The sequence below is a fragment of the Fistularia commersonii genome, chromosome 7, assembly GCF_037954325.1.
Source record: "Fistularia commersonii isolate RoL2024-O1a breed Wild chromosome 7, RoL_Fcom_v1.0, whole genome shotgun sequence".
In the NCBI taxonomy this organism is placed as follows: domain Eukaryota; kingdom Metazoa; phylum Chordata; class Actinopteri; order Syngnathiformes; family Fistulariidae; genus Fistularia; species Fistularia commersonii.
The window spans coordinates 4,035,001-4,094,178 of record NC_141290.1 but is presented as its reverse complement, the minus strand read 5'-3'; the positions used below and the strand labels follow the sequence as shown (position 1 = coordinate 4,094,178).

The following is a 59,178-nucleotide window of genomic DNA, read 5'->3' as shown; positions in this document are numbered from 1 at the left end:
TACAACCATTCACTCATTCATTCACATGCCATATTGACATATAAACATTCACCCTCTCATTGAGATTTCACATGAAGCCATTCAATCATTCACTCATTCATTCACTTAAAAACACTATATTATCATTCATTCATACATCATATAGACAATCAACCATTTACTCATTCATTCTCTTAAAAATAGACATATTCATTCACTTAAAATTGACATATGACCGTTCATTTATATTTCATATAGAGACAATCAACCATTCACTCGTTCATTCACTTAAAAATAGACATAATCATTCCATCGTTCATAATTAATATCGACACCTGCAAGCATTCAATCATTCATTCACATGCCATATTGACATAAACATTCACCCTCTCATTGAGAGTTCACATGGAGCCATTCAACCATTCATTCACTTAAAAATACTATATAATCATTCATTAATTCATTCGTCATATATAGACATTCAACCGTTCACTTGTTCATTCATGTCAAAAATAGACATACATCATTAATTCGCATGCCATAAAAACATTCACTCATTCATTTACTTTAAAAATAGACATCATCATTCATTTATGTACATATAGACATACAAACATTCACTCATTCATTCACTTGAAAATTGATGTATAATCCCTCATTCATATTTCATGCAGAGACCTGCAAACATTCGCTCATTCATTCACTTAAAAATTGATCTATAATTATTCATTCATACAAATTTTTCTAATACAGAGACATGCTGAAATTCACTCATTCATTCACTTAAAAATTGACATATAATCATTCATTCATTTATATTCAATTTAGACTTGCAAACATTCACTCATTCATTCACTTAAAGGTTGACATAATAATTCATTCATTCATATTTCATACAGAGACATTCACTCATTCATTCACTTGCCATATAGACATTCTACCATTCATTCATTCATTCACATCAAAATAGCCACAATCATTCATTCACACGCCATATAGATATACAAACATTCACCCTCATTAGTGAAATTTCACATAGACATTCACTCATTCATTCGCTTAAAATTAGACATACAAACATTCACTCCTTCATTCACACATCATATAGAGACTCTAAACCATTCATTCTTTCAATCACATGTCACAAACACGTGCAACCATTCACCCTCTTATTCAACTTTGAGCAATTTAGTGAACGTAGTGCAGCCTGGGAGCGTCTCGCTGTGAGGCGGCAGCGCTGAACCGCTGCGCACCTAAGGTGGATTGGATTTCACATCTGCGCGCGAAATTATTATTATTTCCCGGCAGCCCCGGAGGTCCAAAACGCACTGCAGGAATTCACAAAAATACACACATTTCAGCAACAGCCATCGCCGTTGGGGAAAATCAGTAAGAGGGACATTCGGGAATGTGTTTTCGCAACCGCGCCAAAGCATTTTCGGGGGAAGGAACGGGGTCTCAAGTAACCATGGCAACATAATTTCCCAAAAGGCTAACAAACATCCCCAAGGGAGACGAATCGGCGACGGGGTCGAAAATGATCGGGAATTTAACGGCGAGATGCGGCGAAGAGGGAGATTTCGCAGGTGAACGCGACCGTCGGCATTTTGGAAAAAAACGTTGAGTCGCTTTTGGGATGCAAGCGGGAATCCTGGAGGAGAAGGTTAAACAGCCTGAAGGGCGGCCTGTCAGCTCAGGGGGCGGCAGAAGGGAGGGAGGGGGTGAAGAGTTAGTCCTCGGGGAAACATGTCATCTTGAATGTAGAAGTAATAACACTTAATAGGAACTGAAATTGGTGGCGGATTTTTTTTTTTTTTTTTTTTTTCTCGGATTAAAACACCCCTCCCACATCCGGGACGGTTGGCATCGACCGGTCGCCCTCGAGCTCGGTCGGGACTCCATCAGGCCGAAGCGGAGGGTCGCGGATGTTACGGCGCCACGGTGGATTTTCCAAAGCGGCAGATCCCATTTTAAGGGGTTATATAATCGTTACATGGATGAGCAAAGGGTATGCACAAGTGCATTTTTAATTCATTAATTCTTTTTTTTCTTTTTTATTATTGTTTTTATTTTCTGACATTTTTATTTTTTAGTTTTATTTTGATATACACATGTATTATAAAATGAAAATTCAGTTTTATATTTTTTAGTTTTATATGATTATTTTATTCTCATTTTTATTTCACTGTTTTTATATATTCTTCTACAAGTGTGATTATTTTTTGCAAATGCAATTTTGAAAGAATATCACTATTTTACATAAAAATGCATTTTCAATTTTTTTTTTACATTCATTGATTTCTATTTTCTTCTTTTTATTTTTTTGTTTTTTTTATTTGTTTTCGATTTTTTTAATATGAAATATATAGAAGTGAATGCTTTTTGAATCCATATCCATTTATTTATAAAATTAATTTCTATTTTATTCATCTTGTTTTTTTAATGTCATTTTTCTGTCATTTTTAATTTGATATATATAGATCTATATTTACAATGAAAATTTACAATGAAAATCTAAATATTTTAGATTTTTTTGTATGAAACATATAAAAAGGGAATTTTCTGACATACATCCATTTATTTATAAGAAACGTTTCTATTTTTTTCATTTAAATTTAGATTTTTCTTATATTTTTATTTAACATTTTTTATTTTTTATTCCAATGTGATTCTTCTTCTCCTTTGGGAATCCACATTTTTCATAAAATATGCATTTTTATATTTTTTTACATGTTCATATTTTTAATTTTTTATTTACATTCACATTTAATTTGCAATTATTTCACAAATGCAATTTTGTAAAATACATCTACATATTTTTCATAAAATACACATTTTCATATTTTTTTTACATGTTTATATTTTTATTTTCTTACTTTCATTTGTTATTTTAATTTTCTTTTATTTCCTTACAAATGCGTTTTTTGCAAAAAAAATATTTTGTACAATTTAAGATTTTTTTTTTCATGTATATATTTCTATTTTCATTTTTAGTTTTTTCCTTTTTTTTTTTTTTTAGAAAATGTGACACTAAAGAGAAAAATACTCTCCAAAAAAGAAACTGCAGAAAATGTCAAATTTGCATTCGGTTGTTCAACAACCGGGATATTGTGGTTGTTGGACTTGAAACCAGTATTTAAACAACACAACTGTCGGATTTTGACGTGGATCTCCCCATTTAACGTGAACACACACAAACACACACACACACACACATCACCTTACGTACCGAATTAGATGAACAAGGGAGCAGTAAATGATTAATGGTCAATTTACTGGTGGGTCTCTGAAATATTGAGAGACAGCTCAGCCGTGAAATTCAATGTAAATGGAGCTATTTATAGCACCGCGGAGGAAGTGGTGTGGAACAAGGCGGTCGAGGGGCGCCGCCGCGTTCGTATAGCTTTTAGAGGCAAGAAAAGAGGGGGAAGAAAAACACACACATGCACACACTCCACCCACATTTGCATGTAAATCCACTTTTCAGGGGGACATTAAACATTTAGGAACACACACACACACACACATACAGCAGGAGGAGTGATAAATAATTTCCACCAGAGGAAGCCGGAGAGCCCTGGCTTGACCCCCCCGCCCTTTAGCCCCGCCCCCTCTGCACACACACACACACACACACACACACACACACACACCTTGACTCAACCTGTCACTTTGTCTGACGAGATTGTTCGGGAGTGAAAGAGGAAGGGAAGTGACACGCGAAGAACCTCATTTTACTGATTCTGAAAAGAAGGGAGGGGTTTCGGGGGGGTGTCATGGCAGCTGAGTGCACATTCTGATTACGACCACCGTGCACGAATCCCGAGCCGTGCGCTGTCACTCGCTATATTCCTTATATTCGCTTTTATTGCGCTGTGACGGAGTGACAACGTGCATTGTGAGAAGACTTAGCATGCTAATGTGTTAGCATCAGCTTGTTGTGATACATTTTCTCATTTGCATGTCATATAAGAATAAGAATAAGAATAAGAATAAGAATAAGAACAACTTTATTAATCCTGAAGGAAATTGTTGTGCCAGAGTTTCAAGTAAAACATAACAATAATAAATAATAGTATGAAATTGTATAAACAGTAAAAAAAAAGGAGGGAGAACAAGAAATACAAATAAAACTATACGTGTCAAAGTCAAGGCTGTAAAGTGTTTTAAGGCCTTAAAAAGTACAAAGATTTGAATATTCCCTGCGGCTGAAGGAAAAATGTCATATAGAGGCGGTAAACCATTCACCCCCTCTTTTACACATCATACACAGACATACAAGCATTCACCCTTACATTCACATGTCATAGAAATACATAAAACTTTACTCATTCATTCATTCATTCATTATGCAGACATGCAACCATTCACAAGTCATATTTAGATAAACAAACATTCACTCTTTCATTCAAATGTCATATCAAGATATTAAAACATCCACCCTCGCATTCAGCATTCATATTTTCAAGCATATAACCTTTCACTCACTCATTCACAAGTCATATCTGAACAAACAAACATTCACTCATCCAAACATCATATAGAGATATTAAAACATTCCCTCTTGCATTCAGCATGAACATATGCAGACACACAACATTCACCCTCTCATTTGCATATCATATATGGACATCTAAGCATTCACTCTTTCATTTGCACATCATATAGAGACATTAAAACATTCACCCTCTCATTTACCATTCATATATATACAGACATACAACCGTTCACTCACTCATTCACATGTCATTTTAATTCATTCAATCATGATGTAGACATACAACCATTCACCCTCTCATTCACATTCACTCTTTCATTCAAATGTCATATCCAGATATTAAAACATTCACTCTTGCGTTCAACATTCATATAATTCAGACATACAACCGTACACTCACTCATTCACATGTCATTGAAAAATAAGATTTCACTCATTTGTTCATCATGTGGAGACCTACAACACTCATCCTCTTATTTACAAGTCATATTTAGACATCTAAGTATTCACTCTTTCATTCAGATGTCATATAGATATATTGAAACATTCACTCTTGTGTTCACCATTCCCATATACATATACAACCATTCATTCACTCATTCACACATCATGTAAAAAATACAATATTTCATCCTTTCATTCATAGTTTTTGCACAGAATTTGGGCTTTGAATGGCCCTTGTTACCAACACATCGGCCTCCCGACAAAGACAAATTCGAGGGATTTTCCCGCGTTGTAGAATATTAGCGTAGCTACTCCGCATTGTTTATATCGTTCATTGTTGTGTTCTGTTATTGTAACGCTTTTTTTTCCGGTAAATACGCCCTCATTATGGCTCCCAAAAAGGGTTCAAAGTGCTGGTGATTGTACGGTTCAGAAGAAGTCAAGAATTACAGTCGATCTGAAGAAGGAAATAATAGCTAAACGTGAGAGCGTCGGGGTCACGGATCACGCTAAGCGCTACGACACGACTAAGTCAACTATCTGACCAATCCCGAAGAACAAAAATGCGCTAAAGTTGGTTGATGTGGCGAAAGGGGCGACTACGTTAAGCAAGCATTTTAGAGGAAGTAAAAATGTTTGTTTTGATTAATGATAGCCATCTAGCTGGAGATAGCGTTAGCATTGGCAAGGGTCTCTCACAAGAGGGCTTTACTTGGCTTTTGCGTTCGTAAGTACAAGTGCTGGCAAGAAGAGACAAAAAACACCAGAAAAACAGCAAATAATTAAGGTTATCTTTACTTCCTTTCTGTGTTTTTTTCCATTAATAAACCCATAAAAAAGTTTCAAAAGAGTGCAGTATGTTGCTGGTGCTGGAAAACGGATCAATGGGGTTCACATTGATTTCAATGTTGATTCAGTTTGTAAATATTTCGTTTCGAGTCGAAGAACTGATTAAATTCGTAAACTGAATTTCTGCTCAACATCCGTTCACACATCCTAAACATACAGTTATTAAACCTTTAAGTAAAATATTAGCAAATTTTTCTGACTTGAGAAAAAGCCTAAAATTCTATTTTTTGACATTGTCAAGGAAAATCAAAAGAAGCTGCTTTAACATTATTGAAACTATGTGAATTAATCAAGAATAAAAGTGCTAAAAATGGAAATATTTGCAGGAAAATTACCTCAAATGTCAGGAGGACATTTTTTTTTTGTCACCTATATTTTTATACTAATATTATACATCGTGATTGAATCGACAAAGATCACGACTGCGACCTCGTCAAGCGACGACATTTGAAAATGTAAAATGAAAAACGTGGAAAAGAGAAAGAGAGAGAGAACACACCGCTATCTGTTGAAAACGGGGAGAAAGAATTGAAAATGAAGAGGAGGTTAAAGGAGAAATAAATGATCACGAGCGTTTAAATATGCGTCTGTAGGATCAGAGTGAAATTCAGATTACATCCGAGGCTGCGTTTAATTAGCATTTCCAAACCCCCTCCCCTTGATTTGTCATCAGAGCGTCCCTGTTCGCTATGATGGGATGGATTCGCAAATTAGCGGCTCGTTTTTTTTTTTTTTTTCGTTTTTTTTTTTTCTGCCAGCTCCCTCGACGGCGGGTGTTCCGAGGATAGTTTTTCGAAAATGCCATTTGCCATAAAATCGATCTTTTTCATGTTTTCTTTTTTAATGGGATGTTAGTTTTGAAACAAAAAAATAATACCGCCTTATTGTCGAAAAGGAGGATAAAAACAATTTTGAAAAAAAGAATAAAATCGGGTATATATAGGCAGGTGGTGATAAAAATATATTTATGCATATATACATGTATATATTTTTATATATATATATATATGTATTTATATTCATGGGGTTATTTAGATACATATTTGTTTTAAAATGTTTTTTTCATGGGTTATATAGACGTTATATAGCTTTTCATAATTTTTATTCATAAAAATGTTTTAAAAATATCTGAAGTCAGAGGATGAATGCATCTTCATTTATAATATTTTAATAGAAATAAAATCAGATAGATAGATAGATAGATAGATAGATAGATAGATAGATAGATAGATAGATAGATTTAGAGTGATTTTTTTTCTTGATTTTTATTCAAAAATTTTTTAGAAAAAATTTATTCAGAAGGTGAATATATATATATATGAAAATGTATATACATTTTTTGAAAATATTTTATATTTGAACATATATTTTGAAAAATTAAAATACACAGATATATTAACAGGTGAATATATTAAACAAAAAAAGAGCTTTATTTTCATTCTCAAGTGTTGGGATTTTTTTTTTCTCCCACTAATGATATTCTGACATTTTTCTATTAGCTCAAACCTGTCATTGCTGGGAATACAGTCTCCGCTGGGTGCATGTGCGACTGCACACACACACACACACACACACACACACACACACACACACACACATGCAAAAGGTTTCATTTTCAGCCCAAACTGATCACGACAACGTCCACAGTCGCTAAATGGATTTACGCCGATGAATATTCCCCCGGGGTGATCAATAATTTGCAGGGGGACGGGTGGGGTGGGTAATTCCATCCTTCCTAATCTGATGTCTCACTCTGAGGCCAGAAATAGACATAAAGTTTTGAACTTCACGTCTCTCCAACACCGCACTCGCTGGCGCTACACTGCCCCGTAGTGACGCCACCGACGATGTGCACGACACGTCGACGTTCAAGTGATACTTGCATCTGATGCTGCTTTGCACTGCTCTGCATTCACCGGATTTAAAAAGGTTTTACAGACTTCTACATAATTACATGCAGATACCCATACATCACATGTATATTCATTTTCTAAAATATCAAATATTAATATTAGCATATATAACGTAGCATATATACATTATTCAAAAAGTATCTCCTGTATCCTGTATAAGTGCCTTATCTCAAAAGTGCACATATATGTTTTTTTTAAATAAATGTACATACATAAACATGATTTTTCATCATAATTATAAATTTAATTAAAATTAATACTTTATAACTATTACATATATTATATTAGGGTATATTAGGGGTGCAAAAAAATTTAAAAATCAAAAGCAAAAAAAAATTGAAAAAAAAAAGTAATATGTGTTATAGTGTTTTTAAAGATACATATTATACTGCTCAATCTTAAATAATCTTATTTCAGTCGCTTTATGGAAGCAACATTTATTTTTTACATACATCCATTATTTATTCTTATGCTGGTACTTGTGAATGTACCGTGATCAATAAAGTCAGTCTATCTATCTATCTATCTATCTATCTATCTATCTATCTATTGATATCAGAAACATGATGTATGACCTGAAATATTTGACCTATATTAAAAAATAAATTTGTTTAAAATAAAACAAACAAGAAAAAATCATGGCACTTGATTATCCAGATGAATTAATATATATAATATATTGGTAAATGTGAGGAAGTTCAGGAAATGTAATGCAGGCTTGTCTATCACATGCAGTTTTTTTAAAACCCCACAAAAAAACAACAAATACCCTGCTTTCTTTTTCCTCCATGGGGAAGGATGTTTGAAATTTTCGTCCGCTTTTGTGAGGTGAGAGGTTTTAATTAAAACACCGGGAGAGGAAGGAAACGTCTGATTCGAGTAATCATCCCCGCGACCTCCTCCCCTCCTCCTCGCTTCCGTGGAGGCTGATCGCCAGCAAACTTTTCTAAAAACGCTCAAATTTTCAATGGAGTTTGGTTGGTGGTACTCCATCCAAAAGCAAGAAATGGAGGGAAAAGTCGTCGTTTTAAAAGGACCGACGTTCCGGCGGCTTAACAAAGATCATAAGATGACTGAAAACCAGATATTAAAGATCTCTGGAGTTGTTATATTTGCATTCTGACAATATTTAAACACGCAGAGTCTGTAATCTGAACTTTTTGTTTTATCGGGATGCAAAGCAGCAAACCCGCCGCCCACCGATAAACCCATGTGTGTGTAAAAGCCGTCTATCTGCAGCTGTGTGTGCACCGAGATTAAGCCGGAGTCTGGGTTCAGCATGTCCCCGTCTCCAAATAACCCTTTTTTTTTCCAGCCGGATGAGCGACGTGACCATCAAAACCAGGCTAGGAGAAGGTGAGAATAGGCCACCTGTCGCACCGCCATTATAAGCGTATGGCGTGCGCACACACGATGATACGCTAAACGGACCCTCGGTGAAGATGATGGGCCCCTGGCTGCTGCTGGTGCTCGTGGCCGCCGCCGCGTGTGAGAAGGTCTTCACCGGGTGAGCTCTGGTTTTTATTCGGTTCGCCGCGAAACGTCTCGGGCTCGTGCCGGATTTCCTTTTAGCAAGACGTGGAATGTTTGCGGATGCTAACCGTGCGGTGTGAAAGCACAATATTAAAATGAAGAATCGAGGTTTTTAATCGTCGTTGCGTGGCCACTGTGAAATTTTGCAATATAAAAATAAATTATAAAAATATTATAAATTATAAATGAAAAATAAATAGACAGACAAGTTATTTATATAGTTATCTACATGATGAGGATGTCATGAAAGGTGATATGAATATGACCGAGCAACATTGATTGATATTAATATCAACATGAATAAACATATTAGTGAACTTTGTTGGACTTGGTATATCTGGTGTTATTTTGATTTAATTCATCAATTCATTCATTTGTTCTTTCTCTGCACTGCTGATGGGATCCAGCGTGGACCAATCACAGGGCTCCTTATTGTGACATGCAACCATTCATCCTCTCATTCACACCTGATGCAACTACTGTCATTTCTGGAATATAAGCCGCGGCTTAAACGATGACACAGCTACATTATAGATTTTTTTTCGGGCTTCATTTTCCAAAAATATTTAACATCGTCACATCAACGATGACACTGACACCACAGAACGTGCACGTGTTGTTACACAAGTGACATTGAGAGCGACAACGAAAGCAAGGCTGTTTAATTCCGACACTGAAGAAGACGACTGTAATTTTTTAATTTTTTTAAAAAGCGTTGTGACAGGCACTGTTCAGAAAATGAAGCATTTGCGGTACGTATTTAATTAAAATTAACTGAATTAACTGTTTCAGTTAACTGAATTAACTGAAAAATTAATTTAAATGGTTTGTGTAACATCTTTCTGTGTAAATATCTCCTGTTACAAATGGACCCTTGCAGCTCCTAGAGAAGTGGGACCTCTATTTGTAATTTTTTTTATTGCTTTTTCAAATTTAGTGTGTGCGGCTTATATTTATGTGCATTATTACAGTTCTAGTTGCATAGATACAACCATTCACCCCGTCATTCACATCATGTAGAGACACATTTACAGTGACATGCAACCATTCACCCTGTCATCCTGTCACATGTAGACGTACAATTCATCCTCTCATTCACATGTCATATAGAGACATATTCATCCTCTCATTCATTAGTTATATAGACACAACATTCACCCTCTCATTTTGTCGTATAGTTATTGAAATTCAAAAAAAAAAAAACTGTTATGCCTATCGACTTGCTTTTTTTTTAAATCACCGCGCTATTATATAAAAAAAGAAAAAAAAAATGCTTCCCTCACCCATCGGACTGAAATAAAATTATTTTCATTTTAGTAACGTGCGACAAAAGGCCCCGGCCGTTAGCGTACGAGGGCTATTTGCTCTGAGAAAGTGAATCCTGACAAGCGGAAGCTACGATCCCAGGGGATCGGGGGTCAATAACCATTACAGAGTCACAACCGTATTGGCAATTTGGCGGTGTTACCGTCCTCGCGCCATCGATAACCGATGGGTTTAATCTTCCTGAACGAGAGCGTCATCTGAGATTTGTGTTTTATGCTCGCAGAGAAAAAGTCATCAGGGTCGATGTCGCGTCGGAGGAGAAGCTCCAGCTCCTGCAGGCTCTGGAGGCCCAGCAGGAGTGGGAAGTAAGCGAAAACACACTTTAACAACTGCTTTTGGAGAGCATTTCTGCCGGAGTGAAGAACAAAACAAAAAAAAATTGGGTCTTCAAATCTCTCCCAGGCATCATTTTGTCTTCATTTGCAGAATCTTCGAGTGGCTTGTTATTATATTCCAATTCCAACAACATAAATCATTCCTAGTTCATCAATAAGTCGGTTAGCATTAGCTCCTATTAAGGCTGATGCTAATTAGCGCTAATAGGAGCTAATCTGACGCTAAATAGGAGCTAATCTGATGCTTCACTGTTTTTTTTTTTTCGTTTTTTCTTTTTATTTCATCATCTCCTATCCAACCCCCAGCTGGACTTCTGGCGCAGCCCCGTCTCCATCGGGACTCCCGTGGACATCCGGGTTCCCCGCTCCAGCCACAGCGCCGTGGAGGAGTTCCTCCATTTCCACGGCATCCCCTTCTCCGTCATGATCGACAACCTTCAGGTTCGTACGGACGAGCGCCGTCGTCCTCGCGCGCTGCCGTCCCCCCCCGCCGGCGGGCCTGCTCGCCACCGGGTCTCCCTGGGTTAATTTTGTGTCTCTCCGTTCCACAGGAGCTTCTGGACAAGGAGAAGGCGGAGATGATGGAGAGCCGCGCCGGCCTGCCGGGAACCAGGAGGTTCAACTTTGGAGCTTATCACACCCTGGACTCAGTAGGCTGCTAGCCAGACAACACCTGCACACAGCATCAATATATATGATTCATTATTTATTATTTTTATATATTTTTTAGATATTTTTTGAAACAGGATCTGACGTATGTGAATATATATATCTATATACATATCATTTGAATTTTATAAGTATACAAATATATATAAATAAAATATAAATATAGTAGCTTTCATTCTTATGGAAACAGGATGTCCAGGATCCTATATATATGTGTGTATATATATATATATGTGTTTTGTACATATATATAAATTATTCACACAGTAGCTTCAGTGCCTATATATGTATGTATCTATTTTTCATAAAAATGCATCTCAAAGTGCATTTTTAGCACACATAAAAAAGTGCATAAATGATTTACACAGCATCTCCAGTATCTCATATATATGGGATTTTTTTGATAAATGTATATATATGTATATATATATGTAAACACATTCACATATATATTGTATATATCTACATTTTTATATCATTTTTAAACAGGATTCTCAAAAGTACATTTTCAGTATATATACATTTACACGGCATCTTATATATATCTTTTATATACATGTATATATTTATAATTTATTAAATGTGCATATATATATATGTACATATGTACATATATGTACATATATGTACATATGTACATATGTACATGTGTGTGTGTACATATGTACATATGTATGTGTATGTGTATATATATATATTTCATTGTTGACATTTTTATAAAAATCTACACTTTTTTAAAAGTGCACTTTGGGGTAAATTGAGGGTCTGAATAAAAATCTGATCCAGATGTTAGCCACAGAGTTGCGAGGTATATATTGGGTTTGGCACAAAAAAAAAGAAAAAAAAAGAAAAGAAAAGGAGAAAAAACATGTTTTCTGTTTTTTCATTATTTATTCAAAGCTCTTTTAATAATTTTACAAAACCTGAAATAATAAGAAAAACATGCTAGAAAGTTCAGCTGCATAAAGAACGATTTAAGTCAGCAAGACTTAAAATCAACACATATAGAAAGAAAGAAAAAAAGAAAAAAAAATTACTGGACTGAGCAGATTGATATTGTGTGTGTGTGTGTGTGTGTGTGTGTGTGTGTGTGTGCGTGTGTGTGTCAGATCTACAACTGGATGGACACCCTGGTGGCTCAGCATCCCAAGCTGGTTAGCAAGGAGTCCATTGGCAGGTCCTACGAGAACAGACCCATGTATGTGCTCAAGGTAGGCGGAGGTCGATATCGATCATACGTGTGTGTGTGTAAGTGTTTAGTGTGTGTGTGAGTGTGCATATCCTGGCATGTATCACAATCATTCATATTTCAATTTACAAACGTGATCCACCTTGAAACATCTGCTCATTGCAAATTGCAAAAAAGCTCAATTAAATTAACTTATTTTCTCTTTCAATTCTTTTAAGTGATGGAAATGTTGTAAACCTTCAAAACTCTTTTATGGGAAGAAGAAGGAAAAAAAGGAGATTTTTTTTTTTTAAATCACATGTCATTTTTGACAGTATCTTTTCTTTTTAATATATTTAATATATTTTTTTGAATGCCTTTTAATTCAGATGCAATTGTCACGATTTTGTGTTCAGTTCAGCACCGGAGGCCACAACCGTCCCGCCATCTGGATTGACACCGGCATCCACGCCAGGGAATGGGTTTCCCAGGCAACCGGGGTCTGGACAGCCAACAAGGTGCAGCTTCGACCGCTCACCGAATTACACATCATCAAACATTCACGTCGTTCTTTTTATTTTATTTTATTTTACATTGTGAGCAGAGGGATAAATAAGACAAAAGAGTCCGGGGTAAATCCTGGAGTAAAACATACATTCTTGTTGTTTTCAAGCACAGATTCAAATGGATTTTCCCTAAACGGGATGAATTTTAATACAAACGTTGCAAGAAATGGTGCAGATTTGATGTGCTTTTTGTTTTTTAATTGCGGGAATCACAGTTTTTCCTCCATCGTGAATGCTTAGCTCGGGTCGGTGTTTGACCGTCTCCACGTTTCCCCGTTCAGATCGCCTCCGACTACGGCCGGGACGCATCACTGACCTCCCTCCTCAACACCATGGACATTTACATGCTGATCCTGGCCAACCCCGACGGCTACGTGTTCTCACACACCTCCGTACGTCCGCCGCCCAACAATGGCGCATATTTGTTGCTTTTTGCCACACGAGAAGGTTATCTATTGCCTCTTGGTGGACGGAGCAGGAATTACACATGCGGGGTTTCACTGTCAACCTGCAGGGCAGTTTATACAAATGCGTAAGCAAATATTTATGTATTTATTTTTCTATTTTTTTATTTGTTTTTGTTTAAGGGGAACATTCTTAGCACAGTGTCTTAGTCACACTGTACTCTATAATTAACATTTATTTTGGAATCTATCTATCTATTTATCTCTCTCTCTCTCTCCATAATTAAATTACCACTAAAAATGCATGGATCTATTGTTATTACAAAAACTTTAGAAAATTGGGAAAAATGTAAAAAAAATAAAATAAAAAAACATGAAAAAAATCATAAATTTATATTTATAACCAAAAAAAAAAGAGAAAAATACATAAAAAGAATGATTGGGAAAATAGGAAAAATAATCAACAGAAAGTGCATACATTTATAATTATAACCAAAAAAAGAGAAAAATACCTAAAAAGAATTATGGGGAAAATAGGGAAAAAAATCAGTTAAAAAATGCATTAATTTATAATTATAACCAAAAAAATAGAGAAAAATCCATAAAAACAATTATTAGGAAAACAGTAAAAATAATCAGTTAAAAAATGCATACATTTATGATTATAACCGAAAAATAGAGAAAAATCCATAAAAAGCATTATTGGGAAAATAGTAAAAATAAACTGTTAAAAATGCATTCATTTATAATTATAACCAAAAAAAGAAAAGTATATGAAAAGAATAATTGGGAAAATAGAGAAAAAATTAAATAAAAAATGTGTACATAATTATAACAAATAAACAATAGAAAAATACATGAAAAAAGATGTTGTGGCAAAAAAAATGTCCTTGAACAAAATGTATGTTTTTATAATGATAACAAACAGCGATACAAAATACATGAAAAGAAAAATGTAGGAAACAGTAAGAAGGGAAAAAAAAGATAAAAAAATGCATAGATTTATAATTATATCAAAGATCAATTGAAAAATACATGAAAAAAATTATTGGTAAAATGGTAAAAAATGCCAACTTGAAATCTTTAAATCTGGAAGAAATGACCAGAATAATAACAGATGCAAAACTAACCATTTTGTCCTTTTTTTGGGGGGGGGGGGGCGACACTTTTGTAAACTCGCCAATCCGTAAAATCCAAGGATACAATGAACTTGCATAGCATTTCCCGACGTCTAACCGCCTCGTCTGATCCGCAGAACCGGATGTGGCGTAAGACTCGCTCCAGGGTGCCCGGGTCCGTGTGCCGAGGCGTCGACCCCAACAGGAACTGGAATGCAGGCTTTGGTGGTCAGTAGGCGCGCCGGAAGCTTCTCCCTCACTTTGTAGATTCTCACAGAAAATGACGATCGGTTTTATTTTATCTTAGAGAAAATTTGGAGGGGAGATGATTAGTTGCAGCAACCGCTGAAGGGAATATTTGTTTGTTTACGAATACAAAATCTGACAGCAGAACCACGGGAGGTATTAAATGTGTGATTTCTTATTCAGGATCTCATTCAGCACACTTCAAACTGTCTACATTCAGGCAGTGATAAAAGTCCGGAGGGGGATTGAGAGTTTTAGTAATTTCTTGGAGATTTTTTATTTATTCATTAAACCTTTTTTTTTAATTCCAGGAAATAGGGCAAACATCACACAGGGACTCATGAACCCCTCCCTATCAAACCACTATGAACTGCATCCGTGTTGAGAATAATCACAGACTTTTAACGCATATTATATCATATGACGCCCACTATTTGCACAAAAGTGTATCTACTGATCGAGCAAAGTCATAACAATTTTAATCTGGTTCAGAAGCGCTTTGCATGTTATCACATTTGTATAAATCCTCTAAAAAATCTTAATAAATAGAAAAAAACAATCAGGAGAAAATAATAATACTAATAATCAAAATAAAAAACAAATAAATAGCTATGATAATAATAATGTTGTCACATTTGTATAAATCCTCTAAAAAATCTTAATAAATAGAAAAAAACAATCAGGAGAAAATAATAATACTAATAATCAAAATAAAAAACAAATAAATAGCTATGATAATAATAATGTTGTCACATTTGTATAAATCCTCTAAAAAATCTGAATAAAAAGAAAAAACAATCAGGAGAAAATAATAATACTAATAATCAAAATAAAAAAACAAATAAATAATTATAATAATAATAATGTTGTCACATTTGTATAAATCCTCTAAAAAATCTTAATAAAAAGAAAAAAACAATCAGGAGAAAATAATAATACTAATAATCAAAATAAAAAACAAATAAATAGCTATGATAATAATAATGTTGTCACATTTGTATAAATCCTCTAAAAAAATCTTAATAAAAAAAAAAAAATCAGGAGAAAATAATAATACTAATAATCAAAATAAAAAAAGAAAATAAATAATTATGATAATAATAATGTTCTGTTCGAGAGTTGCGGCATAACTTCAAAATAAAAGCAGAGATGAAAATATACAGAAAAATATTCTTTAAATATAACCAAAATACTGCGTGTTTTTACTTCCAACCCCTCCGCCCTCCAGGTCCTGGCGCCAGCACAAACCCCTGCTCCGATTCCTACCACGGCCCCTCGGCCCACTCGGAGATCGAGGTGAAGAACGTGGTGGACCTGATCAAGAGCCACGGGAACTTCAAGGCCTTCATCTCCGTTCACGCCTACTCCCAGCTGCTGATGTACCCTTACGGCTACTCCTGCAAAGACGTGGCCGACCAGCCGGAGCTGGTGAGGAGTGCGACTGTGTCCAGCTGCGCGATGCCCCCGTCAAATAGGAGTAAACAAGAAGAAGGAGAAATCGCTAAACAATCTGCAAAGTTTATATTTGAGTAGCCGATGAGACGTGACCCGAAAGCCGACGGGAAGAATGAAAAATCAAGAGAAAAATAGCTGATTACCTAACAATATGCGAGAAAAGATGCGACTGAAAAGCTAAATCAGGAAGCTGACCTTTCCTTTGTTTGGTCTTGATTAGTTTTCTGTTTATTCAATCATTGTCGTGAACCAGATGCGTCCTCCTAACGTGCTATATTTGCTTTTTTGGGGGGGTAAAAGTAAAAAAAAAACTTTTACTTCAACTTGTAATTGTTGTTCTGTCACGCCCGCCCTCCTGCAGGACTCTGTTGGCAAGGCTGCAGTCCAGAAGCTTACCTCCCTCCACGGCACCAGGTACAAGGTTGGAAGCATCTGCAAAATCATATGTGAGTACACAACTTTTCTACAATACCAGGATTTTAAACTTGGATCATTGACGGCGAAGTTGAACCGAGAACTGCGTGGTTTTAAAAAACGAAAGTCAAAGTGCGATTTATTGTCAATTTCTTCCACACGTGTGAGACTCACAGAGGAATCCACAATACGTTTCTCCCTATTTCAAGGTGACAGAAGAAAAATGCACATTTCCTCACAAAACTAGGTAAAAAATAAAGTGCAGAGCAGATTAGAACATTTATCAAAAATAATAAATAAATCATTGAAATGTTAAATAAACACATGAATAAAATGGCAGCAGAGGTTTTTTGTATAGGTTACGTCACACAAAATCCGTTTTATTTTGAGCTCTTTTTCAGAGTTATGATTAAAATAAAGTGCATTGCAATGCCAACATTTAAATCCGAAACAGTACTTCAGGTCCAGAAGGATGGCGGTGGAAAATGTAATCGGTCCTTCAAGATTGTTCTAGAATGATCCCATTTCATTCATTCACTCACTCACTTATTCATCCGCTCACTCACTCACCCATAGGTGTTGCTGCTGAAAGCATTGTTGTACGCTGCTAGTTGCCACTGTTGCACAGTTATACTGTTTATATATTGTTTATATTCTTTATTTTATTTCTTGTCTGTCATTTTTTTCTGATATTTATATATCATACAACTTGAACAATATTAAATACCACTGCATTCTACCTTTACTGCACTTTCCACTTTCTGCTGGGTGAATTGAAATTTCCCCACTGTGGGATGATTTAAGGAATATTCTTTTCTCTTCTATTTAAGCGAAGTAAACAAATGCAAGGGTTATTTCATCTCAGGTTGACATTTGAAGAAGTTCCCCCAAGGTGATGAATACGAAGAACAAAAACCTGAATAATTTAGTGATTTTAAAATTGTGTGGGGAAGTCTGGAGTGGCAGAGAAGTGTTAGACTGGGGCAGGACTTGTATGTCAACTGTGAGACAGTGGTGGGATGTGTTGCAGGTGTGACAGAGAAGTTTAAGGTGGGGGTGGGACACCATCGGGGACCAGCTCTGTGGACCTTTTTGTTTGCACTGGTGATGGACAGGCTGACAGATGAGGTTAGACGGGAATCTCCATGGGCCAAGAGCACGGAGCAGGTAGAGGAAAATCTAGAAAGTTGGAGGAATGCTCTGGAAAGGAGAGGAATGAAGGTTAGCTTTAGCAAGATAGAATACATGTGTACAAATGATAGGGATCCAAGTGTAACGGTGAGGCTACAGGGTGTGGGGATAAAGAGGGCTTAGGATATTGGGGTCAATTTGGGGTCAGTCCAGAGCAATGGAGAGGGCTGAGAAGAGGTGAAGAAACTGGTTCAAGCTGGTCGGAGCAAGTGGAGAAAAGTGTCAGGGGTGATGTGTAGCACCAAAATGAAAGGGAAGGTGTACAAGACAGCCGTGAGACCAGCGATGCTGTATGTTTGGGGATGTTGGCATTGAAGAAAGACAGGAAGCAGAGCTGGAGGTAGCAGAGATGAGGATGTTGAAGTTTTTTTTTTTGGGAGTGACCAGGATGGATAGGATCAGGAATGATTCCCTCACAGGGACTGCACATGTTTGATGTTTCAGAGGTAAGATCAGAGAAGCCAAACTGAGATAGTTCGGTCATGTGTAGAGAAGGGATAGAGGATATCTTGGTAGAAGGATGCCGGGGTTGGAACTGCCAGGCAGGAGGCTTAGACAAAGACCAAAGAGAAGATTTATGGATTTAGTGAAAGAGGACATGAAGTTAGTTGGTGTTAGATAAGAGGATAGGGTTAGATGGAGGAGGTTGATTCGCTGTGGCAACGTCTGAAGGGAGCAGCCGAATGGAAAAGAAGATAATCCCTTCACACAGTCGGTCGTCACTAACCAAGGAGTCCGGCCTCATCTCGTCCCTCAGACCAAGCCAGCGGCGGCAGCATCGACTGGTCCTACGACCAGGGCATCAAGTACTCCTTCGCCTTCGAGCTGAGGGACACCGGACGCTACGGCTTCGTCCTGCCAGCCAACCAGATCATCCCCACCGCCTCCGAGACGTGGCTGGCCCTCAAGCATATCATGGAGTACGTCCGCGACCATCCTTACTGACGCGGCCGTCATCGTATCCCGACGTCAGCGTGACTAATAAATACAAGCGTACACTTTGTGTCCGTCTTTTTCTTTTCTTTCTTTGTGTTTACCTCAAAGTAATTAATAACGGAATCCACCTTCTACACAGTCATGCATTTACATTTAGTATCTTACCATGGTTTGTATTGAAATTATTGATAAATACAAGAATATCTGTAAATAGAAAAGCAAGATTAAATGAATGCATACATTTATAAATGTAGATATTTTCTCGACAGCCATTTTTATCTCGATTATTTTCAAGATCTCGAAACCATCGAAAGGAATGAGCCGGATCCAGCAGGCCCTGCTCCAAAACACGCGCATAAACACAAACTAAATACACCGCTGGATAGCTTTTGATTTATTGAAAATATAGAATAAGTTATACAAAATGATTGAAAAGGCTGAACTCCCTCTCCTTGCTATTTATTTATTTACAGCCCAATTTACCCACTCTCTTTACACCCCTAAGTTTTGGGCTTGTACGATAAAAACACTGTCCCGAAACTGAAAGTCGCCAATAGTGCTTCTTTTTTGAAAAAAATTTATTACATAATTTATTTTAATTTATTTATTTATACCCCAATTTACTCACTCACTTTACACCCCCAAGTGCTAGGCTAGTATTATAAAAAGACTACATCATGCCATTTTGATTTCATTTTATCTTAATTAAAAAATATATTTATAGCTAGATTAACCTCTCACTTTACACCTTAAATTCTGGGTTTATTGTATAAAAACACTGCACTGAGCTGAAAGAGTCATTAATAGCACTCCTTTTTAATAAACATTTCATTACATTTTTTATTTCATTTCATTTTTATTTATAGCCAGATCAGGCCCTCACTTTGCACTGCAAATTCTTGGCTAGTATTATAAAAACACTATACTAAACTGAAAAATAAGAATAAGAACAACTTTATTTATCCCGAAGGAAATTGTTGCAAAATAAAAAAAAGTCATTAATGGTGCTCCTTTTTGAAAAACATTTTATTATATATTTTATTTCATTTATTTATTTATTTTTATAGCAAGGCATACCCCTTACTTTACACTTTGAGTTCTCGGCTTCTATTATAAAAACATCACCAAACTGAAAAAGTCATTAATAGCAATTCTTTTTTTTTTTAACAAACAAACAATGTATTTTATATTTTATCAAAAAAAACAACATAGTAGACTTACATATTTGACAGAAATGTATAATATACAGTAGGAAGAAAGATTTGTCTTTTGTAAGATAATAAGTAGCATCAGTCTCTCACTGTTTCCCGCGCTCACTTCCTGCTTCTACAACCATTAGCATCTTCTAGAAGCCCTCCCGTTTTTTGACTTTGCACGGTTAAAACTCCGCAAAACTATGGCTTATTTAAATCTAATCGAGATCGAGAACTTCAAATCTTGGCGAGGGAGGCATATCATCGGCCCGCTGCTGCGGTTCAACTGCATAATCGGAACCAACGGCTGCGGTAAGTGGACCTTGTTAGCTATGCAAAAAAAAAAATTAAAAATGGCGCGCCAGCGCTATCTTGGCTTGCGAGCCATAGCTTAGCCTGCTAACGTGCACTTTGCTGTCACTGTCAATGCCAGAGCTAGCTTAGCCGGATAAAGCTAGGTGGGCACAATGATGACCCAATTCCTTGCCGAGTCTTAAAATGTTTGAAATATTGTATATAAGTTTGGATATATAGTTATAAATGAAGTAATGGTTAGTGTGTACATGTCTACAAACTTAACAATCGCAATATTATTCTTTTAATTGTTTTTAAACCGTAAAATTTTAAGCTAAAACTACCAAGCTAGCTAGTGTATATGTTGCTACATCCACAAGGCAAGTCCAATGTGATGGATGCGGTGGGCTTCGCCCTTGGGGAGCGGTCCTCCAGTCTCCGGGTTAAGCACCTGAAAGACCTGATCCACGGTGCCCACCTCGGCCTCCCGGTGTCCAACACCGCCCGCGTCGCCCTGCAGTACTGCAATGACAAGGACCAGGAGATCATTTTCTGTCGGAAAATCAGTGGTCAGTGTTGGTGGGATTAGCTTTACTTTTTAGCATTCAGCTAACATTCAGGCCTGGTGTTGTTTCTCAGGGGACACAACCTCTTAGGTTGGCTGCAAGAAGATAAAATTAAATAGATAAATGAATAAATAAATGAAAAGTGAGGAGTACTTTTGCACATGACAATGAATTTATAAAATATTGCACATTGTATAAAAACCTGATATGACATAACAAGACAGAATATTTTGCACATGATAATGAATTTAAGGAGCAAAGTTATTGTTTTTTTTTTTTAATTTGGTTATTCATTTTGAAGAAGTGGGTGTCCTTTCTTCTCGCAAAATAAAAAATACTTTTTGATAGTAATATATGATGAACAAGATTAAGTATCTTGTTCCTGCAAATTATGCTACAATTCTTACGCAAATCAGCAACTTGTGTATCTCCTCTGAATGAAATTATTTTGTTGCCAATTAAGTTAAATACACTTGTCGGATTTGGTAATTGGTATTTACCACATTTTTTTCATATAGTTAATCATGTTTTTTTTTTGCAAAGAGTGAAAAATGAAGACCAGGAATTTGAATATTTGTCTTTGTTTTGGAAACAGAATTAATTTAGGTTGGCTATTTCACACTTTATTGTCTTTACCTTTGCAGATATTGTGATAAATGTATATAGTGACTTATCTTTATTAACAAGAGGGCTACTTACTTCAGGCACTGAATCAGAGTATCTCGTCAACGGCGTCCATGTAACCCTCGCCAAATACACCACGGAGCTGCGGAAGATTGGCATCATGACCAAAGCTCAGAACTGTTTTGTCTTCCAGGTGAGATGATGAAGGCCAAATCGGCAGCTTGTATCTGTAGTGAGAGCCGTGATCACACATTGTGCTGGTTATCACTCAAATGAAACGGGGAGTTATTCTCATTTTTCTCCACCAGGGAGCAGTAGATTCCATTGCTTTGAAGGACCCCAAGGAGATGACCAAGATGTTTGAGCTGATCAGCCAGTCCTGGGAGTTTGCTGCAGAGTACAACAGGAAGCAAGAAGCCCTGAAGAAGGCCAAGGAGGACACGCAGTTCCACTTCAACAGGAAGAAATCTGCCACAGCAGAGAACAAACAGGTCAAACAGGACAAAGCAGAAGTGAGTGATCGAGAGACGCTCAGAACATCTGTTCTACTGTGATGTGATGCACAGACAGGTTGGGCTCTTTTTTTCATTTTTCAACCTGTGGAAGTGAATCACGGCACTGAGATGTCAGTGTCAATCTCAGTCTTGACTTGAAACAAAAACAAACACAAAAAAAAAATCCAAAATGTCAGCCCTCTTGTTCCTGGTCCGTTATATGTACACATTGCTGTTGAGGTGTGAATATTAATAACGAGAAATAATACAAAGCAAAAACAATATGAAATCCTCTTCTATGAACTGGGAGCAGCATTTTCTCGGTATTTTGGTGAAATTCAGCATTATAGCTGTTACAGAGTTAATCGTTGTAGCCCTGCTGTTTTATTTTGCGTGCTCACACTGCATCGTTCTTGAAATGACCTTTTCACCATTTCCTTTTGCAGCTGTGTGATACAACGCAGAAATGACGAAAAACTTTATTAATGGAGTATAGCTCAGAGAAACAGAAAAATAAAAAATGTACAGGTATCCTGGTTGATCAATAAATGAAAAAGCCGCAGTCTGGCAAAGAAAGATAAAAGTGAACCCAAGAGGAAGGTAAGCAGTATGATAAACTGGGCTTTTGAGGATGAGGGGAGTACAGTTATTTGAAAATCCTTAAGAAATGACATGGAAATTAAACGTGTATTTACTGAAATTCAAATTAATCAGTCATTTTTCAAATGATGATAAATGAAAAGAAAAGTCAGTGAGAAGTCTTGTAAAAAACTGAGAGACAAATTAAAAATAAACAAATACATATAATAAAATAAAATAAAATAAAACGGAAATACCCTAGAAACTAAGACCTTGCAAGAAAATGGATATTTTGGTATGTTTTGACTAAAATAGTAAGAAGAACCAACTGGTGACATCAAGAAAATTAAGATTTTGGACCTTTGAAAGCAATGCTGCTTAAAATGATTGTTTTTTGGGAATCTGAGCGAAAATTAAAAAATGCAGTGTTACAAACACATCCTTAACCTCCATATCCACAGTACGGCACTGCACAGAAGGAGTACGATGAAGAGGTGCTTTGCAGTTTGACCTTCATTAAAATGTCTGGTTGACTTGTTGTAACCACCCCCCTCCAGGCCCAGAGGTACCAGGCCCTGCTGGATGACCTTCAACAGAAACGCCTGCAGCTGACCCTGACCGAGCTCTATCACCAGGAGAGGAGCATAGCCGCCATCACCGCCAGCGTGAGAGAGAAGCAGCGGGCTGCCGCCGCTCGGGGCCAAAGCCTGGAGAACCTGGAGCAGACGATCAGAGCCCAGAAGAAGGAACACGGTCGCTTGAGCCGAGAGCAGCAGCACACGGAGAAGGAGATTAGGTACGTCCGGATTTTCTCAGACGTGAACCGGAATGGATAATTAGCATACTGAACCGCCGCCTCCGCTGATGGCGCCCCCTAGGGGCCACGAGCAACTCCTGTCCCAGTCCCAGTCCAGGTTCATCAAAGCAAAGGTCAACACGTCCCACCACGTGAAGAAGACAGAGGAGGCCCGCAGAGCCCTGAGTAGGAGTCAGAAGGTGGTAGCCCGCACAGAGGAGGAGCTGGAGGAGATGTGGCAGGAAAAGGCGGCGCTGGAGCAAGCGTGGGCGAGCTACGAGAGGCGATTCCAGGAAGAGAGATTGTCCCAGGGGATGGATATTGAGCTTGACGACAGTCAGGTGTGTGTGTGTGTGTGTGTGTGTGTGTGTGTGTGTGTGTGTGTATTTCACCCTCACAGTCCCACGCAAACATCAGTTTATTAACCCTTTATTAATACATCACCCATTGTTATTTTTAATATTAATACTATTATTAGGATTTTAATTCTTTAAATCTTTAAAGCTTAACTGTACAATACTCATTTTCATCCTTTTTAAATTAAAAAAAAACAAAACAAAAAAAAAAACGGATCAAGGGGCTTCTAATGTACTCCAGGGTAAAATGATAACATTTAATTCATGGTTTTCAGTACATTTCTGATTTCAAACGAGGAATCTTAAAACTGAAACCCGATTGTTAGAAAAGACATCACTTAAAATGTGTTTTTTTTATTGAATGAATACAAAAATTGCCAAAAAATTGAAAAGGAAAATGAGAAAAATATAAAATTTCGAATTAAAAGCAATTATAGGCGACACACCACCATTCAAAAGTGTAGCGATAGAGACCTAAGTGGCAGAGTTGTTAGATTGTCGATGAAAAATGGAATGCAATTCGTAGAAATGCAGGTGCGAATAAAGCGCATGCTTGCACGTTTGCCAAAAAAAAAGCCTGTTTTTGTGCCGACCCCTGCCGCAGTCGGAGCGATACAGGGAGCTCAAGGAGCTCGCCAAGAAGCAGGGCGCCGTCCTCAACCAGCAGGCCGAAAAGCTGCGTTGGGAGGTGAGAGCCGACGGCGAGAAGATTGCCTTGGACAAGCGCAGGAAGAAGGAAATAGAGGTATCGCTCCCCCCTCAAGATGTTTTCAAATGTTTGGTAGCGCAGCGTCGGTGGCTGGGAGTCTGTTTCTTTTACACCGTCCTGCCGTAGGCTGGTATCAGGAGCCACCGGAATCAGCTGGACAACCTCACTCAGAGGGCAGAGAAGTTGGAGGATTACATCAAGGCCTGCAGGTATGTTGTGATATCTGCGTAAACTACAAACTACAAAATAATTTTCCTTTTGGCAAACCAGAACTATAGGGCTTGTTAAACAGAGAGTTTGATGACCTTTGGTGCAGTGGAACCTTTATTTTCATTATTTGTGCCAGTAGCTCTTAACTGCAGGCATAAGAACAAACATGACTTTCCCAAAAAAGAAGTTTTAATAGCATTTGGATATCGAAGTTATATACCCTTTTTCCTCCCATCAGGGCTTCTCTCGAGGAGTACCGATCACAGGAGGAGAGCCTGAGAGCAGAGCTGCAGCAGGGCCACTTGCGCATCCAGGAGGTGAATGAGGAGCTGGGCCAGGTGCAGGAGGACCTGAGGAACGCCCGTCTGGACCACCAAGAGAGCCGGCGCCAAGTGCAGCGTAAAGAGCTGCTGGAGAAGCTGCGCAGGATGTACCCTGAATCCGTGGTATTCCATAAAAAAAAAAACCTTACAAGTTCATCAAGCTCACCTCACCAGATGTGCAGGAAGTTGTGTAAAAATCTCACAATTCAAAAAAAAAATAAAGGGAAAAAGTAGTCGTGAAAATCGTATTTTCAAAACGGATTTAAAATCTCTGATATGAAGGAAGAAAGAAAAAAAGACATAACATTAAAAAACAAAATATTCATTCAGATGAAGTTCTCACAAAATTTACAATTATCAAGCCAATACAGCTGGTCCTTGGTTTATGGTGTCGTTGGGCGTTGAGTGGTTACGATATGAGGCTTTGTTTACTGTCCCCGGTTATACACCATATTGGATTGTGCTACATTCGCTTTCTTCCAATTGTCTTTTTTTTTTTTTTTAACCTTTTTGCCCGTCTAACTTTTTGGTTTACTTGAGTTCCGACTTACGATGAAAATAGCCTCAAGTCGTGTCGTCAGAACAGAATCTGACATAAGGAGCCCCTGTACTTTATGCGTCGTAGATTCACATTTTCATGTGTCTACCCAGTACGGCCGCCTGTGCGACCTCTGCAGTCCCATCCACAAGAAGTACCAGCTGGCGGTGACCAAGGTGGTCGGCCACTACATGAAGGCCATCGTGGTGACCTCGGAAAAGGTCGCCCGCGAGTGCATCCAGTTCATGAAGGAGGAGCGAGCCGAGCCCGAGACCTTCCTGCCGATCGACTACCTGGATGTGAGTCCAGCAGATTCCAGACACCAGCCGAGGCTCGATTTCTCTCTCTTTCAGCGTGCAGAAGCGTTCACATCCGTGGGGCAACTTAATGATATGTATGGAAAATCAGCAGAAAAAAACAGTGAAATACTTATATTATATATGTGTATAACACAGTTATATTCTAGACAGGAATTATCATTGGGCAGGCTTCTCACCATCTTCTATTCCTTTCGGTTTTTCCCTTCAGGGGTCAGCCTTTTTCATTTACCCCTATTCTCCGTATCCTCCTCTCTCACACCAACTAACTTCATATCCTCTCTCACTGCGTCCATAAATCTTCTCTTTGGTCTTCCTCGAGACCTCCTGCCTGGCAGCTTCAATACCAGGATCCGTCTACCAATATATTCACTTTCCCTCCTCTGTACACGATCCAACCATCTCAGTGTGGCTTCTCTGACCTTTTCTTCAAAACATTTAACATTTGCTGTCCCTCTGATGGACTCATTCCTGATCCTATCCATCCTTGTCACTCCCAGAGAGAACCTCACTATCTCCATCTGTGCGACCTCTAGGTCTGCCTCCTGTCTTTTCGTCATTGTCACTGTGTGGTACACTTACCACCATAAGATCTGGTAAAAATATATACATAAAAGTACCATCAAAATTGGAACATAACCTTTTTTTTAAAAACACTCTTAAATGATTAAAAATCGTGCAGCCCGCCAGATTTAATTGATCAAAACATCATATTCAGCCTCTACTTGTGGCCGATTCATTATAGTTGGATTTACCCCCCGGTGATGCTGGAAGCAGAATTAATCTCTTCCCGTCAAATATCCGACATGTGATCTTCTGCCGTGTGTGCGAATGTGGCTGTCCATGTTGTCATATTGAAACAATAATTTATTCCACACCCGCTTCCCCTCGTGGCATTTGTTCCCCCCCCCGTTACGATGATCCGAAACTGATTGTCATCGGCGCCGCCGTATGCCCAGGTGCGTCCTCTGAACGAGCGTCTGCGGGAGATCGCCGGCGCCAAGCTGGTGGTGGACGTGGTGAAAGTGAGCACGTCCACCAGCGCCCTGCCGCTGAAGAGGGTGCTGCAGTTCGTTTGCGGCAACGCCCTGGTGTGCGAGACCATGATGGACGCCAGGGCCGTGGCTTTCGACATGGGCGAGCGCATCAAGGTACTCCGTGTACAAATGTCTCTACCATTCTAACTCTGGCTTGTTCGGTCTTTTCATCGCTACTTTTGAGAGAATACAGCCATTCTTTGGTTTACCACATCCTCCAATACCTGCGTTTCAGACTGTGTCGACATCTCCTGTAAATTTATGAACCAAGCCTCATTCTGTCATTCCGTGCGCGTGCGCAACATTAAAAATGGTCCATCAGCTTGTTGGCGAGTGAACGAATACATGTCACGCAGTGCTGCAAGAGGAAGCTGGCTTTGTTTACATTTGCCGGTTGTATGCCATATTGGATTGTGAAACATTAGCTTTCTTTTAGCCCTTCATTATTGATCCAAATCGTAGATTTTTTTAAATTTATATATATATATATATATATATATATATATATATATATATTTTTTTTCTATACAGTGTTTGCATGTCCTTGATTAAGATTTTACCACTGTGTTTGCATAGGTAAGTGACACAGGTACTTCTGTATAGTTTGTTAGTTCTGACTAACGGTGAAAATGGCATAACATCTTGCTGTAGCAACGGAATTCCAATGTAAGTCAGAGAGCTCCGGTAATTGTAATTTTTGAGCAATTTGCACGTCACTTAAGGATGTTTTTTTCTCTGATTTTTAATCCGGACCAGAAGCACTTTCCAGTGATTTATAGCCAGGGTATTGCCATAAAAAGTAAAGAATTGTCTAAAATTAACAGTGAACTGTGGCTGGATATCAACAGTAAACTTAGCAACTGGATTTCAGCATTTAGAAAAACGTAAAATAGAATATCAGCCGGATAATATGTATCGCATTGATAAAAAGCCCACACATGGTGGTCTTCAGACAGTATCTCTGGACGGCACACTGTTCTCAAAGTCCGGCCTCATCTCCGGAGGCTCCAGTGACCTGCGGACCAAAGCGCGCTGCTGGGAGGAGAAGGACATGACCAAGATGAAGGAACGCAAAGAGCGGCTGACGACCGAACTGAGAGTAAGTCAGAAGGGCACACGGGGCGAGACCAAGGGGTGGGAGATGAACCGAAGTCAGCGTCCTTCTTCTGCTTGGGTCATGTGACAGGATCTGATGAAGCTGAAGAGGAAGGAGTCGGACCTGAAACAGGTCCTGGCTCACGCCCAGGGAGCCCAGACCCGCCTCAAATACACCAAAACCGACCTGGACGTACTGAGGAAGAAAACCATCCCAAGATGCCAAGCGGTAGGATCGAGCCCCTTCCTCAGTCAGTTTTATGCTGTTCGACTCCCACTTCCATCATCCCTCCCCATCTCCTGCCGACGGTCCCCAGGACATCTCTCGTTTGGAGAGCGACCTGGTCAATCTGGAATCGCACATCCAGATGCAGCAGGAAAGTGTGGAGGCCAAGGACGCAGAAATGGAGACGCTCAGACTCCGGCTCAACCAGGTGCCGTCGTCGGCTCGACTCTTGCTTCTCGGTCCGGCTCTTTTTTCACTGGCTTTATTCCCTGCTGTATTTGTCACAAAATGATCACTGCTCTATCTTTACGTTCGACATTTGTTTTTACGCACGCTGACACTTTGTTTTCTCAGATGGAGGACCTGGTGTTTTCCGAGTTCTGCGTCCAGATCGGTGTGGGCAGCATCAGGGAGTACGAGCAGGGCCAGCTGAAGCAGCAGGCGGAGCACGACAACAAGAGGTGCACCCTCTTCTCATATTAATCTCTGTATGAATTTTCTTGAGTGTAGAAGTATTTGCGGCACAGATGCGATGCCAACTGGGGGCGACCTGGGGCAGAAGGTTGAGTGATCGTCCCTGGTTCATCCATGATGGGTGAAATTATTGCCTGGGGGGGGCCGGTATGACCCCCGAGGAACTTGCTTATGTTGTAGTATAAGCACTATGGTGTAGGTGCAAACACAGCACAGAGCAGGAGATATGAAGTGCAGAGAACAAACCTTCAAGAGACACCGTGGAAAAATATTTTACAGGGAGGATAAGAAAGGCGGTAAGAGACAGAGATGAAACAAACGAAATTCACTCAATAGCTATGACGAAGCGTATGTTGCTCTCGGCTTGCCTGTGACTACGGTGGGAGACGGGGAAAAACCGGTGTGTTTACAGTGTCTAAAAATGTTGGCAGCGGACAGCATGAAGCCAAATAAATTAATGCGTCACCTTAAGACTTTTCACCCCTATTACGCTGATAAGGTTTTTCAGAGAAAACGTGCTGACTATTGCCAACAATCATCCGGCTTTGTGAAAGCTACTTCAGTAAACCACTGAACACTGTTATGTTAATAAATGTTAATAAAATTATTCTTCGTTGCAAATTGATCTATATTTCTTTTTGCTTTTCTGTAATGTTATTAATGATACAATGTTGTGCAGAGGTGTACATATTACAATTTTATAGACATGATACTATTTATAGTTATGGCAGACAGTGTATGTGTGTGAGGGGGTGAAATCTTTTCTTCTTCCAGGGGGGGCATAACAGAAATAGTTGAAAAGCACTGGGTTAAATGCACGGAAGGAATTTCCACACGAGTGATTAATAAAGTATAAATTATTATTCTTACTAACTTGATTCTGCTCTTTTAATCAATGAGACTGATCCAGTTTTTAGTGAACGTACAGGTGACAGGTCATCCCGACCCGGTGCTTCCCCTTCAGGCTGGAGTTCGAGAACCAGCGCACCAGGCTGGACGCCAAGCTGCAGTACGAACAAGAGGAACTGGAAAAGCAGAAGAAGAAGCTCGGCGAGCTAAAGGAGGCCATGGAGAAGGGGGAGAGAACCGTGGCCAAGCAGAAGAAGGTAGTAATATGGATATACTCTCCTTGCGCTTCAGACTGCTGTAATGGAGTTAGCGTTAGCATTGATAGCTGTCAAATGGTCAATACCATGCTGGTAATGTCCCACTGAAGACTGTTCCACCTTCATGACTGTTAAAATCCCACGTTGACCATGAAGTTACCCTCAGTGATTCGTCATTCAGGGCCTTCGAACCCCAACTGGGAGTGTGACGGCGACAGCGTGCGCTCAAATCGTTTAACAGACCGTTAAAAAAAAAAAAACATCACCGTCGCCTCTTCCAGGATGAGGAGAAGCTGCTGGAGGCCGTCGAGGAGGTCAGGAGAAATCTGCTCCGGCTGGAGAAGCAACTCGCGACCAGGAAGAGCCAAGTAGATGCTGCCAGATCTGAGCTGGAAGAGAAAACCCACAGCCTCCGAGGGATCAATAAGTACTGATCGATAAGTGCCTTTAATAGTAGCGCTGAATTGTTATTGCCGTGTCGGACGACCGGTTGTGATGTAACTGCTGCAAGTCAATTATTGGCTCGTACGTTCTGATTATTTTAGACGTCCTGGTCCGAACAAGATGTTTTCCGGTGCAACAAATTTAACGGTTTTGCCATTTGAGGACTTAAAGGTCACAGAGAAACTATCCCGTCAGCCCCTGTTAAAACGGCAAGATTTTCTTTTGCATCAATTTCCCGCCAGAGAGTTTGTGACTCTTCAGCGGGAGGTGATGTCCGGCGAGAGCGCCCTCGAGCAGCAACGTCTGGCCAAACATAACTTGCTGCTGCACTGCAAGATCCAGGACGTACCCATCACCATGCTGTCCGGGAGCCTGGACGACATCAGCGGGGAGCAGGTAAACGATCGTGGCCGCAGACGTCGGCGTAGGAATCGTACCGTTAAAGCTAATTACTGGGGTTTTCGCAGCTGAGCGGAGATTCGGAAGGCGCCCTGACCACGATGAGCATCTACAAGATGGAGGCAAACCTCGTCATTGATTACTCTGGCCTGAACCCAGAGCTCCGAGTGAGACGCTCAGCCTCCACATCCACCATTTGCTAATCACATTCCTGCACGGTCTTACACCACGTCTGCGATATCGTCCATAAAATAAAAGTGGAGCACTGTGTGTGTGTGTGTGTGTGTGTGTGTGTGCGTGTGCGTGTGTGTGTTTAGAACATGCAGCCTGACCAGGTGCAGGCCACCTTAGCCGAACTGAGGGAGTCGGCCTCCTCCATGGTGCAGGTGCTGCATCAGACCAGCACGCCCAATCTCAAAGCTCTGGAGAAGGTCAGGGAGGTGAAGGAAAAGCTGCAAGACTTGACTGAAGGTTATTATATCATCCCGCTCTTACAACTGACACCAAAACAGTGCGAGAATCCATAATGTAACATTATGTAACATTAATGTTGGCTTCTTCGCCCGCCTTTGCTTATAAACCCATTTCAGCAATCCATATAAATGTATCTTTTAGGGTATTGTGAAATAATAGTGTGATATTATGAGACATTAGATTTTCAAAAGTTGTTTCTTTTTCTTGAAAAATGACAGTAAACAGCCCCACATGATTATTTCTCAAAAGGACGAAGGAGCTTTTCAACACAAAAGTGGAATGAATTGCTAAATTCGATATACTGATTTGGTTTCTAACTCGTATAATAACTGCAGTGATAATCGGGTAAAATAATCACGGTTTCGTCGATTGAAGTCTCCCCTCCTTGTCCCCGATCCAGCCGTCACTGCCAGCAGCAAGTTAGCCAGGAAGTGTGGCCAGGAGTTCGAGGAAGTGAAGGCGCGGCGTTTCCACCTCTTCAGCCAGTGCTTGGAACACGTGTGCATTGTCATCGACCGGATCTACAAGAGAATGTGCAGGAACAACAGCGCCCAGGTGGGAGACGCGCCGACGCTCAGCTCACACTCTCAAATTCAATCTCCGCTTTCCACCCCAGATAGCCACGGCGCTAACGCCCTGGTCTTGTCCTCGTGCCTCCTTTTACCCCAGGCCATTCTAACCGCAGAGAATCCGGACGAGCCGTACCTCGGCGGCATCAACTACAACTGCGTCGCTCCGGGGAAGCGCTTCATGTCCATGGACAACCTCTCTGGCGGAGAGAAGGCCATCGCCGCCCTGGCCCTGATTTTCGCCATCCACAGGTTACACTGCACTACACTTGGAACTATGAAGGAAACTGTCAGTCTTATCGACAATTGTGGCGCTGTGTTCTCAAGGAATCGTACGAGCCCAGGATAAAAATTAAATACTTTTCTTTCATTCTCCGTGTTGCACCTGCCCATCATTTAGATCAGGAGTGGCCAATTCATTTTTACAAGGCCATATGAGAAACCCTGAACATGGTTGGAGGGCTGAACCAACCATAACAGAAAAGCAACACACTTGTATCACATGAATGTTCTCATTGACCTCACGAGGCCAGACAGGTTTTTTATTCTGTAATCCTGGTAAAAGTCACAAAAAAACATCCTCCACAAACCCAATTTAAAATCTGTATGTCCTTTCCAAAGCCAAAAAAAAAAAAATCATGGTTGTAAATTTAACCTAGAATGTCTCATAAGAAACCTAAAAAAAAACAACAATCAGTATCTTCAGAAGTTTTGAACATAAAGAAAAGTTGACAGCATCCAAGAAACACTGGTTTTCCTTGAAGCCGGTACATCAGCACTTCCTGCCTTTTAATGTTTATCTTTAATCCAAATTTTCCCCTCCCTTCATAATTTAAATATATTTTGTCTGACTGGTGTTTTATCATGTCGACTTCGCCTCTGGTTATTATGGGTTGTCGTCGTGTCTCCCTCAGTTTCCGACCTGCTCCGTTCCTCATCCTGGACGAGGTGGACGCAGCCCTGGACAACTCGAACATCGGCAAGGTGTGTGTGTGTGGCTGTGTGTGTGTGTGTGTGTGTGTGTTTGTTTGTGTGTGTGTGTGTGTGTGTGTGTGTTATGATGGTCTCGTGTCATGGGCTAATTTTAGAATAGGTTTTTCATTTTAGCAATACTTGGCTTCTTCAATAAATTCACATTTCATTGATTGATTTTTATTCTTCCTGCCCAAATCACAGGAAAATGGCACAAACGGCAAAATCCTTTTTTTTTTAAATAAGCTTTACAAGAAATGATCAAATGCAGCCTCAGGGCAGTACTGGCTAGTGTCTACCCAAGCCAGCCTCGGGGGACACGGAGCACTGTTTCGCTGAGCCGGTCCCAAGCCCGGATAAATGCAGAGGGTTGCGTCAGGAAGGGCATAAAACTTTTGCCAAAACCAAACATGCGAATCAGCGATAACAACCAGATCATACTGGATCGGGAGAGGTTGATCTGGAAAGGAGAGGAATGAAAGTTAGTCGCAGCAAGACAGAATATATGTGTTTGAATGAGAGGAACTCGGGGGGAACGATGAGGCCACAGGGAGTGGAGATCAAGAAACTGGAGAATTTCATGTACTTGGAGTCAACCGTCCAGAGCAACGGAGTGTGGAAAAGAGGTGAAGAGACGGGCTCAAGCAGGTTGGAATGGGTGGAGAACAGTGTCAGGGGTACTATGTGATAGAGGACTATCAGCCAGAATGAAAGGAAAGGTGTGCAAGACAGTGGAGAGACCAGTGATGCTGTATGGACTAGAAACAGTGACATTGATGAAAAGACAGCAGGCAGAACTAGAGGTTGCAGAGATGAGGATGTTGAGGTTCTCTTTGGGAGTGACCAGGATGGATAGGATCAGGAATGAGTCTATCAGAGGAACAGCACATGTTAGATGTTTTGGAGAGAAGGTCGGAGAAGCCAGACTGAGATGGTTCGGTCATTTACAGAGGAGGGAGAGTGAATATATTGGTAGACGGATGCAAGAGGTCTCGAGGAAGACCAAAGAGAAGATTTATGGATGTAGTGAGAGAGGATATAAAGGTAGTTGGGGTGAGAGAGGAGAATATGGAGAAAAGGGTTAGATGGAGAAAGTTGATTCGCTGTGGCAACCCCTGAAGGGAAAAGCCAAAAGAAGAAGATAACAAGAAATGATCAAGGAGAGTGAAATTACCCCAAGAATGAACTTTTTTTTTGAAAATCAGTAAGAAATAAATTGAATATTTGGAGGAAAACAAATGTGAAAATCAGCAAGAAGTAATCTGAAAATGAGAGGGAAAGAAAGCCATAATTAGAGAAGAATAATCTTGACATAAAATAGAAATGATCTGAAAATGACTCGGAAATTAAACAAAAATGAAAAGGAAAGTACCTGGGGAACAGTTGCCTTGAAGGAAAAAAGAAGATTAGCATGAAATCAACTGAAATGGAGTTAATAACAAAGAGTTGTTCACTTTTTTTTTTCATTTATTCTTCCACCCAGGTGACCAGTTTCCTGAGAGAGGAGTCCAGGCGGAACATGCAGATCATCGTTATCTCCCTGAAGGAGGAGTTTTTCTCGCAGGCGGATGCTTTGCTGGGGATTTACTCAGATGTAACAAGGCCCCCTTAAGAAAATATTGAATGTGCCCCCCCCCCCCACTTGTTTGCTCACCCCCTTGTTCCTTTATCCGCAGTTTAACGACTGCATGTTCAGCAACATCCTGACCCTCGACCTCCGGCCCTACCCTCTGGCTGAAGAGGACGCCGCAAGATCCACAGCCAGGGTGTCCTGAGGCGGCAGAAGGCCCGGTGTGATACGTACACTGTCGAGTTACGACGTCGTACCAAGCTGTTTAACGTTAGAGGTAACAATTCAGTTTAGCTTTTATTGTCCACCAGGATTTGCGATCCCGTGTTCGGGAATCAACATTTGTTCCAGAATTTGTTGAGGGAACAGCGACAGAGAGGTTCCGTTTCATGTTTTCTCCCTTTTTGTCGAGGATTTTCACGCTCCATCCATTCAGTCTAGATCTCATATTTATTCACTGTTGTGTTGGATTTTCACATGGTGTGGATATTCACTTTCTATCCATTCAGTCTAGGTTTCATACTTGTTCACTGTTGTGTTGGATTTTCATGTGCGGATTTTCACGCTCCACCCATTCACTCTACATTTCATACTTATTCACTGTTGTGTTGGATTTTCCCACTCCATCCATTCAGTCTAGATATCATATTTGTTCACTCTTGTGTTGGATTTTCATGTTGTGCTGGATTTTCACGCTCCATTCATTCAGTCTAGATATCATATTTGTTCACTGTTGTGCTCTGCCTGCTTTGTTCATTAAATCTTCAGGATTTTAAAGGCCTTCCATGTGCGTGCACTTCCTGAGGGCTTTGCTCAGCCTCACGGAGGCGCCATTGATCCGCAAACCTTCAGACTATTTCCCCTCAGACGCCCATAAACCCTAAAAAGTCCATAACAATTTTACAGCGAGCAATGCTTGCTTTTTGCGCAGTTATTCTCTGTTCATTGACACCTCATTCCTCCAAGACCGTGCTGATGACGTAATCGCAGCGAGTGGTCACGTGACCAATATTTACGGAAGTAGCCTCCCCGGTAAACTTACGGTCACTGCCGTAACGCGACGATTTTTACGTGGAATTACAATTAATTCCTCAAAGAACACAAAGTATACCCTCATGCCAAGACGGGAGTTTTCTAAAGACGTTTCCTCGCCGCATTGACTTGGGCGATCCAGTGACCGCGGGTAGGAGTGTTCGCTGACAACGGGCTAACCGGGTTAGCCTTAGCTTCAGCCCAGACAAAATCCCGTGACGTGCACTTCCTTTATAGCAAATATTACTCAGCTGGTCATTTTCGTCCACGTTTGGGGGGGTCGTTATAATATCGTGTTCGCATATTTTTAACAATTACTGCCATTGACTGTTGTCGGAGGCTAGCCGCTAGCGTAAAAGTTTGTTACAATGGGGGCCGAGCAGAGCGGGGATGCGGAGCACAAACACTCGGAATACAGCTCGTCAGGTGAGGCTCCCTCTTTAATACTGTTTTGACGAAAAAACACATCCTGAAGGGCAGCGTGGTCGGCACTCACTCCAGCTAATATCTCAAATCATCATTTAACTGCCTTCAGTTGATGTATAACATGAAATGTTTATCTTTCTGATGCTTGGTAGGCCAATGTTACTCCGCCTTATGTCAGTTAAGTCTCATTTATTCTCAAAAGTACAACAACCTTGTGATGTGTAACCACCGCTTGCTCACAGTGATGGTAAAAACACTCTGAAGGCACTCTTCCCATTAAAGACTGTAGAAATGGAGAAATACAGAAATGCTTGGAGTTTTAAAAGGGTTGAGCTTTCAGAACAAAACTGTATACACTTATTATGACAATTCAGCTGTTTGATCACATAGAGGACTTTTTGCCTCTTTATTCTTCATAACTAATAAAGCCAGGCTGAAATGATGAGAATACAATGTTTAGGAAGTTCCATAGGTGTCTTGTAACCTGGCTGCCGGGCAGTAGAGTGGTGTGAACTCAAACGGCTGTGGCCTCCTGTCGTCCGTGTAGCGGTTTCCTCTCCAGCAAGGCACAAGGCAAAGATGGACGACATAGTGGTGGTGGCGCCCGGGACCCAGTCGCTGAGAAACATCCACAACGACCCAGATGTCATTAAACTTCAGGAGATCCCAACCTTTCAGCCGCTCTTAAAAGGTAGGTTGTAATACGTCCAATCGATATTATTTTACAGAATTAAACCTCTAGCCTTTAGATGACTGCACAGAAGACACTACAAATAGATGAGGGGGATGTTTAAAGATGAAAGAATTTATTAAAGTCCCTCCCATTCAGACAGCAATCGTGAGTTTTTGTCTGATGCGCCAAAGAAAAATTTGTTAATCCTGCACAATTGTTCGGTGCAGAGAAGAAGCTGCTGCAGAAGGGAATGAAACACTGTATAGAATTACACTGATCTGCTGTTTGAACTTTACATTTTTTTTGTCTTCCATCAGTTTCTAGTTTGATTTACAGGTCTCTTCCTGTGACTAATTACACCACCTCGCGTTGTGGAAACGCCAGGAGGAGGCGCCATTGACCTGTAAACTGTGACACCATGCGCGTGTGTACGCATACGGGTGTTAAACACTGTGTTCTCTGCAGTGTTACTGTACCGCCCGCTGCTTATTTATCTATTTTTCTACCTCCAGTCCATCATAAAGGCAGAGAAACCTTGTGCCAGATGGAGTGTTATTTTCTTTTTCCTTGTTTTCCTCATTCGTTTTGACCTTTCAAAACCCGGTCGTTTCAATAAACGAACCCTCCACCTCCCCCACCCCGAGTACAGATAACGAACGAATGTTATATCATCCCCCACTTTGCGCTCTAGATGAATAAGTTCTTCAATTTCTGTTGAAATGTTGTATTCGTATTTCACGAATAAATTCATCCACTTAGACACCTACATCGGCTGCTGAGCTTTCTCATAATCCACCGTTTGCATTCAGACTCAAGTCTGGTGAATCGGTTCAGGGGGTTTTAATCTTCAGTCCGTCTTCAATCTTGCAAAAAGAATGAAACTTTTTTTTTGCAACCATCAAACTCTTTCAACTTGCGTGATTTTCTGTCCCTGTTGGCTGATTATATCCAGTTTTCATTAGATCTTCCTGAACACCCCCAGCAGGACTCCCGGAGCTTTCCGCGTGGGGCGAAGCTAATTGTCACTGCAACTCATTAGCACTTTGTCAGAAGACGGACCGCCGGCCAAGTTTCACGCGTGGAGTCGCTCCTGAAATAGCAGACGGACGGTTATGTCACATCTTGTGAATGGCTAATTACAATAATGACCCGCATTTAGGCGGTCACCGTGCAGTATCCTGTTCCAGCGTGTCTGTTTTTCGCCCGACCTCTCTGCAGGGGTGCTTAGCGGCCAGACGTCACCCAGCAGCGTCTGCCTGGACAGGCTGGACTCGGCCCAGGTCCTTCAGCTCTGCGTCCGGTACCAGGACCACCTGCACCAGTGTGCCGAGGCCGTGGCTTTCGACCAGAACGCCTTAGTCAAGCGGATCAAAGAGGTGAGAAGAGCGACTCATCCTTCCAGCTTAACATAAATCCCAACAATGTGTCTGTCGCAACGCGTGACTGGATCAGGATGAGATTGGTCACTCCGTGGTGATGTCCAAAGTTGCCATGGTAACAAAAGTCACAACGGGGGGGATAATGGAAATGATCAAACCATGTGTCTCACAGATGCTGATTTCCCCAATTATGCGAAACATTATTTCCGTTTGAAACGAAAATCAGACCCTGTCCGCGTGACGTCCCGTTGCCCAGATACATCGTTTCTACACCAAACCGTCCTGATTTTCATGCAAATGAAAGTTCCACCCGGAGTCAAAAGTGCCGTCTCTCTCGCCGCCCAGATGGACCTGTCGGTGGAGACCCTGTTCAGCATCATGCAGGAGCGTCAGAAGCGCTACGCCAAGTACGCCGAGCAGATCCAGAAGGTCAACGAGATGTCCATGATCCTGCGACGCATCCAGATGGGCATCGACCAGACGGTGCCGCTGATGGAGCGCCTCAACAACATGCTGCCCGAGAGCGAGCGCCTGGAACCTTTTAGCATGAGGCCCGACGGCGAATCAGGCACCAAGTAGTCTCCTGAGCCCTCCACCTCCACCCCGGCCCCCCGTCTACATTCCCTGCAGACGTGAGCAGCTCATCTCTGTCACTATTTGTTTACCGCGGTCTTTCTCATAGAGCTTTGAGTTGCACGTGTCACGCCATTTGCCGTCTTCAAAGTTGTTGGTCGAGGCAGACAGCAGCCGGGGAGGGACCTTGACTGTGGGGCGTCAGGGATTGGTCCAAGGCAGGTTATTTAGTTCCTTTATTTATTTTTTTTCCCTTTCCCTGATATTTTTTTTTAATTTATTACCCTCTGCAAACATCCAAGCCTCTGAGGAAGTGGCTACAAGTTGATTGCAGGACAGGATGTGGACATTATTGGCGCTCCCTGCTGTCTGAGACGGACAGATTTTTCTTGAATATTCGGAAGTCGACGCGGAGGGAATCGTCTTGAACTTCTGAACCTACTTTTTTCCCAACCCTCCCTCTTTCTCTCTCTCCAGTAGACAACTATTGACTTTTCCTCGCAGGAGAGACTTTTCCTTTTTCACGCAGCATGACGGAAGAAGTGAAAATGGACTCTTGACAGAAGTCTTTTTTTGGTTCCCGGGGGGGAAAACGGACGAATCACTCAGTCGGTTAAAATATTTGTTTTGCGGTCTTATTTGGAGCTATGCTGAAATGTCCCGTGGGCGAGTCAGTTTAGCCGTTCCGAGCACGATTTAGACAAATGTGTCGAAAAACGGGGGTAAATAAACCCCCCAAAAATCCTCAGCATTATTTATAGGGAGCATTAAATCTGCAACAAAGACCATGGCATTCTGAGAAAAAAAACATGTTTTTTTTTTTTTTTTTATCATTTAAGGCGATAAATGGGAGAATATTATATAGAATCACCTCCGAGGTGTTCTCAGACGCAGGATCCTCAAGAGATTGTGCTTAAGCATGTTTTGTAGCTTGGTTGTTTGCGAAATGGAAATAAAAAAAAACTGGAAAGCGACAGAAATGTGATCATCTCAGCAGCGCGTCGGCGGGCGCAGGTGTTCGCCCACAGGGAGGAGCCGCAGACAAGTAAAGACTTTGGCCGTTTGCTTAAAAAAACACGTAGTGGTCCACATTGGACAACATTGAACTCTGGATTTTCACTGTACTCTGCGAGCCTGCAGACATCGCAGGGTCCGGTGTTTTCCGTCGTTGGGCCGAAGACTCCCGTCCTGACCTCCCTCTCCACCTTCTGGTAAGGCATCCTCTGTGTGTTTGCTGATTTATTAATGAGAATCTATAAATACAAATATGAAAATAAGGATTTTTGAACCATAACAACTTCACTGTTTGACCCTCTGAGCGAATTTTATTTCATCCGCAAACCACGCACTCCATAACAAGCAACCTTTTTGCAACTGCCGGATCGGAATTGAGAAAAATGTTTATTAGAGAATGATAAACCGATCTGTTAGCGGTGGAAATAGCATCAAACACTTAATATAAAAAATGAAATAGCACAAAAAAAAAACATCAGACATGAGTCTACGTTTTGCCTTTAATATGGAACAACTTTATTACTCTTCTTGACATTTATTAGCATGTAATAATGTTCAGGGACAGACCTGAATACGGAGCCGCTTGGAAAAGTGAGTTCTGAGAAGCGACGGCAGTTAAAAACAACCCTCCTCCTCTTCGCGTTTCGCCACGTTTGTCCTCCCGCTGTCTCGTAAACGTGTTTACGATCAGCGTTAATAGCGGCCGGTGGGACTTGTTTACACCCCGCTGCCCGCCGGGTCCCTTTCAAAAGCTCCGGCACGTTTTGAGGGGGCAAATATCTGACACGGGAATGTTAAAATTGCCTCTTTTTTTTTTTTATATAAAAAGGGATCAAACGTGTCAGCACAAGAGTGCCGTGTTCTGACGGAGGGAAACCCACTTAACGCTGTTTTTGTCAGAAAAAAAAAAAATATCACTGGAATTCTAGCTGCGTAATGGGCTGAGCCTGTTTTTGTGTTGTGTTTATTTTAAAACACGCTTTAATGAGGCGCAAACTTATTAATTTTAAAACTTTGGAAACTCTCACATCTATGTCACCACTCTGAATAACTAATATCCAGAACATACCAAACATTTGAGGTCAGATAGGGGAGCCTCTTCATATTTATTTTCTTGTTTTTTAAAATATCCTTTCTCATTTTCATGGATTTTAAGGGGAAAAAATATAGATTTTTTTTGCTTAATTTGTCCTGTGATTCATTTCATATGATTTAAAAAACACAAAATCCGATCTCTTTGCCGACCCCCTGAAATATGCTATGCTACTTTTTCTTGTAACTTACCAAGTTTCTTTAAAAATTACAGTAAAATAACTCCATATTACTGTAATAAGAGAGTAACAGTATAGTATAATTATTTCCTGCAAACCTTGTATATGTCTGTTATTATCAGTACCGTTCAGTTCTGTTATTATTAATTTTCAACAGCTCATCTCTCAGGAAATTAAATTTCAGGAAAGTGGATAATTACATGGAACATGATATTTTTCAGAAATTAGAATAGCGGGTAGATGTAATGAGTGTGTATAAAAAAAAAAGACTTTTCTTGGATTTAAAGCTTTGATTGTACGCTAATAACCTGTGAATTTGTCATGTGGTCGACATCCAACGGGTCTTAAGGAAACATATATTTAGTCTTTTCAGACATCCTATTTCGGTCCGATTAGGAAACAAATGAAAGGTTGCTTTTTAAAATAATTAAATGAAACCCCCCCCCTCCCGCCCGCTCCTCACTTTGGGGTTCCAGCAGGGTGATCTATGGTTGTCCGACACACCGGAGAAGCGGCGGCGGAGGCCCCGCTGTCCTTGAGAACGTGCCGCGCAATGAAGCAACAAAGTGCTTTATTAGACGCCTCCCCCTCCCTCCGGGGGAAGAGGAATAACGTTTGGCCGCGACTCAAGAAGGGAGGTCCGCCCGGTATCTATCACCAGGAGTGACTGCGTGTCAAAAAATAAAAGGAAAAAAAAAAGAAAGGTAGCGCGTAATCTTCCGCCGTGACAGTCAGTTCAGTCAACGCAACACATCATCTCAGGGAAAACTCCCGCTAGGTGACGTCTTCGCTTCTGTCATGTTAACACAGACTGCTAATCGCTATTATCAGATCGACTGAATTTCTCTTTTTTCTCTATTTTGGTCAATTTAGTAATAGAGTAATACATTTGTTGTAATAAAACTGCAACTCCAGTTTATGGAAGCTCGAGGCCATGTTTTATCTCCTTATTGTTTTCCACTGGTTTGCTTGTAATAATAATAGGAAGGAGAACAATAAACCCCTCTGTTATGGGAATACCTATTCTTTTTCTAAACACCTATGATAAGAAAACAAATATCCTCATGTTTGTGCATTTAGAGCTGAAGGCCGTCAAACGCCGCAGCAGGTTTTTCATTTCGCACTTAATGAATCAAAGTTACAACCAAAGTCATAACGTCCTTTTTCAGATTCTAACCAAATTCTTAACCTCCTGCCTTGTCACGTCAGTAGTCATCAAATAAAGTTTCAAATGTTTTTCACTTGGTGTTTGGCTGCAATCTGAAAAAGAAACAAATATTTTAAAAGAGTGAAAAGAACATCAATAGTGGCAAATATCATCTGTGCTTACATCAACAGTAGCCAGTATAATTAGTGTTTAATATCAACATTGGCTCACGTAATTATATGCTAATACCTAGTGGCTAACATCAACAGTGGCTAATATCAACCGCTACTAGTTTAGTCAGTGTTTAATATCAAGAGTGACTTACATCAAGAATGACTAACATCAGCAGTTGCTAATATCAACAGTGGCTAATTGCCAGTTGCTACTATAAGTAACATCTAGTATGAAAAGTCGCTAATATCAATTGTGGCTAATAGAATCAGTTGCTAATATATAAATACAACAAGTGTTTAATATCAGCAGGATATAACATCAACAACGGTTCACATTAATAGTGGCTAATACCTTCAGTTGCTACTATGAGTAATGTATAACATTGAAAGTGGCTAGCATGAATAGTGGCTAATATAAACAGTGGCAAATATGCTAATACAACAAGTATTTAATATCAACGGTGGCTAATATCAGAAATGACTAATCGGTCCTCCTAATCAGCTGATTAAGTGACTGACTTTTTTTTTTTACTCAGAGGAAAAAAAAACAAGCTCCTGTCAACTGAAAGATTTATGATGCTGAAAATGACACAATTACAGCAGTTACAATCAATTGATTGCTCGTCGGCTTTTGATGTGATATTCAATAGTGGAATTTGATCACTGATCAATCAGTTTGAGCCATAACAATCCCATTTCCAGATCGTTATTTATTGATCTTGTCAGTAATATCAATTTCTTGGGGCCGCGGACGTCCGAGGTCAACCTTTATCGACCAAACAATTGATCAGATTAATCAGGAAAAATAGCGGATTGATTCATCAGCGGTGGAAAATTAATTTCCAACTGCAGCTCTTAAATCTCCTTTAAATGAAACTATTTGCTGATTAAAGCTATCTTCAAAAAGCAAACGCCTCACAATTTTTTTAATATTAGAGAGAGGAAACTAATCAGACCTCATGAATTTAGACGTTAAAATTAATTTAATTTTTTGAACTCTGGAAATTGAGAAAGGAAGAAACAGGCTAAGCTGATTAGATGTGTTTAAAAAAAAAAAAAAGATGACATTGGATAAAAAGCCCCTCACCTTTTTTTTTTTTTTTTTTTTCCCCCAAGTCTTCTTTCTTCCAGCTCCAAGCAGGCGAAGAAGTGCGAAGCGGCCGTTTGATTTATATTCAAATGAGGAGAATATGGCATGGGGGGGGGGAGAGAGAGAGAGAATTGGATTTCTCTTTCATTTCGGCGAATGAATTTCCTGGTGGCATATTGTATTGTATCATCTCGCCGGCGTTAATATCCAGCGCCTGCCGTCGGGAGCCGCTCTTCATTACAAAGATTTGCGGGAAACTTTTACACCTTTTTGCCGCGGCACGCGGGGCCGACAATTCAAACAACGGGCCGCGGGCCCGTTTAAGACGTTTCTCTGCCTGTTTTAATTTACACATGAAAAGCAATAACATATCAAAGGGGTTCTGGTTTTTTATTCAGAAAAGGGGGGGGGGGGATCTTGTCGGCGCCTCCCGTCCCTTATGTCAACGCGGCGAGCTAATTCTGCTACTCAGACTGAGGAGAGTCCTTTCTTTTTTTTTTTTAATCTTTTTTTTATTTCTTATTTGCTATGTCAGTGTAATCGACCTCAGGTGCATTTAAATGCGCAAAAAAAAAAAAAAAAAAAAAAAAAAGCTCCAAACAGCCGAGGAAGCGCCCATTAGCGCTGACGCTCCATTGAAGGGAAAATCCTTTAATTCTTCTGTCAGACAGAAGCAGACAAGATGTGTCCATCACCCTGCCAATCCTCCATGGAGGCATGGAGGAGACCTAAATTCCCTCTGTTGGTCTGAGGGTATTGTCAGGGAAAACAAGAAGTTTTCGTCGCCGTGTAATGTGATTACAGTAAGAGCTAAATGTAATGCGATTACGTTCATCCAGTATCTGTTTATGCCCGCATTCGGGGTTGCCAGGGTGCTGGAGCCTAACCGAGCTGTGATTGGACGAGAGGCACGGTTCGGCCACACGTAGAGACAAACGTCCATTCATTCTCTCATTCACGGATCACATGGAGACATTAAACAATTTACACGTCATAGATCTACAACCTCACCCTCTCATTCACGCATCATAGACACAATCAGTCATTCTCTCATTCACAACTCCTATAGAGACGTAGGACCATTCACCCTCAGTCAGTTTTCATCGAGCGGTAAAAGCAGCCACACTCTCATTTGTATAAAACTTTGATATGTTGTGTTTTTCAAAGCAGGTTCTTTCAAAGAAGAAAAGCACGGCCCGGGCTGAGACGATCGGTGGAGGTCAGCTTAGGTAAAGGCCCTTCTCTATTATTGATCCTCTGAATTAAATCTCTTACGGTCAAAAGGGGGAGCGAGGGATGCGGAGAAAAAGAAAAACGCTAAGCCTGGAGACGGCGGTGACGAGGAGGCAGGCGCCACAGGTCGATATTGCGAGGATAATGCCCAAAAACAGGGACGTTTTCCGCGGGTCAAACGGCCAAGGCGAAAACACTCAAGTCCCGATGTTTGTGTTGAAACGACAAAAAAAAAAAAGTTTTCATTCATTCATTTATTTGTTTTTCCCCGTGCTCAGGAGCCCATCCCAGCTGTGATTGGGCGAGAGGCAGGGTTCACCCTAGATCGATCACCGAGCAAAATATAGAGACGTACAACCATTCACCCTCTCATTCTGCGGTGTGTTTTTGGACTGTGGGAGGAAGCAGACTGAGAATCTCGCACTGAACACGGAGACTCCACATAGAGGTCAGAATCCAACCAGGGATCTTCCTGCTATTTATCTATTTATCCTTATTTTTTTGCAAGAAACAAGTGTGTGGAATAAGATTTGCGATGACTTGATTGAAGTGTTGGACTTGATTTGATCAAAATGGTCTTTAAAACATGGCGCTGTTATCGGACGAGAGGCGGAGTTCACCCTGGTCCGATAATGGAGCCACGCAGAAAGACATTTTACCAATTCACCAATTCATAACGAGGCATACAACCATTCACCCTCTCATCCACTTGCCATAGAGACATTCTTCCTCCATAGACTTGTATGCTTTCTGACTTGTATGCTGGCGCAACTTGTTGCCGCTGCTCCACCGTTCCCTGGTTACTTGCTAGTTACTAATGTGTACTCTGTATGCGCATGTCTGTTCAGTGTCGTTGGTGGTCAAGAAAGGCGTCTTCAAATAAAATGCATTATTATTATTATTCTTAAACCATTCACTCTTATTTACTCTGGGCAATTTTGGGGTCTCCAGTGAACCTTCATATTTTTACCCCACATACACACATAGACCCCCCTTCGGAATCCAACCGGGAACCCTCTGGCTGTGAGTTGGAAGCGGTAACCGCTGCGCCGCCGTGCCGCCCAAACCGATTACAGTATAGCTAAATGTAATGCGATTACAACAGCAGCTACGTTAAATGAGATTACTGTCGTCTAAACGGGCAGCTTCATCCATCTGGCTGAGACTTGAGAATTTCAAAGGAGAGACTTGAGAGTTTCAGCCAGTGATTGGCGCACACACACACACACACACACACACACATGGACTCTACCGGATAAACAAGAGTTTGACAGTAATTAATTAAAAACAATCATAATCAGAACGCGGGAGGATTGAAAGTGGTGTTTGATCAGACGGAGAGAAGGGATGGTGATTCAGAGCCGCTCTGGAACACGGTAACGCCATCGTGTCTCATCGCAGCCAAACAAACTGTATCTAGGGGTGGGGGGGGTAAGGGTGACTCATGACGTGTGTGTGTGTGTGTGTGTGTGTGTGTGTGTGTGTGTGTGTGAAATGAGATTGTTGGCTGACATTTGGATGGCCATGGATCCACCTGCCCTTTAAAAAGGATCTGCTTAGGTGCTGCCACCACTTTATGTGGAACACCTGTTCCAGAGGTCTTGTGCTCCCAAGGTCCAATATTCCAGATGTCTAGCGTTCCCTGGGTTAAGTGATTTTGGGGTCGACTGTTTCAAAGGTCGAGTGTTATTCAGGTCTGATGTTCTTTTGGTTCGGTTATCTTCAGGTCTACCGCTCTGCAGGTCAAGTGCCCTTCAGGTCTGATGTTTTCCTCAGACCTACTGTTCCAAGGGTCAAGTACTCCTCGGGTCTTTTGTTCCTGGAGGCAAGTGTTCTCAAGGTCCAATGTGCCCAAGGTCCTCACATCAAGTATGCCTCACATCTGTTGTTCCTATGTTCAAATGTTCTCCAAGTGCTCCTCAAGTCTACTGTTCCCAGGATCAAGCCCTTCTCAGGTCTACTGTTCCCAGGGTTGAGTGAGACTCATGTTTGTTGTTCCCAGGGTCAAGAGCTCCTTAGGTTTGAGTCAAATCCTCTCAAGACCAAGTGCTCTTCAGGTCTGATGTGCTCCTTAGGTCAATTGTGCCAAGGGTCAAGTGTTCTTCGGGTCTGATGTTCCCCTGGTCAAATTATCCTCACGTGGACTTTTCCAAGGGTCAAGTGTTGTCAAGGTCCAGAGTTCCCAGGGTCAAGTATGCCTCACATCTGATGTTCCCTTTTTCAAATGTTCTCCAAGTGCTCCTCAAGTCTACTGTTCCCAGGGTCGAGTGAGGCTCACGTTTGTTGTTCCCAGGGTCAAGAGCTTCTTAGGTTTGATTGGTCCAGAGTCAAATCCTCCCAAGGCCAAGTGCTCTTCAGGTCTGATGTGCTCCTCAGGTCTACTGTTCCAAGGGTCAAGTGTTCTTCGGGCCTGATGTTCCCCCTGGTCAAATTATCCTAACGTGGACTTTTGCAAGGGTAAAGTTTTGTCAAGGTCCAAAGTTCCCTGGGTCAAGTATGCCTCACATCTGATGTTCCCATGGTCAAGTGTTCTCCGGGTCTACTGTTCCCAGGGTCAAGACCTTCTCAAGTCTACTGTTCTCAGGGTCAAGTACTTTTCAAGTCTATTGTTCCCCAGGTCAAATGCTTCAGTTCTACTGCAACCGTGGTCTTAGGGGGCAACATGGCGCAGGACGTTCCTGGTTTGATTCCTGGCTCCTTCTAGTGTGTTGGTGTTGTTGAGTAAGACATTGAACACCTAAATGCTCCCCTGGCGCCGGTGGACGACATGCCTACTGCTCCTGGCTCATCCATGATGGGTTAATTTCCCCATGGTGATTAATAAAGGATAAACGCTGTTCCAGAGGGTCAAGTGCTCCTTAGTTTTGATTGTCCCATATTGAAATCCTTCTCAAGTGCATTGTTCCCTGGGCAAGTGCTCGTCAGGTCCACTGTTCTCATGGTCAAGTGCTGTCCCAGGGTCAAGTGTTTCTCAGATAAACTCTTCCCAGGGTCGAGTGAGCCTCACGTCCCCTGTCCACTCAACCGTTAGGAGGGTCAAGTCCTCCTCAGGTCTACTGTTACCAGAGTGAAGCGTCCCAAGTCCACTGTTCCCAGGCTCAAGTGCTCCTTGGGTCTACATCTACCAGGGTAAAGTGTTCCTCATGTCTACTGATCACAGGGTGAGCTGCTCCTCAGTTCTTCTGTTCCCAGAGCCAGTGAGCTGCAGTCCAGGGCAAGCAAGTAATCAGGTCATTTAATTCATTTTGAGGGACTTTTTCTCACAGTTTCAGGAAATGTCTTCCAAATGTAGAGGGCAGTTCTTACACCTTACATTTTTTGCTGTTTTTTTTTTTTTTTGTTCCTCAACTCCATTTAATGTATTACCATTATTAAATTATTGTCCTTTCTTTTACGGTTCCAGCTCACTCGCTGCAGCGACTTAAAATAATGCTGTGATAGTTATGGGGTTCTTTGGCCATTTCTTTTTAAACAAATGGGAATGTTTAAGTCTAAATCCGTCCTGATCTGCTTTGGTTGGCAAACCTTTGTTTTATGTATCCCGATCGAGTTTTGGGTTTTCGAAGCGACCGATTTCTTCATTTCAGAATAAACGCGGGCAGTTTCACTTCTGGCAAAACAACGGGCAGGAATCCATTATTCTCTGCGTTTCATATGCAAATATAAACGGGCGGTGAAGAAAAACCCAACGCTCTCCCCAATGTTCCAGCTCCGCACATGTGTGTCCTCAAGTGTGAAAGAAAAATGGTGGTTAATGGCCTTTCTACGTTGATGAGCTTGTGATTTGGAGAGACACACACACACACTCACACACACACACACACAAACCCGTTTGGTAACACACTCCATCAAAGTTAAAAGAGAAAAACAGATTGCAATAAGAAAGACCTGCAAATTAGCAAAATCATGGGAATGAGCAATATTCATTCATTCAGTATCACTGATTTAACAAAAATGAAATAAGCAGTGGCAAATTTGCAGTTTAATTTTCAAAAAATGTGAAGGTTTTCGGTGTGCGGCAGCTAACACAGGTCAAAGGTCATGAAGGGATGGCAGGAGCTGGCCAACCTTTATATATATATATATATATATATATACATATCCTAGAAAAATGTTAAAAAACAAGAAAAAAAAAAGAAAAATATAATAATAATATATATATATATATTTATATATATAAATATTGTTAAGTATATATATATATATATTTATATATATTATAATTTAAGAGGAAATCACCTGACAAAAGGTCATTCTGTAAAAAATGATGATAAGTGATATTTTCCAAAGAAAAGGATCTTGAAAATTTGATGAAAAATTCCAATTGGCTGCTGCATATCAGAAAGATTATTTGCTATTTTTCACATTTAGTTAACTTTTTTTCCCTACATTTTGCCTAGTTTGTCATATTAAAGATCAGTCTGTGGGCCGCCATCTGACAACTTCACCTCAGAAAATATAACTCAGTTATAATCCCGTGCACACATCTGTGCGGGATTGTTTTTTTTTTTTTTTTTTTATCCAGGATGGGATCATCCGTCATCGTCTGCATCAGTCGAACACGTCCGTTGTGTATTTTCATCCGCCGCTGCGTCTTTTCGTCCAATATTCCTATTGGTCGCTGAATTATTCATCCGGTGTCGGGAGGCTCCGACCCTAAAGAGCTGAGAGGAAACTTCAGCCTTGAGGAAAACAAAACAACTCTTTGTCCTTTTTACCCGGGTGACAATAACCTGCGTTTTTTTCTTCACAGGCTGTATTTCAGTTGGAAACAATGAAAACTAGGTTATTTCCAACTGCATTTTTTAAGGGATGTCTTGCTGTTTTAAAGTAATTGAAGATTATTTTATCTGTGATTTTGGGGGGAAATTGTTTTTACAGGCAGATATTCTGGCAGTTTTTTTTGCAGATTTTCTTTTTGTTTTGTTTTTCGTTTTCAGTGTAATACTCCGCAGATTATTAGCTCATTTCTAACTGTTTAGCATATTCATGGCACAAATGTTTTAATTCTCAAAGTTATTTTCCTCTGGCATCTTGCTTATTCTTGTGTAATATTGACAAATTCACATTTCCTTGTCAGAGTTCAGCTTTTTTGATTAAATGTATGTATTTGTGAACGGTTTTAGACTATTTTATCTGTAGTTTGTCGGGGAAATGGTTTTAACATGCAGATATTCTAGCAGTTTTTGCAGATAAGTTGTGTTACTTGTTTTTTTAATGTACTACTCACCAGATGATTAGTTAATTTCTAACTGTTTAGCTTATTCATGGCACAAATATCCTTTTCATTCTCAACGTTGTTTTCTTCTGGCGTCTTGGTTATTCTTGTGTAATACTGGCAACAGTTTATGTTACTCTGACAAAATTCTGAATATTTTGTTTAAATCAAAATTATTGAAGGTCTTTGGATCTTTTATCTGTAGTTTGTCGGGGAAATTGTTTTTGCAGGCGGATATTCGGGAAATTTTTGCAGATAGTATGTTTTTTCTTGGTTTTCTTGTTTCTTTTTTATTTAGTACCGGCAGATTAATAGTTAATTTCTAATAGAGGTTAACTTATTCATGACACTAATATGATTTTTTTCTCAAAGTTGATTTCCTCTGGCTTCTCGGTTATTCTTGTGTAATATCAACAATAGGCAAACATTTTTTGCCTCCTTTTTTATTGTTTTATTTTTGAAGTTTTTGGATTCTTTAGCTGTAGTCATTAAAAGGACATTACTTTTACAGGCAAATATTCTTGCCACTTTTTTGCAGATAATTTGTTACTATTATGGGGTATTGTTTTTCATGTCAGATTTTCATGTCATCTCATGGCTTTTATGTTATTTTGAAATGCAATTTCCTGCACATTTTCAGTTAATTGCTTTTATTTATTGCACAATGTCACTTTACTCTCGTAGTTATTTTCCTCTGCCGTCTCGGATATCCTTTTGTGATATCAACAACAGTTTATATTTCTTAGTCAGAGTTCAGCTTTTTATTTATTTAAATCCATTGTATTTTTGAAGGTTTTTGGATCCTGTATCTGTAGTTTGTCAGGGAAATTATTTTTACGAGCATATTGGGGCATTTTTTTGCAGACAAGTTGGTTTTATTTTTTAATAGTATTTTTGTAAATTTCTTACAGTTCAGCTTATCCATGACACATATATTATTTTAATTGTCAAAGTTATTTTCCTCTGGTGTCTCAGTTGCTCTTGTGTAAATAGTTTTTGCCTATTTTTTATAAATATTTCACAGGCAAGTATTCCGGCCTTGCAGATAATTTGTTACTATCTGGGGGCATTGTGGCAGATTTCATATGACATCTCTTGGTTTTTGTGTTATTTAGAAATGTAATTTCTGCAGATTTTCTGTCAATTTCTCAATGGCATTGGTAGTGGGACAAATGTCATTTTATTCTCAAAGTTGGTTTTCTCTTTTGTCTCAGTTCTTGTGCGATATCAACAGTTGTTCTTTTTTTTTGTCAGATTTCACCTTTTTTGTTTAAATCAATGGTACTTTTGAAGGTTTTTGGATCCTTTAGCTCTAGTTTAAAAGAGGAAATTGTTTTTACAGGCAAATATTCTAGCTATTAATTGTAGATAATTTGTTAGTATTTTTGGGCATTGTTGCAGATTTTTATGTTATCTCATGGTTTTTATGTTATTTTGAAATGCAATTTCCGGCATTTTGTCAGTTAATAGCTTTTATCTATGGCACAAATGTTATTTTATTCTCGTTGTTTTCCTCTGCCACCATGTCTTGGTTATTTACGTGTAATACTGTCTTCAATTTGTTTAGATTTTTGCAGAATTTAGCTTTTTTTAATCTGTTTTATTTTGAAGGTTTTTGGATCCGTTATCTATAGTTTTTCATGGAAATTATTTTTACAGGCAAGTAATCTGGCAATGTTTTGAACATAATTTGTTATGATTTTTAGGCATGGTTGCAGATTTTCATGTCATCTTTCTTTTGTGTTATTTTGAAATGTAATTTCCAGAAGATTTTCAGTGTATTTCTTTGATAAATGGAGCAAATGTTTTATTCTCATAATTGTTTTGTTCTGTTGTCTCTGTTATTCTTGTTATATTGACTTCATACCATCCATATCACGTATATAGCTACGCACTGTGAAAATAACTTGTCTATTTATTTTATTTTTAGAAAAACCTGTACATGCTCCGACCCGGGAGCTCTGTGCCTGCACAATGACAATTAAAAATCATGATTCTTGATTCATATATTTTCATTTTTAGGCCATTTCTGTTTTTTTGTGTGTGTTTTTTTTGGCATTTCCTTTGAGTTGGAAATTGGTACAGAGGTCACACAGCCATGTACGTCATCCCCCACCTCCTCCGTGGAGATGAACTGCAGGCAGGCGAATGACTGATAGAAGTTCAGTTTCTCTCACACGGTGAGGCTGCTTTCACCTTTTCCTGACATTAATGGCTGCCCTTCATGGCCGCCAAGCATGTAATTATGGTGCAAATTCCTTTGCTTCCTCATCTCCGGTTGCTTCATTAACATTCGATTCTACCCTGCCATGTTTATTTTTACATATGTATATTTGTTGATGCTATTTGTGTTAAATAAAAAAAAGAAATAAAATAGAAAAATATTTTGAGTGATTAAAGGAATTTAAGTATAAAAAATAATAAAAAATTATGGTGCGAATGGGAGCTTACCAGTCGCCCCCCAAGAACACTGATAGAAATATCACCGGGGGCAAATTAGGAGAGGGGAAGAGGGTTAAATTACATGTTTGTAATGTTTGTCCTGAACTTTTTATTAAAAAAAATGACTCACTGAAATATTCATCACTTTTGAATGTACCACGTTACTTTCAGGTGATTCAATCTTTTAAAATGTTAATTATGTGCACTTGATGGCAAACAAAGTTTGTGTTAAATACTCATGTTAGGACAATGGTTAATAGAAAACCTCCAAGCGAATCATCCGTTAGAATAACATAATTCATTTTTACACAATCCCTTGAAATTATTTTTAAAATTTGTGCGTCAGTCAGCTGTGAAACATTCGCGCCGCGTTCATTGCTGAGTCTCTCGCCGTAAAATAAATCGTCCCTTTTTCAAGGCTGCTGTTTCCCCACTTCCACGTGTGACCGTGAACGCACCTTTTCAATCATGGCTCCCCTTCCGGTCGGAACGGCTGCAGGTGGTTGCTCAGCGGAAACGCGAGGAAATGAGCGTGAATGATGCAAAAAAATGTAAGAGTTCACCTTCTGAGTACGAATGGGAGAACTTTGAGAGGGATTGTCTAGAGCTGGAGGGCTGCTATTATGCAGAACCGAAGGGTTAGCATTAGCCATAGCCGGAAGGCTAGCATTACATAGAAACGAAGGGTTAGCATTAGCCAGAGCCGGAAGGCGAGCATTAGCCAGAGTGCTAGCAACTAGCTGCTTGCTATTAGCTAGTGTTCACACATATGACCTATTTGATAGAGAAAAGAAAGCAAATAATTCAACATATTAAATTAATGTTATATTAATATTACATGAAATTCTTTATGTATCCCAACTCAAAGGTTTTAACTGAAAAGACCACCAAAATAAAAGTGTCTGGCATTGAATGATAAAATGGATGTTAGATTTTGCTTTTTGATACAAACATGAACTTCTATGTTACAAGTAAATTTGAACAAACCAAAAAAAAAAAATGTGTGCAGTTAGTCCAAGAGTTCAGGTTTTTAACTTGAATTGAACTCCAGTTATATCTGAAGTGCAGTCATACACATATATATATATATATATATATATATATATATACATTTGTGTGTATATATGTATATGTGTATATATTTTTTTTCTAATTTCCCCAACCAAACATTTGGCTTAGCTTTAGCAGAATTTCAAGGAGAGATTCTTGAGTGTTCCTTGAAAGGTTGAAGAACACTTAACCTTTTTTTTTTTAAAACAAAAAAATGTAACTTGTTCAAATATTGATGACCGGGTGTTCAGAGAAACTACCAGGATTTAATATTTTAAAAGGTTAAACTGAAGCAGGAGCTGCTTTTCTTGTCCGACACGTGTCAGTGTGTTTGTTGAGCTGTTAAACGTCAGGTGGGTGATTAAACCCACGCTAGTGGCTTTAACACAATCTAGCTGCTGAATAATGTTATTGTTTTACTGTCACAATGTTGAAGTGTTTAATTTTCTAAAAAAAAAAAAAACTTGTTAAAAATTGTAATTAGCACCTCACAAAATAGCCTCCGGTGATGCTCTGAATGTCTTGCCTCACGATCTGAACATGTCATGTTGTGACTCCCTGTGATCACAAGGTTTCAAAAAAGCTTTACTAGCTTCACATTGCTCGCAGATTTATTCCACCGCAAAATATATTTAATAAACCGTACCATGCATGCAGTAAAAATAAATATGTGTCATGTTACCCATCATTTTCCATCCACAAAAATGATAAATTCTTTTTAATGCAAGGGGCTTTTAAATTGCAAGGTGTGCAAGTGGCAACCGTTTAATAAAATCTCAGAAAATCTGAAAATTTGGTTTAAAAAAAAAAATCATCATAATGAGCATGGAATTACTAAAGATTTAGTGATATTAGCTTGCATGCCCCTTGAGATAACAAAATATAAAGTCAATAATAGATATTTATGTTCCCTTTTACGAAGAAAAGTAAACTTGCTGAACGTTTGACTTGATTTAGAGCCCTGCGGTTGTCTCAGCTGCAGTTTATTTCTGGCTCGGCCCCAGATTGATTGTCTGTCCGGCATCTCTGAGTTAACGGAGGAGAGACGAGACTCTTCACCGTCCTTCATTGTGCATCATTTCACTCATCCTCCTCTTCACCATGTCTCCGCGTCCTTGTTTTTCTGTTTTTTTTTTTGTTGTTTTTTTTGTGTGTTCCCTTCACTTCCTGTTCAACATTCTTCACACACCGCATTAAATCATCATTGTTCTTCATTTACATGCAGAAATTGGCTCCCATTAACTTTGTTTTTCCCAGTGTAGAAAAACAAGTTTCCCGGCGTGATGTCATCAATCACACTGAAACCCAGCCTGGTCTGGATGGATTGTTTTTTTTTTTTGTTTTTTTTTCCTCTCTGTTTATTCACTTATTTATTTATTTTTGTTTTGTTTTTAGAATCTGTGGCGTGTGGTATTCTCCTGTCAGTCATGCGTCACTCAACCCGGAGAGACACGAAAAGTAAACAGTTCTTCAGTTAGCGGCGACAGAGAACCGTGACGAACGACTAAAAGGTAAAGACATGGTGGGGGGGGGAGTTGGGAGGAGGTCATGGAGAAAGCAGAAAAAGCAGAAAAAGAGTGAAATGTGGCTTTCAAAGTACACGCCGAGTCAGGTCGTGCAGTCATTTTCATGTAATTACAGCCCACTGACCAAAGCAGAAAAATAACAAATTGAGAGGGATCGTTGAGCTAATTGGATAAAAAAAAGAGTAAATTATAGTAATAAAAAAAAATAATAAATAAAAAAACGACCAACAACGTTTACAAAAGTCTGCCTGAAAACAAGAAACGGGTCGTCAGATCATCCAAGCAATCGCGGTGAAAGTACTAATTAGCGTAGGTGCTAACTGCGAACAAAACAAATGTTTGGTCTCGGTTAGATCTAGAGAAGTAAATTGGCCCGTACGACTCCGTGACTGTCGATAGATCGATCCCTGACTTTTAGCTGGAAAAGAGCGATCGAATTAAGACACCGGCGGTTTTGGTGTGAAAAATATACGCTAAAATAAAGCTGCTGTCCCCATATGAGGACATTTTTTGTTCAAAACGCACTGAAAGGCAAAGGCCAGCTTTATTTATTTATTTGGCGTTTCCCGGGGTCACCGCGGCCCTTTTCCCGAAAATTCTAATTCTGCGACCGAATTCCAACACGTGGCCCTCCGTCTCGATAAATAATCGAGACGGATGAGTAATTACGACGGAGGGGATCAATTCCAATTCAAAGTTTGTGACAGGCTAATGGATGGAGCTTTGTTCGGGCCGCGGCCGACGGCCGGCGGAGATGAAGGGGGAAAAATCTAGACGCCGCGTCCCGACGCTCCGTCTGTGATTGGAATTCCGGTGATGTATGAGGAGACGAGGGGGTGAAGTATTGACGTTTTTACTTTTCACAATCATCATTCTCATTGCATAAACTGTAGGCTCGCGTTAGCCATTAGTCATTCAACGCCTCGCTTCCTGGAATACTGCCCTTCTCATACGTCGACTCAAAACGTTAAAAGAATTGAAGTGAAAAACGTCTTTCAACAGAAATGTTTGATTTTTATCGCTGCCCTATTTATGTATTCTCTCTAAGTGTCTCTAGATTGTTTGTCCATTTTAGCAAAAATTCAAGCCATTCATTTTTTTCATATGTTGTTTATATATCATTCGGTAGTTCTTTGCATCAATAATATATTTAGGACAACTTTCATTTTTTTCTGCCTGTTTCACATTATTTGTATCAGTTTTAAGTAAGCCATTCATTGCTTTGCTTTTTTGCTGATTTTGTTTTTTTTTTTTTCCTTTTTAATTTTCCCGTAATTCCTTGCTGAATTTCCACCAATTATTATTTTTTCAGCTATTATTAAAATCCATTTCTTTTCAATATATTTATTATGTATATCAGGGATTATTTATTATTATTATCTTTCTAAGTAATACTAATAATTTTTGCGAACCATCAAGCACTGCGCCTATCTGGTCCAAAGGCTGACAGGAAATGACATCACAGAGGTCAGAGAATCCCTGCCCTCTTGCTTGGTTTCTACATTTTTTTTTTTTTTTATAAATATCATTTTGTTATGCACGGGATATTTGTCGCTCACTCTTAATTTTTTTCTGTAACTTTTTTGATTTTTTTTTTTTTTGTGATCATGTAACGTTGATGTCTTTATTGAAAAGGTTTTCCAAATGAAGCATAAATGTGAAGAAATTAAAGCACATATTCAGGGCTTCTTTTTTTTTTTTTTAAATAGCAGGTTATTTACTCAATCCAGAATCTTACGATGATTGAATTAGTATTTTTTTATTTTCTTTTGGCAAAATTTCTAACTTGCTGCGTCCTTGCTCAGTGTTTGAACAGCTTTTTCTAATTAATATAGTTTTCCGGAACTCCTTTGGTAATTTTCCAGGCGTCAGAATTAGTCACTTCCATCCCTTGCCATGAAGACAAGGTTTTGTCAAACCGCTTTTTAAAAAAAAAAAAAACAAAAACCAAAACCAAAAAAAAAAAAAAACACCACCTCGCTCTGATGTTTCGCCCCGGCAGAGAATCCATATTCATATTTCCCAAAAAAGAAGGCCACGCCGGGAGAGCCGTTGCCCGGCAGGATCCGTTTGAGCGGGACTTTGCGTCGCCTCATCAATTCTTAATAGATTTATTCATCTATTCATGAATGAGCTTGTCTTGAGAAGCACGCATGAATATCTAACGTCCTCGCCGGGCCCCGCGGCGTCTCGCCGTTGCTCCCGGGTCGTATCGGCAGTCGGCTGACTGTCACTAATTGCCGCGGCGGCCAACGGGCCCTGGGATGTTTGTCTCACAGAGGAGCTGATCAAGTTTTTTTTTTTTTTCTCTTTAATTTCAACCTTTAATGAAGTTACTCCCACGGGAGGGGAATTGGAATTAGACCCGACGCTATTTCCAGGGAGAAAATACAGTCGGAGGGAAGAAAAAGGTCTCTAATCAAGAAAGCGGGGCGGAGGCGGCGTCCGAGGTTCATTCGCCGTTCCGGCCAGCTGAGCTTTCGTCGGCCGTTGCTTTCAGGGCCGCGGATTCGTCGGGTTTTATTTGCGGGGATTAACGACGGCCTCAAAAAAGAAAAAAAAAAAAAAAAAAGGCACAAAAACGACAACGAGAAGCCAATGCGGAGGTGATAATAAAACCGAAGGGGATGTAAAAGAGCCGCGGCGGCATAAAAACGCACGAACAAAGCCATTCAACAGCCAGAAATCCGATAAGGTACAAAAACTCAGCAACAATAAAGTTGCACATGTGTGTGTCTCTGTGTGTGTGTGTGTGTGTGTGTGTGTGTGTGCATGAGTGGGTATAAACCATCATAATAATGTTCACCAGAGTGGGACTTTTTGATTAACTGTAATTTATTTCCCATATTAGTCACAGGCTCTTGGAGAAAATCGGCAAATTCGGATTTGGAACCGCTCAAGGGGTGATCGGAAAAATCCAAATCAGCTTTTAATTCCATGTGAAAAAAAAAAAAAAAAAAAGACATGGAAAAGACCGTCACAGGAAGTGAGCAAAATGTGACCCAAAATAAAAAAAGGTGTTTATAAGTTGCTTATGATCTCATCGGAAGATCAACGAAATAACGTCAAAGAATTCGGGAGGATATGCTAATGAGGAAAAATATAAAAACAAAAAGAACACAAATAAACAAAAACTGCAATTCAAAACACATCGGAGGGTGTGTGTTATGGAGAGACATTAAAAATGTCTATATTTCTAAAGATATGTCTATATATATAACTATATACTCATATTTCTTATATCAGGCTTGTAAGTCACTTGAATGATGGTTTAATGTATTTCTATGACATTTGAATGACAGTGAATGGTTTAATGTCTCTATGATGTGTGATTGAGAGTGAATGGTTGTGTCTCTAAATCAGGGATGTCAGACTATTTTGTCGCCCCCTTGCTTGAAATCAAATCTTTGTGTTAGTGTTTTTTTTTCCTCATCCGGGGGTTTTATACAGGAGATTTAAAAAAAAAAAAAAAAAACGGGCAAGGAAAAAAATGTAACTCTGCAATGTATTTGTTGCTTGAAAATGGGAAAACAAAATGATTTAAAAAAAAAAAGTGACATTGTCAAAATGAACTTTTCTTATTTCTGCAAAAAAAAAACAAACAACAAAACCCCCACCATAAAAACACAAAAAAAATGGCAAAATGAAAAAGATTGATTTAATAACCAGAATAGCCACCATTAGCCTTGTAAACATTATACCTCCTCTTCTACATGCTAACAATCAATTTTCTAATAAATTCTAGTGGAAAATTTTCCCACAGTGACAAGATTTTCTCTTTTAGCTTAGGGTGTTATTTCATCCATTCTTTTTTAATATTCATTTTTAATATTCATTCGTCATGTATTTTTTATTTTGAAAAAATGATATAGTTTTAATTTAATATAAAATATATAAATAATATATAATATCATTTATTTATAATATAAAAAATGTATATAATTATAAAAATATAAAGCTTTTTGTAATTTCCCTCCTTTACACTAAAACAAAGGAAAAATTTGATGATCAGGTGATGATTTTACCAGTCCGGCCCCTTCGGCCGCAGGAAATCTCAAAATCTTTGTACTTAAGACCTTAAGACACTTTATAGCCTTGACTTGTTACTTTGACACTTTATAGTTTTATTTGTATTTCTTATTTCCCCCCCCCTTTTTTTTTTTTTTTTTTACACAATTTCCCACTATTATCTATTATTGTTATGTTTTGCTTGAAACTCTGGCACAACAATTTCCTTCGGGATAAATAAAGTTGTTCTTAATCTTATTCTTATTGACATGAAATTAGTCCGTATGTTGCCTGGATGTATAAATGAAAGGGTGAGTGGTTGTATGTCGATATAAACCATTTACCCTCTGGATCAGGCCCACGAAGGTAAAAGCAAAAAGAGTCCCCCATCCCCCTACCATTCCCTTCAATCCAACTTAAATTGTATATATTTCTCTTTTTACAACAGTTTTTTTAAAATTCAAAGTTATTGCCAGTTGTTTCTCACTTCATTTTTCTTTTTCTGCAATATTTC

General features: G+C 39.7%; 3 protein-coding genes and 1 long non-coding RNA gene across 5 annotated transcripts; 3 read left to right on the top strand and 1 right to left on the bottom strand.

Annotated features, from left to right (window-relative positions):
* The first annotated feature begins 9,114 nt into the window (after positions 1–9,114).
* Positions 9,115–19,099, top strand: cpa4 (carboxypeptidase A4). The gene is made up of 11 exons (XM_086149231.1): positions 9,115–9,190; positions 10,766–10,847; positions 11,184–11,318; positions 11,429–11,527; positions 12,656–12,757; positions 13,131–13,232; positions 13,562–13,672; positions 14,940–15,030; positions 16,277–16,476; positions 16,865–16,949; positions 18,866–19,099. Exons 1-11 carry the CDS (start codon positions 9,126–9,128, stop codon positions 19,051–19,053), a joined length of 1,260 nt encoding a protein of 419 aa, XP_086005357.1. The 5' UTR covers positions 9,115–9,125; the 3' UTR covers positions 19,054–19,099.
* Positions 19,100–20,440: 1,341 nt separating this feature from the next.
* Positions 20,441–35,306, top strand: smc1b (structural maintenance of chromosomes 1B). Its single transcript, XM_086149220.1, has 25 exons — positions 20,441–20,549; positions 20,912–21,100; positions 21,802–21,914; positions 22,030–22,233; positions 23,352–23,590; positions 23,673–23,931; positions 24,551–24,691; positions 24,782–24,864; positions 25,104–25,313; positions 25,800–26,025; positions 27,003–27,194; positions 28,033–28,179; positions 28,267–28,404; positions 28,493–28,609; positions 28,756–28,862; positions 29,840–29,981; positions 30,263–30,408; positions 30,668–30,821; positions 30,893–30,991; positions 31,142–31,295; positions 31,699–31,853; positions 31,968–32,119; positions 32,782–32,851; positions 34,323–34,433; positions 34,516–35,306. Exons 1-25 carry the CDS (start codon positions 20,441–20,443, stop codon positions 34,612–34,614), a joined length of 3,756 nt encoding a protein of 1,251 aa, XP_086005346.1. The 3' UTR covers positions 34,615–35,306.
* A 130-nt stretch (positions 35,307–35,436) lies between these two features.
* On the top strand, positions 35,437–45,318 carry borcs5 (BLOC-1 related complex subunit 5). Of its 2 annotated transcripts, none has more exons than XM_086149222.1 (6): positions 35,437–35,867; positions 36,415–36,558; positions 37,759–37,916; positions 38,265–39,703; positions 44,358–44,416; positions 44,699–45,318. In XM_086149222.1, the coding sequence occupies exons 1-4, from the start codon at positions 35,810–35,812 to the stop codon at positions 38,496–38,498; spliced, it is 594 nt and encodes a 197-aa protein (XP_086005348.1). In that variant the 5' UTR covers positions 35,437–35,809; the 3' UTR covers positions 38,499–39,703; positions 44,358–44,416; positions 44,699–45,318. The 2 variants fall into 2 exon arrangements, with proteins under 2 accessions (XP_086005348.1, XP_086005347.1); XM_086149221.1 differs by having other exon boundaries at positions 44,355–44,416.
* On the bottom strand, positions 38,498–40,550 carry LOC147232404 (uncharacterized). The gene is made up of 2 exons (XR_015106350.1): positions 40,074–40,550; positions 38,498–39,745 (listed from the first exon to the last, which is right to left on the bottom strand). It is a non-coding gene; the product is annotated as an uncharacterized LOC147232404 (long non-coding RNA).
* Positions 45,319–59,178: the final 13,860 nt, after the last annotated feature.

What these genes read in the sequence shown, in the direction of transcription:
- borcs5 (XM_086149222.1), top strand. Translation starts at nt 35,810, where the DNA reads ATGGGGGCCGAGCAGAGCGGGGATGCGGAGCACAAACACTCGGAATAC. An exon ending in CTCGGAATACAGCTCGTCAG is followed by an intron (nt 35,868 to 36,414) that starts GTGAGGCTCCCT and finishes TCGTCCGTGTAG; the next exon opens with CGGTTTCCTCTCCAGCAAGG. An exon ending in TAGTCAAGCGGATCAAAGAG is followed by an intron (nt 37,917 to 38,264) that starts GTGAGAAGAGCG and finishes CTCGCCGCCCAG; the next exon opens with ATGGACCTGTCGGTGGAGAC.
- smc1b (XM_086149220.1), top strand. Translation starts at nt 20,441, where the DNA reads ATGGCTTATTTAAATCTAATCGAGATCGAGAACTTCAAATCTTGGCGA. An exon ending in GCAGGAACAACAGCGCCCAG is followed by an intron (nt 31,854 to 31,967) that starts GTGGGAGACGCG and finishes CTTTTACCCCAG; the next exon opens with GCCATTCTAACCGCAGAGAA. An exon ending in TGCTGGGGATTTACTCAGAT is followed by an intron (nt 34,434 to 34,515) that starts GTAACAAGGCCC and finishes CTTTATCCGCAG; the next exon opens with TTTAACGACTGCATGTTCAG.
- cpa4 (XM_086149231.1), top strand. Translation starts at nt 9,126, where the DNA reads ATGATGGGCCCCTGGCTGCTGCTGGTGCTCGTGGCCGCCGCCGCGTGT. An exon ending in CTTATCACACCCTGGACTCA is followed by an intron (nt 11,528 to 12,655) that starts GTAGGCTGCTAG and finishes TGTGTGTGTCAG; the next exon opens with ATCTACAACTGGATGGACAC. An exon ending in TGGCCGACCAGCCGGAGCTG is followed by an intron (nt 16,477 to 16,864) that starts GTGAGGAGTGCG and finishes GCCCTCCTGCAG; the next exon opens with GACTCTGTTGGCAAGGCTGC.